Genomic DNA, 72,089 nt, shown 5'->3' on the forward strand with positions numbered 1-72,089 from the left:
ATTGCCAGAAGGGTCGATAGCCGGAGGACAGAGATTTAATGTGACATGCAAAAGATGCAAAGGTGACATGTGGAAAAACATTTTTACGCAACGCGTGGTTAGTAACTGGAAAGGGTGACGGAGGCAGATTCAGTCGTGGCCTTCAAAACGGAATTGGATAAGTACCTGATTGAGCAAAAATTGCAGAGCTACGGGGAACGGGCAGGTGTGCGGATGGGACTAGCTGAAGTGCTCGTGAAGAGAGCCAGTGCGTGCTTGATGGACCGAATGTCCTCCTTCTGTGCTGAAACCATTCTATTATTCTACGATTCTATGATCATTCTGTATCTCTGTCTGTTTCAAAGAGATGTATTTTCAGCTGCGATATCTGAATGGTTGCGGCGTTGGTCTCTAAGTTCAATGTGATTTAGGCGTGATGGTTTGAACCCTGTTTGAAGTGAATCTGTTCATTAATTTGAAATAACAAACACCTTCATTAATTTAAAGAATTTAAAAGGTCACCTCTCAGCCTCCTGTTTCCATAAAAAAGAACGCCAGCCTGTTCAGCGTTTCCTGATATTTATCCCCTCTCAGTTCTGGTATCATCCTTCTCAATCTTCTTTGCACCTTCGCCAGTTCTCTACTTTTTTTGTAAAATGGAGACCTGAACTTTGCAAAGTATCCTAAGTGCCATCTAACCATGGTTCTATATACTTTTAACTTAACTTCTCTGCTTATGAATGGACAAGTTTACCCGTGCTGTGTGCTGTTTGCTGCCGGACTTTAGGACAGAGAGACAGAGAGAGAGAGAGAGAGAGAGAGAGAGAGAGAGAGACAGACAGACAGAGAGAGAGACAGAGAGTGAGAGAGACAGAGACAGAGAGAGACAGAGACAGAGAGAAGAGAGACACAGAGAGAGAGACAGAGAGAGAGTGAGAGAGAGCGAGAGAGACAGATACAGAGAGAGACAGAGCGAGAGTGAGAGAGAGACAGACAGAGACAGAAAGAGGGAGAGAGAGAGACAAAGAGAGAGAGAGAGAGACAGGGAGAGTGAGAGTGACACAGAGAGAGAGTCAGAGAGAGAGAGAGTGACAGAGAGAGAGAGACAGAGACAGACAGAGAGAGAGAGACAGACAGAGAGAGACGGACAGACAGAGAGAGACAGACAGAGACAGTGAGACAGAGAGAGCGAGAGAGACAGAGAGAGAGACAGAGAGAGAGAGAGTGACAGAGAGAGCGAGAGGGACAGAGAGAGAGACAGAGACAGACAGAGAGAGAGAGAGACAGAGAGAGAGACAGAGAGAGACAGACAGAGAGAGACAGACAGAGAGAGACAGACAGAGCGAGTGAGACAGAGAGAGAGAGTGAGAGAGAGTGAGAGTCGTCATTTTGGTCATGGTTCGCTGGAGAAATGGTGCCGCAAAACTACGAGATTTGGGATTGATCGGATTAATTTACATGTCAAGTTCAATCCTACTATCACAGTGTGGGACAGTGCAGAGGGAGGCCATTCGGCCCATCTTGCATGTGACGGCTCTTTGGTGGAGTTATCCAATTAGTAATACTCCCCTGCTCTTTCCCCATAGGCATGTACATTTTCCCGTCAATATTTTATCCATTTCCCTTTTGAAAGTTACTATTGAATCTGCTTCCACCACCCATTCCAGATCATAACGACTCGCTGCTTAAAAATTTATTCCCGCATGGCGCCTCTGGATCTTTCGCAATCATCTTAAATCTGTGTCCTCTGGTTACCAACACATCTATCACTGCAAACAGTTTCTCCTCATTTATTCTATCAAAACCATCATGATTTTGAACAACTCTTGATCTCTCTGCTCTAAGAAGAACAACCCCTTATAAGGGGGAGGGTGGGCTCAGGTAAGGGCACGTTTATAATCCAAAGGGAAAAGTCAAGGCTGTAGAACAGATTAGCGATTGGGGTAAAATCAAGCAGATTCTGTCAGGAAGGGACAGAGAGTTTATAACCTGTAATAGGGCAGTACTGCCGAAGACCACATTAGGGTAAAATAATAAAAAGTTATAACTAATGTCGCACAAAATTGTCATTGCACAACAGATGAATTAATGGCACAAATAGAAATAATTGGCTTTGATCCAGTAGCCATTACTGAGATGTGGTTTTAGGGTAAACAAGGTTGGGAGCAAAATCTTCCAGGGTACTTGACTTTTAGAAACGATAGGCAAAATGGAAAAGGAGGCGGGTAGCCAGCTAATAAAGGGTGAGATAAAGCCAGTAGTGAGAAAATCCCGGAAAATCAGTATGTAGAATCAGTATGGGTGGTGCTCAGGAATAACAAATGGTAGAAAGCAGTTGTGGGATCAGTTTAAAGCCACCTTAACGGTAATCATGATGTTGGACAGATTTTACATCAGGAAATTAGAGGAGCAAGTAACAAGGGTAAGGCAATAATCATAGGAGACATTACTGTTCATGTAGACTGGACAAAGAAAATTGACAGAAGTAGTATCGCGGACGAATTCATTTCATTCGAGACAGCTTTCTACAACAATATTTCGAGGATAGAACTAGGGAACAGGTTAATTTAGATCTTGTATTGAGCAATAAGACAGAGCTAATTAGTAACCTTATCATAATGGATCCTTTGGAGAAGATTGCTCATAATATGATAGAATTTCAAATTACGTTTGAGAATGATGCCATTAAGTCAGAAACTAGGGGCTTAAATTTAAGCAAAGTGAGTTACGGAGTTATATGGGGCGAGTTGGCTAAGGTAGATTGTGTAATTAGAGTAAAATATATAACGGTATATAAGCAATGGCAATCATTTAAAGAAATAATTCAGAATTCTCAACGAATATACATTCCCTTGAGGAATAAAAACGACACTGGAAAAGTGGTCAAGCATGGCTAACTGGAGAAGTTCGTGATAGTATTAGATTTTTAAAAAAGGTTTACAATGTTACAAAAATAATAGTCAGCCTGAGAATTGGGAATGTTTTGAAAATCAGCAAAAGATGGCCAAGTGATTGATAAAGAGGGAGAAAATAGAATTAGAGTAAATTAGCAAGACATTTAAAAACAGATTGTAAGAGCTTTAATTGTGTAAATAGGAAGAGATTATTGAAATTAAAGGTGGGTCCCTTAGAGGCAGAGACAAGAGAAATAATAACGTGGAATAAGGAAATGGCATGACGTGGATCAACATATTGTATCTGTCATTGCAGTAGAAGACACAAAGAACATAGCTCAAGTTATGTGGAACCAAGAGTCTAATTAGATCGAGGAACTTAAAGTATTTAATATTAGTAAAGCAAAAGACCTGGAGAAATGAAAGGGACAAAAAGCCGACAAATGCCCGGGACTTGATGGCCTGCATCCTTCGGTTTTAAAACAGGTGGCTGCAGAGAGATTGCGTGCATTGGCTTTGATCTTCCAGAATCCCCTAGATTCTAGAACGGTCCCCGTGGACTGGAAGGTATCAAATGTTACCCCGCTGTTCAAGAAAGGTGGGAGAGGGAAAAAAGAGAACAGTAGACCAGTTAGCCTGACATCATTAGTAGGGAAAATGCTGGAATCCATTATTAAGGACGTGGTAGGAGGGCACTTGGAAAATCAGAAGAAATTAGGCGGAGCCAACATTGTTTTATGAAAGAGAAATCGTGTTTCACACAGCAATCAGAATTTTTTGAGGGTGTAACTATTGGGGTAGACAAGGGGGGACCAGTGGATGTAATATATTTGGATTTTCAAAAGGCGTTCAATAATGTGCCACTCAACAGGTTGTTACATGTGCTCATTGGATTGGGGGCAACACAGTAGCATGGATTGATGATTGGTTAACGGACAGAAAGCAGAGAGCAGGAATAAACGGGTGACTTTCACAATGGCAGGTTGTAACCGGTGGAGTGCTGAAAGATCAGTGCTTGATCCTCAGCCATTTACAATCTATATCAATGACTTAGATGAGGGGCCGCGTGTAATATATTCAAGTTTGCTGATGGTACAAAGTTAAGTGGGCAAGGATGCTGTGAGGAAAAAGCAAATATGTTGCAAAGGAATATAGACTGGTTAAGTGAATAGGCAAGAAGTTGTCAGATGAAGTATAATGTGGGGAAGTGTGATATTATCCACTTTGCTAGGACGTATGGAATAACAGTAGATTTTTTTTAATGGTGAGGAAGTAGTGAGTTTTCGGATTCAGAGGCATTTGGATGTCCTTCTACAAGAATCACAGAACGTTAACATTCAGCTACAGCAAGCAATTTGGAACGTAAATGGGATTTTAGCCTTTAGAACAAGGGCGTTGCAGTACGAGAGTAAGGATGCCTTGCTGCAATTATTTAGGGCTTTGCTGAGAAAACATCTAGAGCACTATGTGCACTTTTTGTTAACCTTACCAAAGGAAGGATACAGTTGCCTTGGAGGGGGTGGAATGAATGTTCACTAGATTGATTTCTGGGAAGGGAGGGCTGCCAGATGAGGAGAAATTGAGCAGATTGGGCCTATTTTTACTGGCGTTTAGAAGAATGAGAGATGATCTCATTGAAATGTGTATAATTCTTAAAGGGCTTGACAGCGTAGATGCTGAGTGGCTGTTTGCCCTGATTGGAGAGTCAAGAACTAGGGGGCAGAGTCTCAGGATAAGGGGTCGACCATTTGGGACTGAGATGGGGAGAAATTTCTTCACCCAGAGGGATTTGAATCGTTAGAATTCTCTAACCCAGAGGGCTGAGGATGTTCAGTCAATGATTATATTCAAGACTGACATCGATAGATCTTAGGGCACTAAGGGAACCATGAGATAGGGGATAGCGCGGGAAAGTGGCATTGATGTATAAGTTCAACCATGATCTTACTGAATGTCGGTGCAGGCTGCACGGAGCGTATCGTCTACTCCTGCTTCTATTTAATATAAGTTTGTGTTCCGTGACTCACAGCACACCAATTTTGAACAGGCACGGGGTGATCTGGGACTGAGAGCTCCCCCATTTTAAGAAGACACAGAATGATCGAGAATGACAGTAAACCCATGTCGAACAGATTCAGAATGTTCCATGACTAACGGCAAACCCCTTTAAAGCAGACACGGAATGATCAAAGAATGATTCACTTAATGTGACCTGAGACAACGAAGTCGTTTGCAGCTGTCAATCAAAACACATTTGGAAGGAACATTCTACATTTACTGAACCAGAAACCGCCTTCAGCTGTCAATCAACCCTGCCCCGCCTACACCACCTGCAACATTCAGAGAGACAGAGACTGTCAGAGAACTTCCAGCATTCAGTGCTGACCCTGTTAAACTGATCAGCTCCTCACACAGAACCCCGGTGTCATAAACACGGAGCATTTTCACTGAACCCCTTAAAATACAGTCTTTAAATTGAGAAAAACCTCAAAGTTCATCACAATTCGGCTGAATGGCCAAAAGGTTAATAACGTTTTCGCCATCACTCAGTAACCCCCTTCGACAGTCCTTCCACCCATAGAATAAATTATCTGCTGTAAGAGTTGCTCATTTTTTCCCACTGAGTTGAATTATTTCAGTGTCAGGAACTTAATGTCTTCATAAACATTTTATTAAAAAATAAGAAAAATAACTCAAACACAAGCACGTTAACGGTTGAAGGCATCACACTGTCTGCATTAATCCACCAGAGGACGCTCTTGCATTTGCACTTGTACTGCAGACCGGCTAACATGCAATGTGCACCTTAGCCCAGCAGGGGACGCACATTCGTGGTTACTTTTTCTGCAGACCCGCGAACGTGCACCGTGAGCATTAGACCAGCAGGGGGCGCATGCTGCCGTTACTTATACTGTCGACCGGCTAACGTACAGCATTCGCATAAGACCAGCAGGGAACGCACACTTGCTGTTACATATAATGCAGCCCAGTTAACATGCACCGCGCAACTTAGACCTACATGGGGTGCGCACACATACCGTTACTTGTATTCAACATAGAAACATAGAAGATAGGAGCAGGAGTAGGCCATTCGGCCCCTCGAGCCTGCTCCGCCATTCAATCAGATCATGGCTGATCATCCAAAGTCAGTACCCTGTCCCTGCCTTCTCCCCATATCCCTTGATGCCCTTAGACTTAAGAAATATATTTAACTCCTTCTTGAATATATTTCGTGATTTGGCCTCAACTGCCTTCTGTGGTAGTGAATTCCACAGATTCACCACTCTCTGGGTGAAGAAATTCCTCCACATCTCTGTCCTAAATGGCTTACCCCTTAACTTTAGACTGTGACCCCTGGTACTGGACTCCCCCGCCAATGGGAACATCCTTCCTGCATCTAGTGTCTCTAGTCCTGTTATAATTTTATAATTTTCAATGAGATCCCCTCTCATTCTTCTAAACTCCAGCGAGTATAAGCCCAATCGACCTAATCTCTCCTCATACGTCATTCCTGCCATCCCAGGAATCAGCCTGGTGAATCGTCGCTGCACTCCCTCCATGGCAAGATCATCCTTCCTCAGAACTGCACAGAGTACTCAAGTTGTGGCCTCACCAATTCCCTGTACATTTGTAGCAGGACTGCCCTGCTTTTTATCTCTAACACCTTTGCAATAAAGGCCAACATTTCATTTGCCTTTTTGACTCCTTGCTGTACCTGCATGCTAACTTTTTTGTGCTTCATGGACAAGGACACCCAGGTCCCTCTGAACTGTAGCATTTTGTGGTAACTCAATTTAAATAATAATTCGTTTTTTTATTTTTCCTGCCAAAGTGGATCACCTCGCACTTTCCCACATTATTCTCCATCTGCCAAATGTTTGTCCACTCACTTAGCCTGTCTATATCCCTATGCAGATTATTTGAGTCCTTTGCACAACTTGCTTTCCCACCCATCTGCAAACTTGGCTACATTACACTCGGTCCCTTCATCCAAGTCATTAATGTAGAGATTAGCATAGTTGATGCCCCAGCACTGATCCCTGTGGCACCCCACTCGTTACCGCTCACCAACCGGAAAATGATCTATTTATCCCAACTCTCTGCTTTCTGTTAGTTAGCCAATTCTCTATCCATGCTAATATATTATGCCCAAATCCGTGAGGTCTTATCTTATGCAGTAACCTTTTATGTGGCACCTTATCGAAAGACTTCTGGAAATCCAAATACATCTCATCCAATTGCATCACGTTTGCCATCCTTCTCGTCACATCCTCAAAGAACTCCAGCAAAGTTGTTAAACATGATTTCCCTTTCAAAAAACCATACTTGACTGCATTATGATTTTCCAAAATAGCCTGCTACGGCTTCCTTAATGAAGGACTCCAGCCTTTTCCCAATGACAGCTGTTAGGCAAACTCGTCTATAGATTGCTGCTTTCTGCCCCATACGGGCTGTCATTAATCGCAACTTCTACAAAAAGTAACTCAGGAAGTACAACTGGATGGCCAGCTGAGGGCGCCGTCCGAGCAGTATAAATACTCGGGCGTGGGCCCAACTTGGCCAGAGACAATCTGGAAACAGGAAGCTAGTGACTGCTAACTTGACCTCCATATTTTGTTACAAGTCGATTAAAGCATTTCTTTATGTTCAGCCAAGTGTGTAGTGAGTCTTTATTACGTCAGTTTAATCGACTTGTTATCATCTCCACGCTTTGGGTGAATCGGAACAACCAGCTGCAACTCGAACCACAGAAAGGAACTTGCGCAAGAAACTTATTCATCCTGGAAAAACTCCTTAGACCCGCTCGTCTCAACCTGTATCCGAATGCACCTGTGGCAGCGAAGGTATGGAAGCATTGTTTTCGTACCTTTTGCAACTTTCTTGAAGAATGTGGGGCGGATTCCCCTAATAAGTTACGAATGCTTATTAACTATGTATCCCCTCATGTGTATGATTATATTGAGGACTGTATAGACTATGACGCTGCTATCGAAATTTTACAGCAGCTATATATCAAGTCCCCAATTGAAATCTTTGCACGACACCTACTGGCCACAACTCGGCAGCAGCCTGGGGAATGACTCGATGAATTGCTCCAGAAACTCCACAGGCTCAGCAAAGATTGTAACCTTAAAGCGGTTACAGCTGAACAATATCAAGAGGAACTAATCTGCGATTCCTTTATCAATGGGTTTGCACCCCCTCTTATATGTCAGCGCCTGCTGGAAAATAAAACCCTCAATTTACAGGCTGCTTATGACCAGGCGTGTTCCCTGGACTTGGCCAAGAAGAATGCAGACACTTATCTCCCACCACATGCACGGGCAGCGGCTATCACCTGTAATTAATCTTTTGATAGGTCTCGGGCGGATGCCCCCGCTGATGATGACTCTACTCTAATGGACGACGACCCTACCCTAGAGGCCTTTGCTGATGACGACCCCGCCCTAGCAGTATCCTGGCAATCAACAAGAAAGTCTTTCTTTTGTGGAGGTACATTCCATTACAGAAAATGTTGCCCAGCTCGTAATGCGACCTGCAATCATTGCAGCAAGAAAGGACAACGACAAGGTATGCCAGTCACTGGCCTCTGCTAACAAGAAAGGCCGCTCCTCGAAAGTGTACCGGTCGAGAGCTCTTGTTAGCTTCACAGCTGCTATCTATGGAGCTGCTCCTCCCCCAAGAACCACTGCTAAGGCTGCAGCTGCAGAAGGGAAAATTACCCCTCCTCCCATCACAGCTGTTTTTCCCCAAAGTTTGTCCCATGCAGCCACGAAGTTTTAATTAAATGGGCACACTCTAAGCGCGCTAATTGACTCCTGCAGCTCTGACAGCATCATTAGTAAGCGGGCTGTCAGCAGGTTAAGACTGTGCATTTATCCCTCAGACAGGGAGATTGCAATGGCTCTGACGACTCTGACCACCATTTCTTCTGGCTTATCTCTTGTCAATCTCATCCTCAATGGGCGCACGTATCCCTCCACCCAGATCGGAGTAATCAAAAACTTATGTAGCGATGTGCTTCTGGGGCAGGACTTCCAGAAGCAGCACAAAAGACTCACTTTTGTGTTTGGAGGGTCGAAGCCAGAGCATACGATTTCTAAGGTGCTGTTTTGTGCGCTCTCAGCGGCCTTACTCGATGAGCCCTCCCTGCTTGCCAATCGCTCTCCCTGCTGTAAACCTATAGCCACCAAATCGCAGCGCTTTTGCCAAGACGACTGAGCATTTATTGAGGCAGAAATCTCTCACCTTTTAGCTGATGGTATTATCGAGCCGTGTTCATCTCCCTGGCGGGCTCAAATCGTCGCTGTGAAAAACCCTGTAAAACAACATAAGAAACATCTGTGTAGTGATTATTCACAGACTATTAATCAATAGACCGATCTGGATGGCTACCCACTGCCATGCATAGATGACATGGTCAACATCCTTGCCAAATACAAGGTATTTTCAACCTTCGATTTAAAGAGCACATACCATCCGGTACCGCTGAAAGACTCTGACAAAAAGTATATGGCCTTTGAGGCCAATGGTCGGCTTTATCAGTTTCGTTGCCTTTCATTTGGGGTCACCAATGGGGTGGCCGACTTCCAACGGGCAATGGATGTCCTAGTCCAGCAAGAGAACTTGACGGATACCTTTCCGTATTTAGACAATATCACTATTGCCGACCATGATCAAAAGGAGCATGACACCAATCTTCAGAGAATTTTTGACGTTCTCCGTTGTCCTCACTTAACGTTAAACGAATCCAAATCAGTGAAATCGGTGCCATCAGTGAACATTTTCGGCTAGTGGGTGGGCAACGGTGTTATTAAATCAGACCCCGAGCGACTTTGTCCACTTCAGGAGCTACCTCCCCCTACAAATCTCGGCTCTCTTCGTCGGGCACTTGGGATGTTGGCTCATTATGCAAAGTGGATAGCTCACTTCTCCAATAAAATACAGCCGCTGCTTCATGCGAAGTCTTTTCCATTGGAAGCAATGGCTATTTCTCCATTCAACCTCCTCAAACGACAGCTGGAGAAAGCCACACTTCACGCCATTGATGAAAACCTTCCTTTTGTGGTCGAATGCAATGCATGGGAGGTGGCGATCTCAGCTACCTTGAATCAAGGTGGTCGACCCATTGCATTCCTATCCAGAACCTTACAGGGTAGCGTGATCCATTACCCCCCCCCCCCCCGTCGAGAAGGAGGCTACAGCCATCATCGAGGCTGTATGCCAATGGAATCATTTTCTTGCTCGGCGTCATTTCATGCTCATAACTGACCAGCGCTCCGTGGCCTTCATGTTGGATAACCGGAAGCGCCCGAGAATCAAAATAATAAAATTCAACTCTGGAGGATGTAGCTGGCCTCCTTTGGATATACCATCCATTGCCGACCCGGCAAACAGAATGTGGCCCCAGATACCGTCACATGGGCATTTTGCTCTTCAATGCCAACGTTGACTCTGGCGTATCTGCATATGGACTTATGCCATCCTGGCATTACCCGTATGTTGCACTTTGTGCGCTCCAAAAATCTACCATTCTCAATGGAGGACATAAAGAAAACATGCTCCTCCTGTAGGATTTGTGCAGAACTGAAATCACAATTGTTCTGCCCATCAGATGATTTACTCATACATGCAATGCAGCCTATGCAGAGGCTCAGCGTAGACTTTAAAAGGCCATTGCCTTTGTCGATGCGGAATGCCTACTTCCTTACGATGGTGGACGAGTATTCATGCTTTCCCTTTGCTTTCCCCTGTGCTAACGTGCTTACATCTAGGGTAATTAAATGCCTGAATCAAGTCTTATCCCTTTGCGGGATGGCCAATTATATCCACATGGATCGGGGTCCCTCCTTTATGTCGAGTGAACTTAAAAGTTATCTCTCCCAACGGGGAATCGCCTCGAGTAAGATGACACCATATCACCCAATCGGCAATGGACAGGTTGACCGATACAATGCCATCATCTGGAATGCTGTCCATCTGGCACTGAGGTCACGCAACCTACCAGACCAGCAGTGGCAAACTCTGCTCCCCAACGTGTTACATTCTATCAGGCCTCTTCCCTCCACATCCACTAATGTCACACCTCATGAGCGATTCTTCAAGTTCCAGCGTCGCTCTATATATGGGACATCTCTACAATCATGGTTGGTGGATCCAGGCCCAGTGCTACTCCGGAGGTTCGTCCAGACTGCCAAGAAAGTGCCTCTCATTGACGAAGTGGAGTTAACAGAGGTAAACGCCATGTATGCGCACGTGCGGTACCCCGATGGCCGTGAGTCCACCGTCTCACTCAGAGATCTGGCTCCCTCCCCAACCGGTCACATGGGCCCGAATGATGAAGGCTCCCACGAGGATGATGTCAACAATCCGCACCCTTTTGAAGATGATGCCCTACCGGGGACATCGAGGAATCTGCCGGCAGTGCTACTGGATCAACTCAGGGAGCTGAACGCTCCCCGAAGGATGGCCACCCGAAATCAGGATGACAGACAATCTCCGGCTACGACCAAGGATGAGGCCAGCTCTGTGCCTGTGATGACCCGCACCTGGAGTCTTGATATTCCCAGGCCTCCACAGGATGATCAAGACGACACGGACTCTACCGACTTACCAATATGGGCCAAGCGACCCAGGGATCAGGACACGGTCTGGGGAGAGGTGCCTTCTGGTCACAAGCAGAAAGCTAAATGACTACTGCTATATTTGATCTGCCTAGTCCATTAAAGGAAGACTGGACTTCCAAACCTTTTAGGGAGGAAGAATGTCATATATCGCAACTTCTACAAGAAGTAACTCAGGAAGTACTACTGAACGGCCAGCTGAGGGCGCCGTCCGAGGAGTATAAATACTCGGGCGTGGTCCCAACTTGGCCAGAGACAATCAGGAAACAGGAAGCTAGTGACTACTAACTAGACATCCATGTTTTGTTACAAGTCGATTAAAGCCTTGCTTTATGTACAACCAAGTACGTAGTGAGTCTTTATGACGTCACATGTATCGATATATTTGTGGACATTAAGATAATCAATGGAAATGGGGATGGGGCAGGAAAGTGGAGTTGATGTAGAAGGTCAGCCGTGATCTTATTTTATGGCGGAGCAGACTCGATGGGTAAATGTCCTACTCCTGCTCTTATTTCTTATGTTCTTATGTTCATCCATCACCCCCTGTGCTCACTGACCTGCACTTGCTCATGTTCCGTTAACCCCTTTGAACTCCTCATGTTCAAAGCCCGCCATGGCATCGCCCTTCCCTATTGCTATAACCTTCTCTAGTTCTTCTACCTTCCGAGATCTCGGCACTACATTGATTCTGACTTTTCGCACATCCCTGATTTCCATCACCCCACCATTGGCCGCTCTGCCTTCAGATGCCTGGAACCTAAGCTCCGTAATTTCCCGCATAAAAGTAGATGAAACGGTGCAATTTGCGAGGGCCTGAAGAAACAGAGAGACCTGGGGTTCTCCAACCGAATCTTTGAAGGTAATAGGACGAGTTGATAAAGCTGTTTAAATGCATGTGTGATCCTCGGCGTTTTCAATAGCGGCATAGAGTACAAAAGTGAGGAAGTTATGCCTTACCTTTATAAATCGCTGGTGTGCACCAGCCGACATATTCTGTCCAATTCTGGGCATCTCACTTTAGGAAGGAGAGCAAAACCTTGGAGAGGATGCAAAGGAGATTTACTCGAATGGCACCAGGGAAGGGGGGCTGCAGTTATGTGGATAGAATGGAGAAGCTTGTGTTGTTCTCCTTAAAGCAGAGAGGGTTAAGGAGAGATTCATTAAAAGTGTTCAAAATCATGAAGGAAGTATGTAGAAACTGTTTCCAGAAGGGTTGGTAACCAGAGGACAGAGATTTAAGATCATTTGCAAAAGCACCAGAAGGGGTCATAAGGTACTTTTTTTTACACAGCGAGTTGTTGCGACCTGGAAGACATAGACTGAAAGGACGTTGGAAGCAAATTCAAGAGCAACTTTCGACAGAGACTTGGATAAATACTGGAAGGGAAACATTTATAGGGCGGATGTTGCCAGGACTGGAGAATTTTAGCTATGAGGAAGGATTGGATAAGCTTGGCTGCACATATAGAGCGATCCCATACCGCCTGTTTAGGGCCAGCGTCCGAGACAATATTCTAGGCCTAAAAATTAACCAATGGTCAAAATGTCTATATCCCACTGAGGTCTCTTACATGCTTACATCTTACACACCGGCTCATAGTTAGTGCCGTGCTTTTCAAAGAGCCAGCACAGGCAAGTTGGGCCGAATGGCCTCCTTCTGTGCTGGAGGAAGCTATGAACCTATGATCATCAATCGACTTACTGCGCAGGTTCACCATGTCCACTGTCCTCTCTGGGGGGAGTGGGAGAAGCACCTACCTATTCTCCTTACAATAGAATCCACTATCACTAGCGCTCTCTCGCTCTTTTTCCTCCCGTCCTGTGCAGCAGGACCACCCATGGTGCCAGGAAGTTGGCTGCTGCTGCCTTCCCCCGATTATCCATCTCCCTCAACAATATCCAAAGTTGTGTATCTGTTAGAGAGGGGGATGGCCACAGGGGCCCCTGCACTACCTGCCTGCGCCTTCTACTCTGCCTGGTGGTCACCCATTCCCTTCCTGCCTGTGCAGCCTTTACATGCGGTGTGACCAACTCATTAAACGTGCTATGCACGATGTCCTCAGCATCGCTAATACTCCAGTATGTATCATTCACAGCTCCAGCGCTGCAATGTTGACTGCCAGTAACTGCAGCTGGATACACTTCACACACACATGGTCGTCAGGGACACAGGAATTGTACCTGATTTCCCACATAGTGCAGGAGGAGCAGGCAACGTGGCCGAAATGTGCTGTCATGACTTGCCCTTTAATTAATTAAAATTAAATCAAATCAATACCACCAATTACACTACAATTAAATGATATACTTAAGGGCCCTTGTTTACTAGCACTCCCCGCTACACAACAGAGACCTTACAAACTATAACGACAACAATTAAAATCTTCTAAACTTTATAAACTATTAACCTTATCTATCAAACTATAAAGTTGTATAAAATACTCACCTGGCTGTACGCACCCAATCAGCTGCTTCCTCTTGCCTGCGTCACTTTTTCAAACGTGACGTGGCTCTACAACACCATCGCTGGTCTGTGAGATTGGTCAACCTCTGAAAAAAGCCCGCGAACGTGAGTTTAAATACTCAACGGCTTCTCCCGACACTGGGCCTCTGAAAAAAGCCTGCAAAAGTGAGTTTAAATACTCACCGGCTTCTCCCGACACTGTGGTGTGAATGTTACCTGCAACTTATCAGCCCAAGCCAGAACATCATCCGGGTCTTGTTGTATTTGGGCATGGACTGCTTCATCATCTGAGGAGTTGTGAATGGCACTGAACACTATACAGTCATCAGCGAACATCCCCAGTTCTGACCTTATGTTGGAGCGAAGGCCATTGATGAAGCAGCTGAAGATGGTTGGGCCTAGGATACTGCCCTGAGGAACTCCTGCAGGGATGTCCTGGGGCTGTGATGATTGCTCTTCAATCACCACAACCATCTTCCTTTTTGCTTGGTATGACTCCAATCATTGGGGAGTTTTCCCCACGATTCCCAATGAATTCAGTTTTACTGGGGCTCCTTGATGCCACACTCGGTCAAATACTGCCTGGATTTCAAGGGCAATCACTCTCAATTCTCCTCTGGAATTCAGCTCTCTTGTCCATGTTTGGACCAAGGCTTTAATGAAGTTGGGAGCCGAGTGGTTTGGCAGAACCCTAACTGGGCATCAGTGAGCAGTTACTGGTGAGTAAGTGCAGCCTTACAGCACTGTCGATGACACCTTCCATCACGTTGCTGATGATGGAGAGTAGACTGATGGGGCGGTAATTGGCCAGATTGGATTGGTCCTGCTTTTTGTGGACAGGACATACCTTGCAGTTCTCCACATTTTTGGATAGATGCCAGTAATGTAGCTGTATTGAACAGGTTGGCTAGATGCATGGCTACTTCTGGAGCGCAAGTCTTCAGCATGGTAGCCGGGATGTTATCAGGGACCATAGCTTTTGCTGTATCCAGTACGCTCAGCTGTTCCTTGATATCACATGGAGTGAATCAAATTGTCTGAAGACCGGCTTCTGGGATGGTGGGGACCTCAGGAGGAGGCTGATGTCGATCAGGCCGGGTGGTCCGTCCAGTTTCATTTTTATTATTTTATTTCATAGCGGTTTGTTACAACTGAGTGTCTTGCTAGGCCATTTCAGAGGGCAGCTAAGAGTCAACTACTTTTCTGTGGGTCTGAAGTCACATATAGGCCAGGCCAGGTAAGGACAACAGATTTCCTTCCCTAATGGACATTATTGAACCAGATGGTTCATTACAACAATCAGACAGTTTCATGGTTACAATTACTGAGGCTAGCTTTCTTTTTGGTGAGGTGAAGTAGAGTAGGAGGAGCCACGTGCAGAGACCAGTTAGGGCAAATGTTCTGTTTCTGTGGTGCAGACTCTAGAATATTATGTAACACCAGTTTTAAGCAGACACAGTATGATCCGGTACTCACAGCACTTCCATTTCAAACAGAGACAAAATGATCCAGGACTGAGAGCACATCCCTTTTAAACAGACACAGAATGATCCGGGACTGACAGCACAGCACCTTCAAACAGACACAGCTTGATCCAGGACTAACAGCACATTCCTTTTTAATAGACACAGACACAGAATGATCCGGGACTGACAGCACACCACTGTAAAGAGACACAGAATGATCCGGGACTGACAGCACATCCCCTTTAAACAGCCACAGAATGATCCGGGACTGACAGCACACCCCTTTCAAACAGACGCAGAATGATCCTGGACTAACAGCACATCCGTTTTAATAGACACAGACACAGAATGGTCCAGGACTGACAGCACATTCCTTTTAAACAGACACAGAATGATCCGGGACTGACAACACATCCTGTTGTTTTTGTGACTGGAAGCCTGTGTCCAGTGGTGTACTGCAGGGATCGGTGCTGGTTACCTTGCTGCTTGTAGTGTACATTAATGATTTAGATATGTATGTAGGAGGTATGTTCAGTAAGTTCGCAGATGTCACAAAATTTAGTGGAGTGCTAAATAGCGAGGTGGGAAGCCTCAGGCTAAATGACGCTTTAGAGGGGTTTGTCAGATGGGCAGAACAGTGGCAAATGAAAATTAACCATGAAAAGTGTGAGGTCTTGCATTTTGGGTGGACTAACAACGCAAGGGAATAAACAATGAATAGTAGGACCCTAGGAAGGACAGAGGATCATAAGAACCTTGGTGTGCATGTACATAGATCCCTGAATGCAGCAGGACAGGTAGATAAGATGGGTAAGAAGGCATATGGGATACTTGTATTCATTAGCCGAGGCACAGAATATAAGAGCAGGGAGCTTATGATGGAGCTGTACAAAACGCTAGTTAGGCCACAGCTGCAATAATGTATGCAGTTCTGGTCGCCACACTATAGGAAGGGCGTGATTGCGTTGGAGATGGTGCAGAGGAGATTCACTGTGATGTTACGTGGGATGGAGCACGTCATCTATGAAGAGAGATTGGACAGGTTAGCGTTGTCTTTCTTAGAGCAGAGAAGGCTGAGGGTGGACCTGATTGAGGTGTACAAAATTATGAGGGGCATAGATAGGATAGATAGAAAGGAACTGTCCACCTTAGTAGTGGGTTCAGTAAACAGGGAGCGTAATTTCAAGGTAAGGGGCAGGAGGTTTAGAGCTGGTTCAAGGAAAGCTTTTTCACCCACAGGGTGTTTGGAATCTGGAACTCACTGCCTGAAAGGGTAGCAGAGGCAGGAATCCTCACAACATTCAAGAAACATTTAGATGAATAAATGAAACGCCATAGCATACAAGGCTACGGACCAAGTGCTGGAAAATGGGATTAGAATAGACAGGGTTTGATGTCTGGCGCAGAAACGATCGGCCGAAGGGCCTCTTTCTGTGCTGTGTAACGCTTTGACTCTATTGTAATCAGACGCAACATGATCCGGGACTGACAGCACAATCTTTTAAAAAAGACACAGAATGATCCAGGGCTGACAGCACATCCGTTTTAAACCGACACAGAATGATCCGGGACTGACAGCACCTCCCTTTTAAACAGAGACAGAATGAACCAGGGCTGACAGTACAGCCCTTTTAAACAGACACAGAATGAACCAGGGCTGACAGTTCATCCCTTTTAAACAGACACAGAATGAACCAGGGCTGACAGTTCATCCCTTTTAAACAGACACAGAATGAACCAGGGCTGACAGTACAGCCCTTTTAAACAGACACAGAATGATTCGGGACTGACAGCACCTCCCTTTTAAACAGACACAGAATGAACCAGGGCTGACAGTTCATCCCTTTTAAACAGACACAGAATGAACCAGGGCTGACAGTTCATCCCTTTTAAACAGACACAGAATGAACCAGGGCTGACAGTACAGCCCTTTTAAACAGACACAGAATGATTCGGGACTGACAGTACCTCCCTTTTAAACAGACACAGAATGATCCGGAACTGACAGCACCTCCCTTTCAAACAGAGACAGAATGAACCAGGGCTGACAGTACAGCCCTTTTAAACAGACAGAGAATGAACCAGGGCTGACAATTCATCCCTTTTACACAAACACACAATCATCCGGGACTGACAGCAGATCCCTTTTAAACAGACACAAAATGATCCGGGACTGACAGTAGTTCCTTTTTAAACAGACATAGAATGATCCGGAACTGAAAGGAGATCGCTTTTAAACAGACATAGAATGCTGGCTGTCCTGCAGAGTGTCTGCAACATTTTATCTGGTTTTATTTCAGGTTTCCAGCATCAACACTATTTTGTCTTTGTAATAGGGCTGCATGCATTTCGTTCCGTGGGGCAATGGATAGTGCATTGGCCTTTCAGTTGTATAGTAGATTAACGCATTCAAAGGTCGTTGGTTCGAATCCCACCAGTGTTGGATTTTGGGTCAGTGTTCGGTGTTTCCTCCACTGACGGTGAATTTTGCAGTAAATCGGTAATTCAGTGAACGGTAACTGCTGCCCCTGCACTTCCTGTTATCCAAGTGTCTCCAGTCCCAACCCACTTTCCCTCTGAGTCCTCTCAACCACTGAGTCTGTTACACAGGAAGAGGAGGATTTAATGCAACCCCTCGAGCCTGTTACAAAGGAACAGGAGCATGCCATTCAGACACATGGCCCTTTTGCATAGCAATAGGAGGAGGCCATTCAGTCCCATGACCCTTTTACATAAGGAACAGGAGGGGGCCTTTCAGTCCCATGGCACTTTTACAAAGGAACAGGAGGAGGCCATTCAGCCCTTCGAGCCTATTGCACAGGATCAGAATGCGGCCCATTCAGTCCCACAAGCCTGTTGTATTGGACAGGAGGAAGCGGTTCAGCTATACAAAATCTGTACAATAACAGTAGAACTCCATTCAGCACCTCGAACCAGTTACACAGGGAAAAGAGGAGGCCATTCAGCCCTTCAAGCCTGCTACACAGGAACAGGAGGAGGCCATTCAGTCCTTCGAGCCTATTGCACAGGATCAGAATGAGGACCATTCTCGAGACTGTTATACAGCCTGTTCACCAGGCTGATACCTGGGATGGCAGGAATGACATATGAAGAGAGATTGAATCGATTAGGCTTATATTCGCTAGAATTTAGAAGAATGAGAGGGGATCTCATTGAAACTTATAATATTCTAACAGGACTACACAGACTAGATGCAGGAAGGATGTTCCCGATGGCAGGGGAGTCCAGAACTAGGGGTCACAGTCTAAGGATAAGGGGTAAGCCATTTAGGACTGCGATGAGGAGGAATTTCTTCACCCAGAGAGTGGCGACCCTATGGAATTCTCTACCACAGTCGGCAGTTGAGGCCAACTTATTAAATATATTCAAGAAGGAGAGGGATATTTTTCTTAAGGCTAAAGGGATCAAGGGATATGGGGAGAAAGCAGGGAGAGGATAATGTATTTGGATGATCAGCCACTATCTCATTAAATGGCAGAACAGGCTCGAGGGGCCGAATGGCCCGCTCCTGCTCCTATCTTCTATGTTTCTATGTTAACAGGAGTAGGCCATTCAGCCCCTCAAGCTTGTTATACATAATCAGGAGGGCGCCATTCAGCCCCTACAGTCTGTTATACAGGAACAAGAGGAGACCAGTCAGCACCTCGAGTCTGTTACACAGGAACAGGGAGGGGCCATTCAGCCACTCGAGCCTGTTATACAGGCATAGGAGGAGCCCATTCAGCTCCTCAAGCCTGTTATACATGAGCAGGAGGAGGCCATTCAGCCCCACGAACCTGTTACGAAGATACAGGAGGCGACTATTCAGCCCCCCGAGTCTGTAATACACGAACAGGAGGAGAACATTCAGCCCCTCTAGCTGACGGTGGAGGCCATTCACACCCTAGAGCCTGTTACACAGGAACAGGGGGAGGTCATTCAACCCCTCGAGTCTGTTATACAGGAACAGGAGGAGACCACTAAGCCCTTTGAATCTGTTATACACGAACAGGAAGAGGCCATACAGCCTCTCGATCCTGCTACACAGGAAATGCAGCAGGTCAATAAGCCCCTCGAGTCCGTTACACAGGAAAAGGGGGAGGCCATTCAGCCCATCTAGCCCGTTATCCAGGAACAGGAGAAGGCTATTCAGCTGTGCGAGTCTGTTACAAAGGACCAAGAGGATCCCATTCTTTTCCTCAAGCTTACTGAAAAGGAGCAGGAGGAGGCCATTCAGCCCTGTAAGCACATTACACAGGTGGAGGCCAATCATAGTTGTATAGTGTATGTAAGAATATAAGAACATAAGAAATAAGAGCAGGAGTAGGCCACACGGCTCCTAGAGCCAGCTTCACCATTCATTAAGATCACAGCTGATCATCAACCGCAACTCCACTTACCCACCCCATCTCCATATCCATTGATTCCAAAAATGTATGTATCACTTCCTTGAGTATACTCAAAACACAGCAATCACAGCCCTATGGGACAGAGACTTCCAAATATTCACAACCCTCTGAGTGAAGAAATACTTCCTCATTTCAGACTTAAATGGCCTATCCATTATCCTGAGACTATGCCCCCTAATTCTACACAATCCAGCCAGGGAAAACAACCTCTCATCATCTACCTTGTCAACACCCTTCAGAATCTTCTTTGTTTCAATGAGATCACCTTAATTCTTCTAAACTCCAGAGGGTATAGGCCGTTTCTACACAATCGCTCATCATAGGAAAGCCCGCTCATCCCTGGAATCAATCTAGGGAACCTTCGTTGCACCGCCTCCAAGGCAGGTATATCCTTCCTTAGATAAGGAGACCAAAACTGTGCTCAGTGCTATAGGTGTGGTCTCATCAAGGCCCTGTTCAATTGTAATAAGACTTCTGTATTCTTTTACTCCAACTCCTTTGCAATGAAGGCCAGCATGCTAGTTGCCTTCCGTATTGCTTGCTGTACCTGCATGCTAGCTTTCTGTGTTTCTTTCCCGAGGACACGCAAATCTCTCTGAACACCAACATTTGAAAGTTTCTCACCAATTAAAAATTATTGGCCGAGAAATTCGGGTCCAGGGCTTCCCGCGGGTGCAAGCCCCCGATCTGCACTTACCTTGTGCGCCGGCCATTGAGCTGTGGACCCCCGTGGAATTCCAATCTGGGGCCTGCTCCAGCTGCCAGCATGCAGTGCTTGTGTATCCCAGGGGCGCAGTTAGTTTGATGCGTCCCCTGGGTTCATGTGGGCCATGGGGAGCCAATCGGAGCAGGGAAAGCTCCATTAATAAGTCTGACAGGAAGTGCTTATAAATGCTACAGCCCCAAAACAGCACTAAAGCTTCAAATAAATTTTAAAAAAACATCAGATTTTTTAATAAACTATAAATTACATGAAATAACTATTCTAAACAATAAATTAAATTTTTGAAAAAAATAATTTTATTTTCAGACGGGGCTAAAAATAAACTAACCTTGCTTTAAAGTATTTAAAAATAAATAACCTGTGGAAAAAAATATTTTAATATTAATTAATTCACCACTTACCTTGTAAAAAGCAGGCCTTACGCCTGCTTTTTAAATGTCTAACTTCTGGAGACTCACCCTCCCGGGAATATCTGTAAAAGGAACCAAAGTTCGATGCGCACGTGCAGCCTCTACTGCAAACGTGTTCGACTTTGTAACCCCTCCTTTCAGGGGAACGGAAGTGCAGGTTTCCCACGCATGCGCAGAGCATGCAGGAAACCGGCACTTCCATTGGGCCTACGGGTGAGTACCCCGTGTGTACTCACCCATGGAGACCCGAATTTCTGGGCCAATATCTTTTTCTATTCTTCCCACAAAGTGAATAACCACACATTTCCCTACATTATACTTAATCTGCCACCTTACTGACCATTCACTTAGCCTATCTATATCCCTTTGCAGACACTTTGTGTTCTCCTCTCAGCTTACTGTCCCACCTGGCTTTGTATCATCAGCAAACTTGGATAATTTACACTCGGCCCCTTCATCAGGTCATTAATATTAACTATGAATAGATGAGGCCCCACCAATGACCCTTGTGGCACCCCACTAGTTACAGCCTGCCAACCTGAAAAAGATCAGTTTCTTTCTACTCTCTGTTTTCTTTCCATTAACCAATCCTCGATCCATGCTGGTATATTACCCCCAATCCCATGAGTCCTAACCTTGTGTAATAAGCTTTTATGTGGCACCTTATCGAATGCCTTTTGGAAATCCAAATATATTACATCCACTGTTTCCCCTTTATCTACCCTGCTAGTTACATCCTCAAAAAACGCCAATAAATTTGTCAAACATGATTAGACTTTCATAAAGCTATGTTGACTCTGCCTAATCATGTTATGATTTTCTAAGTAACTTGATTACACTTCCTTAACAATGGATTCCAGCATTTTCCTGATGACTGTTTTCAGTTTTGGAAGATCAAAAACCAATGCATCCACTATCTCTTCAGCCACCTCTTTTAGAACCCTAGGATGTAGGCCGTCAGGTCCAGGGAATCTATCGTCTTTTCGTCCCATTAATTTCTCTAGTACTTTTTCTCTACCTATATTAATTATGTGAAGTTCCTCACCCTGATTAGACTCTTGGTTCCCCACCATTTTTGGTACACATTTTGTGTCTTCTACTGTGAAGACTGATACAAAATACTTATTTAATTTGCCTGCCATTTCCTAATTCCCCAGAATAATTTCTCCTGTCTCAGCATCTAAGAGACCAACGTTTACTTTTGCTACTCTTTTGCATTTTGCATACTTGTAGAATCTCTTGCAATCGGTTTTATATTTCTTGCTAGGTATCTCTCATAACCTATTTTTTCCCTTTTTAACAATTTTTGGTCAACCTTTGCTGGATTCTGAATCTCTCCCAATCCTCAGGTTTAATATTATTCTTAGCAACATTATAAGCTTCTCCTTTCAATGTAATGCTATCCTTGACTTCTTTAGTTAGCCTCGATTTGTTAACCTTTCCTGTGGAGTTTCTGAACCAATAATCCAGAGACACACCAGATTTAGAATATCAAGCCTCTTTGTGTGGAACAGAAGGCGGCCATTCAGCCCCTTGATCCTGTTACTGAGGAACAGAAGGAGGACCTTCAGCCTCTTGAGCCTGACACACAGGAGCAGGAGGAGGCTGCTCAGCCACTTGAGCCGGTTACACAGCAATAGGAGGAGACTATTGAGCCCCTGGAGTCTGTTATAAACGAACTGGAGGAGGACATTATGCCATCAAGCCTGTTACACAAGAGCAGAAGGAGGCCAGTAAGCCCGCCTAGCCTTTTACACAGGACAGGTCAAGGCCAATCAGACCCTCGAGACTCTTGCATAGGAACAGGAGGAACCAAGTTAGACCACTCAAGACTGTTTAAAAGGAATATGTAGACACAATTCAGCCCTTCGAAACTGTTACAGAGGAACAAGAGGAGGGCATTCAGCCCCTCGAACTTTTTATATAGGAACAGGAGGAGTCTATTTAGACCTTCAAGCCTGTTACAGAGGAACAGGATGTGGGTATACAGTCCCACCAGCAGGACAGATCCACCAGGCGGCACAGTGTTTACAGTCGGGAGGGAGAAGCACTGGGAGTCCTCAACATTGATTCTGGACCTCAAGAAGTCGCAATGCATCCGGTCAAACATGGGCAAGGACACTTCCTGCTGATTACAACCTAACACCCTCCCTCAGCGGATGAATCATTAATCCTCCATGTTGAACACCAGTTGGAAGAAACACTGAAGGCAACAAGAGCACAGAATGTACTCTGGGTGGGGGACCTCAATGCCTATCACCAAGAGTGGCTCGGTAGCAGCACTACTGACAGAGCATGCCTAGTCCTGAAGGACATGGCTGCCAGTCCGGGCCTGCGGCAGGTGGTCAGTAAACCAACACGTGGGGGAAATCCTACTTGTCCTCCTCCTGACCAATCTACCTGTCACAGATGCAAAACAGTTCAATAGGTATTCATTTTCTGTAAAGCACTTTGGGACGTCCTGAGGTCGTGAAAGGCGCTGTAGAAATGCAAGTCTTTCTATCACAGCCTTCCAATTGAAAGTGACTTAGCAGGCAATGACCAGAAACAGGAAGGGTACTACAGAAAGGGGGTACTTAAAAAAGAAATAAGAGAGCGAAGAGGGGGCAAGAAAAAATACTGGTGGACAAAATATAGGAAAATCCCAAGGTGTTTTATAAGTATATTAAGGGCAAGAGGATAACCAGACAAAGATTATAAGGTACATTAGGGAACAAAGTGGCAAACTGTGAGCAGAGCCGGAAGATGTGGGTCTGGTTTTAAATTAATATTTTGCATCTGTGTTCACTATGGTCAAGGACGAGGTAGGTATAGTAATCAGGCAGGGGGGTTGTGATATACTTGAACAAATTAGCATTGAGAGGGAGGTGATACTAGCAGTTTTACCAAGCTTAAAAGTGGATAATCCCTAGGCCCAGACGCGATGTATCCAAGGCTGCTGTGTGAGGCAAGTGAGGAGATTGCAGGGGCTCTGACACAACTTTTCAGAACCTCTCTGGCCACAGGGGATGTGCCAGAGGACTGGAGAACAGCTAACGTCCTAGCATTATTCAAGAAGGGTAGTAGGGATAAACCAGGGAATTACAGGCCAGTGTGCCTAATATGAACGGTAGGGAAATTATTGGATTAAATTGTGAGGAACAGAATTAGTCTCCACCTGGCGAGGCAAGGATTAATCAATGAGAGTCAGCATTGCTTTGTCAGGGTAGGTCATGTCTAACCAATTTGTTGAATTTTTCAAGGGTTGACTAGGTGTGCGAATGAGGGTAGTGCAGTTCATGTAGTGTACCTGGATTAAGTAAGGCTTTTGACAAAGTCCCGCATGGGAGACTGGTGAAGAAGTTCAGAGCCCATGGGATCCAGAGCAATTAGAAACATTGGATCCAAAATTGGCTTCGTGGCAGGAGGCAGAAGGTTGTTTATGTGACTGGAAGCCTGTGTCCAGTGGTGTACCACTGGGATCGGTGCTGGGTCCTTTGCTGCTTGTAGTGAACAATAATGATTTAGATATGAATGTAGAATATATGATCAGTAAATTCGCAGATGACACGACAATTTGGTGGAGTGGTAAATAACGAGGAGGGAAGCCTCACAATACAGGACGATACAGGCGGGTTGGTCAGATGGGCAGAACAGTGGCAAATGGAATTTAACCCTGAAAAGTGGGAGGTGAGTGATTTTGGGAGGACTAACAAGGTAAAGGAATACACAATGAATGGCAGGACCCTAGGAAGGACAGAGGATCAGAGAGAACTTGGTGTGCAGGCAGATAGACCCCTGAAGGTGCAGGACAGGTAGATAAGATGGTTAAAAAGTCACATGGGATACTTGCCATCATTAGCCGAGGCATAGAATATAAAAGCAGGGAGGTTATACTGGAACTCTATAAAACGCTAGTTAGGCCACAGCTGGAATACTGTGTGCAGTTCTGTTCGCCACACTATAGGAAAGATGTGATTGCATTTGAGAGGGTGCAGATCAGATTCACCAGGATGTTACCTCCGCTGGAGCGTTTCAGCTATGAAGAGAGACTGGAGAGGCTGGGGTTGTGTTCCTTAGAGCAGAGAAGGCTGAGGGTGACCTGATTGAGGTGCACAACATTACGAGGGGCATAGAAAACTTAAATAGAAATGAACGTTCCCCCTTAGTAGAATGGTCAATAACCAGGCTGCATAGCTTCAAGTTAAGGGGCAGGAGGTGTCGAGGGGATTTAGGAAAGACTTTTTCACCCAGAGATTGGTTGGAATCTGGAACTCACTGCCTGAAAGGCTGGTAGAGGCAGCGACACTCATAATATTCAAGAATAATTTGGATGAGCACTTGAAACGCCATAGCCTACCAGGATACGGTCGAAGTGCTGGAAAATGGGAGAAGAATAGATAGGGCTTGATGGCTGGCGCAGACACGATGGCCCAAAGGGTCTCTTTCTTTGCTGTATAACTCTATGACTCTATCTATCTATGACTATGAGAGGGACTGAGGGTGGATTTTTGAGTAACGGATGATAACAGCGCTTTTGAAAAAAGGGGGCTGAAGCTGAGAAGAGCGACACGTGTTAAATATCAACCAATATGTGAGCCAGGAACTAGACTTTGAGCTGATAGTTAAATTTATGTTTAATATTGTTGCCATTTGACACAATTATAATAACATCTGGACGAAGATACATAATCTCCTATTTCCCTTCAACTGCCTACAGATGATGTGTAAAGCTATACACGCTGATCCAGTTCGATGTCAGTCACTGCTTGTTGATCTATTAGATGGGGCTCAGTGGGCCGCACTCTCGCTTCTCGACTCAGAAGGTTGTGGGCTCACAATCCCATTACAAGAGACTTGAGCATAACAATCTAGGTTACACTCCAGGATAGTACGGAGTGCGGAACTGTCGGGGTGCTGCCTTTCAGATGAAACATTAAACCGAGGCCAGGTCTGCCCTCTCAGCTGGACGCCACAGGTTCCACTGCCACCGTTTCGAAGAAGAGCAGGGGAGTTCTCCTCGGTGTCCTCGCCTTATTTATCCTCCAACAATATCAATACAAATCTGATTATGTTGTCATTATCATCTTGCTGTTTGTGGGAACTTGCTGTGCGCAGTTTGGATGCCGTGATGCCTACAATTCAACAGTGAATACATTTCAAAAATTTCTTCATTGGCTGTAAAGTGCTTTGGGACGGCCTGACCTGGTGAAAGGCGTGAAAGAAATGCAAGTTATTTCTTTCTTATAACTTCCCATTTAGTGTGAACAAATATTTCACCCCTTTCTTCAGCTCCTCTCTGAATTTCCTCTGTGTCAGTCCATAGATACAAGTGTTTGTGCAGGAACTGAGCAGATGCAGCATAAACCCAACTTGCTGAGTGATATATATCGGATTACTGAGATATAGGTCTGCGTAATAGTTTATCACTGGCCAGTTCACCGAATGAACAACATACGTCATCCACAACAGTACGAAATTGGCAGAAATACTGAAAAGCAAGATCATGGATTTTCTTCGATTCTTCATCTCCACATCATTCTGATTCTCCCTGTTGTTCCAGAGTCCCCTGCGCACTCGATTTGCTGCTATAATATGTCTGATGGTCAGAGCATTGAACAACAGAATTAAAAGTATTGGTAATAAAGGGGTGATGAGGCTGTCGATCCACTCGAATGCCTTCCACAAGGGGGAAGTCAAATAATCAGCTGTTGGAACACAATACCAGGGCACGTTGTCAATGATAAAGGAAGGTTCCACTATAAAGTAAAAGGGAACACTCCTCACACAGCTCACCACACACACAGTGGCGATAACCACGGTCGCTGTTTTCTCGGTGCAATATTTTGATTGCAGCTTCTGACAGCAAATTGCTACAAAGCGATCAAATGTGAAGGCGACAGTAAACCAAACTGAACAGTCTACAGCGACAATATATGCGACAATATTCAAAGCACAGAGAGGAGTCAGAAACAGGAAACTAATTGACAGATAAAATCTATTAAGCCGATCTAATATCACGTCGATGATAACCACCATTAGATCCGCCGTTGCCATGGCCACCAGGTAGCGAGTGATGCATTTGGAGAGACCGCACTTTCCTCGTGACAGAATCACAATCGCCAGCAGGTTCACTGCAAGAAACAGGAAACAACAAATTTACCTCCAGAATGTCCCAAAACAGTTTCTTTTCAAAATGAACCATCTGATCTTCATTAAGAAAGTATTGAAACATCAGTTTTCTAGCTCCGAATTAAATATAGTTGTTAATTAAAAATCTGTTCATTGCCGGGCAGAGAAATCAGTGACAAATGTTGGAGCTGAATGTAAGGGATGAATGAAAACGTGGTTGAGATCAGATGCAGACAATGGTACTGAGCTAAAATTTATAGAGCTATTTCTGGAGAATGTGAGAGACTGAAAAATCAGCGGCCCCTTTATCTTGTACCAGCTTCTCCAAATCAATGTACCTGCGAATTATGTCTGTACTGTTGTGTATTGGTCTGTACAGCATGGAGATCACTCTCTCACATTGTTGGCTTATAACCTGTTCAGCATGGAGATCACTCTCTAACATATTTGTGTTATGGCCTGTACAGCATGGAGATCACTCTCTCACATTGTTCGGTTATCGTCTGTGCAGCTTGCAGATCACACTCTCACATTGTTGTATTATGATTTGTACAGCATGGAGCTCACTCTCTCGCATTGTTGGGTTAAGATCTGTGCAGCTTGGAGATCAGTCTCTCACATTGTTGGGTTATGATTTGTACAGCAGGAAGGTCATTCTCTCACATTGTTAGGTTAAGGTCTCTGAAGCATGGAGATCACTCTCTCACAATGTTGTGTTATCGTCTGTACAGCATGGAGATCACTCTCTCACATTGTTGGGTTAGGGTCTGCACAGCATGGAGATCACTCTCTCACATTGTTGGGTTATGGTCTGTACAGCATGGAGACCACTCTCTCACATTGTTGGGTTATGGTCTGTACAGCATGGAGATCACTCTCTCACATTGTTGAGTTATGGTCTGTACAGCATGGAGATCACTCTCTCACATTGTTGTGTTATCATCTGTACAGCATGGACATCGCTCTCTCACATTGTTGGATTATGGTCTGTACAGCATGGAGACCACTGTCTCACATTGTTTGGATATAATCTGTACAGTATGGAGATCGCTCTCTCAAATTGTTGGGTTATGGTCTCCACAACATGGAGTGCGCTCTCTCCCATTGTTGGGTTAACGTCTGTGTAGCTTGGAGTTCACTCTCTCACATTGTTGGGTTTGGTTTCGACAGCATGGGGATCACTCCCTCACATTGTTAGGTTATGATCTTTACAGCATGGAGATCTCTCCCTCACATTGTTAGCTTATGGTCTGTACAGCATGGAGATAACTCTCACACATCGTTGGGTTATAATCTGTTCAGCATGGAGATCACTCTCTCACATTGTTGGGATATGGTCTGTACAGCATTGAGATCACTCTCTCACATTGATGGGTTATGGTCTCCAAAGCATGGAGATCACTCTCTCACATTGTTAGGTTATGATCTGTACAGCATGGAGATCTCTCCCTCACATTGTTAGCTTATGGTCTGTACAGCATGGAGATAACTCTCACACATCGTTGGGTTATAATCTGTTCAGCATGGAGATCACCCTCTCACATTGTTGGGATATGGTCTGTACAGCATTGAGATCACTCTCTCACATTGATGGGTTATGTTCTCCAAAGCATGGAGATCACTCTCTCACATTGTTGGGTTATGGTCTGTACAGCTGGGAGATCACTTTCTCACATTGTTGGATTATGATTTGTACAGCACGGAGCTTACTCTCTCACATTGTTAGGTTATGGTCTCTACAGCATGGAGCTCATTATCTAACATTGCTGTGCTATCGTCTGTAAAGCATGGAAATCGCTCTCTCAAATTGTTTGGAATTGGTCTGTACAGCATGGAGATCGCTCTCTCACATTGATGGGTTATGGTCTCCACAGCATGGAGATCACTCTCACATTGTTGCGTTATGGTCTGAGCAGCTTGGAGATCACTCTCTCACATTGCTTGGCTATGATTTGTACAGCATGGAGATCAATCTCACATTGTTAGGTTATGTCTCTACAGCTTGGAGATCTCTCTCTCACATTGTTGGGCTATGATTTGTACAGCATGGAGATCACTCTCTCACATGGTTGGTTTATGGTCTGTACAGCTTGGAGATCTCTCTCTCACATTGTTAGCTTATGGTCTGTACAGCATGGAGATCTCTCTCTCACATTGTTAGATTATGGTCTGTACAGCATGGAGATCTCTCTCTCACATTGTTATGTTATCGTCTGTACAGCATGGAGATCGCTCTCTCACATTGATGGTTTCTGGTCTGTACAGCGTGGAGCTCACTCTCTCACATTGCTTGGATATAGTCTGTACATCATGGAGATCGCTCTCTCAAATTGTTGGGTTATGGTCTCCACAGCATGGAGATCGCTCTCTCACTTTGTTGGGTTATGGTTTGTTCGGCGGGGAGAGCACTTTCTCACATTGTTTGGATGTAATCTGTACATCATGGAGATCACTCTCTCACATTTTTTGGATGTAATCTGTACATCAGGGAGATCATTCTCTCATATTGTTGGGCTAACGTCTGTGCAGCTTGGAGATCACTCTCTCATTGTTGGATTTGGTTTGTACAGCATGGAGATCACTCTCTCACATGGTTGGTTTATGGTCTGTACAACTTGGGGATTTCTCTCTCACATTGTTAGCTTATGGTCTGTACAGCATGGAGATCTCTCTCTCACATTGTTAGGTTATGGTCTGTACAGCATCATGGAGACCATTCTCCCACATTGTTAGATTATGGTCTATACAGCATGCAGATCTTTCTCTCACATTGTCGGGTTGTGCGCTGTACAGCATAGAGTGCATTCTCTCACATCATTGGATTATGGCCTGTACAGTATGGCGATAAATCTCTCACATTGCTAGGTTAACATCTGTTCTGCACGCAGTGTGCATTCTCACATTGTTGGGTTATGGTCTTTACAGCATGCTGTGCGCTCTCATACTTTGTTGGATTATGGTCTGAACAGCATGGAGATCACTCCCTCACATTGTTAGATTATGGTCTGTACTGCATGGAATGCGCTCTCTCATCCCATTGCAATATATGTAGCATAGAAGGCCGTGTCGGGCAGTTGAACACAGTGGACGGTATTGGATCGGCCGCCTATTATCGGCAGCACCTGATATTCAGAGGCATTGACTGCACTGAAAATTAACATCCGGTGCTATGTTTAATGGGCGGCCAATCCGACACCGCCCCTTTTGTACTATTGCACGGAATAGTTAGAATCTATTATTAGGGCTGTGGTAACAGACAATCATAATATGACTGGGGAGATTCAACGCTCAATTACGAAAGTGAAAGCGTGTTTGACAAATTTGTTAGTGTTTTTGAGGGTGTAACTAGCAGAGTTGTTATGGGGGAACCAGTAGATGTATTGTATTTGGATTTTCAAAAAACATTCGATCCGGTGCCGCACAACATTAGGGCTCATGAAATTAGGGATAATATTGTTGCATGGATTGAGGATTGGTTAACGGACAGAAAAAAAATTATTAGGAATAAACGGGTCATGTTTGAGTTGCCTGGATGTAACTAGTGAGGAAGCGTAACGATCAGTGATTGGGCCTCAGCTATTTACAATCTCTATCAATGACTTAGATGAACGGACCCACTGTACTGCATGCAGGTTTGCTGACAATACAAAGTTCGGTGAGAAAGTAACTCAGGCGGGTTAGATCGCACACCGCTAACAGAAATCACCGGATTTTTCCTTCCATTTAAAGCAACCAGAAAAACAGTTGGAGCTGAAGTGACGGCCAAGACAACAAGATAACCATCTGCAGTGAAAGCCAATGTAAACATGAAATAATGCTGCAAAACAACAATTATTAAAATAACCACGTTACCTGTCATACACAATTAACAACATCAGGATATTAAAAGTGTTACTAATTCATGTCTGATCGAATGTCAGTGTCAACTCTCGGGAAGAGTTTCTGCTGAAAACCATAAAGGGGATCATTGTTTCAAGCTTGTCTGTACAGAAAATTCAAGCAACATTAGAATTTCAATTAAGACATCACATTAAGAAAACAAGACAATCAGTTAAGTAACTGATAACAACAAACATGGAACGGATAGCCTGAACATCACACATTAATATTCAACTTTTACTGTCTCGTTTTACTGTCTTACCAGGAACACCGAGGGCTGCAAGAACCGGGTAGTAAATGAGTTCTATCTGGAAAATGACTGGGTATCCCATTTCTTACGTGAAGCACCAATATCTGCTCGGCCAGGCACACAGCTCTGACTGTGTGAATGTAAAGGCTGAAACAGATGAGCCCTTAGATAAACCATATAGAAATCTCCACGGAGACAGTCATCTGGGGAGAGTGATCAGGGATATTTGATACAGTCCACCAAACAAACAGGTTTAATGAACCGCCTTTCCTCCAAGGATTTGTTTGCAATATGATATTTTCATTTGAGGATAGGCCAAACAAAATAATTAATAATTTCTTTAAAATTTCATGCAAAGTTTAATTACAAATTATTTTTCTATGATCCCAGTGTTGAGCTGTGTGAACAGTCCTGATGGTGAGGTGGATGAAGAGTCTTATTTGACTACATAAGAACATAAGAAATAGGAGCAGGAGTAGGCCATTCGGCTCGTCGAGCCTGCTCCACCATTCAATAAGAGCATAGTTGAGATTATACGTCAATTCCACCTTTGCGCACTAACCCCATATCCCTTCATTCCCTGAAAATCCAAAAACCGATCGATCTCTGTCATAAATTTACTCATAGACTGACCACTGACTGTGGACATGTAAAGGATCCCTGGGTTAGAAAATTGCAATGATTCACAATCCTTTGAGCGAAGAAAATTCTGATCATCTCAAACCTAAATTGCGGACCCATATGTGACCCCTAGTTCTACAGGCCCCAGCCAGAGGCATCTTCCCCTGAGCATGTATGCTTCAAGCCCCGTAAAATGCTTCAATGAGATCACCTTGCAGGCGAACTCTCCTCAGTCTCTACTCATAAGGCAATCCCCAATCCCAGGAATCACTCTGGTGAACCTTCGTCAAGTAACCCTTTGTTGCACTCCCTCTATGGCAATTATTTCCTTCCATGGTAAGGAGACCAAACCTGTACACAATACTCGGGTGTGATCTCACCAGGCCCCTACATAATTGCAGTAAGACTTATTTACTCTCATACTACAATCGCTGTGATTAATTGCATGAACATCTTTGTGGCCTTCTGAACATGCACACTGTATATTGGAGCCACACATGCACGCCCGATCCCTTTCTGTGCATGTGCGCTTTATACTGGAGCCGCGCATGTGCAGTACACAATTGTGGTCTGCATGTGGGCAACTCTTTCCTCGGTTCCGTGCGGTGAAGTTCAGTGGGTCCGTTGGTGACGGGGTTTGGGGCAGGGGACTATCGAGGATCGAAAGGGGAGAGAGAGGATCGAAGGCGGGAGAGAGAGGGAAATATAGAAACATAGAAGATAGGAGCAGGAGTAGGCCATTCGGCCCCTCGAGCCTGCTCTGCCATTAAATTCGATCATGGCTGATCCTCCAAATTCAGTACCCGGTCCCTGCTTTCTCCCCATACCCCTTGATCCCTTTAGCCTTAAGAAATATATCGAACTCCTTCTTCAAGATATTTAATGTATTGGCCTCTACTGCCTTCGTGGTAGAGAATTCCACAGGTTCACCACTCTCTGGGTGATGAAATTCCTCCTCATTTTGTGCAAAATGGCCTACCCCTTATGCTTGGACTGTGAACCCTGGTTCTGGATTCCCGACCATTGGGAACATCCTTCCAGCGTCTAGGCTGTCCAGTCCTTTCAGAATTTTATACATTTCAATGAGATCCCCTCTCATTCTTCTAAACGCCAGCAAATACAAGCCCAATCGACCCAATCTCTCCTCATACGTCATTCCTGCCATCCCAGGTATCAGCCTGGTGAATCTTCACGGAACACCTTCCATGGCAAGAACATCCTTCCTCAGATAATGCGACCAAAGCTGCACACAACACTCAAGATGTGGTCTCACCAAGGCCCTGTATAACTGCAGCAAGACATCCTTGTGCCAGTACTCAAATCCTCTCGATACGAAGGCCAACATGCCGTTTGCCTTCTTAACCGCCTGCTGCACCTGCATGCTTACTTTCAGCGACTGGTGCACAAGGACACCCAGCTCTCGTTGCACTTCCCCTTCTCCCAATCTATTGCTATTCAGATATAACAGGCCTTCCTGTTTTTGACACCAAAGTGGATAACCTCGCATTTATCCACGTTATAGTGCATCTGACATGCTTTTGCCCAATCACCCAACCTGTCCAAATCATCCTGGAGTTTCTCGGCATCCTCCTGACAGCACACACGCCCACCCAGCTTTGTGTTGTCTGCAAATTTGGAGATATTGCATCAAGTTCCCTTGTTTAATTCATTAATATATATTTTGAGTAGCTGGGGCCCAAGGACCGATCCCTGCGGTACCCCACTACTCACTGCCTGCCACTCGGAGAAAGACCCGTTTATTGCAACACTTTGCTTTCTGTCTGCCAACCAGTTCTCTATCCAAGTCAATGACTTGCCCCCAATCCTATGTGCTTTAACTTTACACGCTAACCTCTTATGCGGGACCTTATCGAAAGCCTGCTGAAAGTCCAAATACACCACATGCACTGGTTCTCCCTTATCCATTTTAACAGTTACATCCTCAAAAAATTCCCGTAGATTAGTCAAGCACGATTTACCTTTTGTAAATCCATGCTGACTTTTTCCGATCCTGTCACTGTTTTCCAAGTGCTCTGCTTTACATCTTTTATAATGGACTCTAGCATTTCCCCACTAGCGATGTCAGGCTGACCAATCAATAATTCCCCGTTTTCTCTCGGAGGGGGAGAGAGTGTGGAAGTGCTGGGGGGAGGAGGTCGGAGCGGAGAGAGTGGAAATTGGATAAAGCGAGGTTAATCGAGGGGAGAAAGGAGATTGGAGGGAGAGGGGAGATCAGATGGGAGACAGGAGATCAGAGAGAGAGAGAGAGAGACATCAGAGGGGAAAAAATAGATCGGGGCGAGAGAGGATATCAGAGTGGGGATGCAGAGGCGATTGGAGAGAGTGGAGATCGGAAATAGAATAGATCGGAAAGTGAGGCGAGATCGTAGCGAGAGAGAAGCGATTGGAAGGGAGAGAAAGGAGATCAGAGAGATATGAGATCGGAGTGCGGATGGAGAAATAGGAGAGAGAGCAATGGAAAAGAGGAGATGGGAGGGTGAGGGAGAGAGTGGACGGGAGGGACATAGGAGATCGGAGGGTGGAGAGAAACAAGATCAGCGAGAAAGAAGGGGTGAGAGAGGACATTGGAGTGAGAGAGGAATTCGGAGAGAGAGAGAGCAGAGTGAGGGAGAGGCAATCGGAGTGAGAGACGAGATTGCATAAAGAGAGAGATTGGAGAGAAAGAAGAGATCGGATGTGAGAGGAGGGAGGTTGGAGAGAGAGAGGTCAGAGAAAGCAAGAGAAAATTAGAAAGAGCAGAGATCAGAGGGGGAATGTAAGATTATCGAAGGGAGGGAAAAGGGAGGAGATCGAAGGGGGAAAGAGAGTGGAGGTCTTTGGGGGAGAGAAAGGATCCAAGGGAATGAGAGTGGATCGGAGGGGAGAGGAGAGAAGCTTGGAGGTGGGAGAGCAGGTAAGAAACTCGGGGGAAACATTGTCAGGAACTCATGGGTGGAGCACGTGAGCATATTGAGGTTGGGGCAAGAACGTGATTAGATCTAAAGGGGAGTGAGAGCGAGAACGTGATCCAGATTGTAAGACCGATCACGTTCTTCCAATCCCACCATATTTGCACCCGAACCACGTTCTCCCTCTCCTCCCTGAGACCTGGTTGATTTCTTGGAAAGCCCGGCCCATGTGAGGAAAGTGACATCATTGGACTAGGCAAAATCCGGAAGTCATGAAACTGTCACCATTCACTTTATACCCAATAAATATGTTCTTATTCCGTGAGCCACACACTATACCCCATCTAAGGGTGGGGACGGTCCAGAACTTGTTGGGGGAGAAGGTCAGGAAGCTGTGCAGGAATAAGGCATATAACCTATTCAGAAAAATACACTATCTTAAGACATATCTCTGGCCTTATTAAAACATGACTACATGGGTTTGGAAATCTAGAAACCTAACTATTAAATACCGATGAAATCATTCTGGCTATTAAGATAAGATAGTTGTGGACCCTGCATAAATAACCTTATCGAAACAGAAGGTTAAGGGCTCTGACAGGCTGAAATGTTTGGAACGAAACAATGACTCACCCTGGATAAGGTCGTCTAATTTACACATCGTAAAGATGTCATAATGTAAGGAACATCTGCCCTAGTAAAATTGACATAAAGTAAGGAACACCTGCTGTCACACCATCTTTTATATGGTAAAATTAGAACACCTCGAGATGAGACATGAGTCTGGCAGAGGTCAACAGAAAAATGACTAGAGTTAATTAGCTTACATCAGCAGAAAACCTTAAACGAAATGCCACTGGAAAACGGTATAAATATTGAACTGTCAAATGGGATAACAGAGTCGCTTTAAACGGTAAAGCAATTCTCGGCTTCAGAGGCGGCTCTGTAAGTCTCCAACTCTTGGTGCCTTGGGGATCAACGGTGTTTGATGTTGGTGGATATCCTGTAGACTTCAAAGAACTGTAAAAGTGTAGCGAAGTGAAGATTTGAAAGTAAGGTTCTCTGATATTAAGACTGCAAGTTTTCTCTTTATGCAACTGTTAATTTTGCAATTGACTCACCAACTGTAAATTACATGTTGGTTCTTTAATAAATCAATATATTTTCAGAATTCTCAAATAAGTCTTCTGTATCAAAAAATCGCGAACTCAATATCTGTTCACTTTTTAATGAGGAGTTGCAGAATTCTGGGGGAGTTTCCGGACCCACATAATATCCGGAACATTACAGTCCAGCTAATCTTATTAAAAGTGCCATCTGGAGGACGGTAACCTTTTCAGGTTGTTCCTTTCCATTAGGCAGAGATAATCTGGACCTTTAGACCCAATTAAGCGTCTTTAGGATTCGGCTACCTCAGACTTTAGTTGATAGTGAACGTCTGAGAAATACACTAGATCAGGGGTAACCCTAAAGGGGTTAGGACTAGTAATTATCCCATCAAAGCCACGGGGATGGTCAGGTTTATGGGCAGGGGGAGAAGGTCAGGACCCCGGGGGGCAGGGAGGGGTTCAGGAAGCAGGGTGGAAGGAGGTCAGTAACTCAGGGGTGAAGATCAAGAATTTGAGGAGAGGGAGAAGGTCAGGATCTGGAGGGGAATGTCAGGAAGTTGTTGGGCGGCAGAAAGTTTTTTGTGGTGTGGGACAAGGTCCTAACCCGCGAGGGTGAGCCCTGTCTGTTCACTGTGAGCTCTGTCTGGAGCCTGGCAGTCAGAACGAATGGCTCGAATAAAACTTTGCAAAATACTTTATCCACTTTAGCTATGCCCCTCATAATTTTGTACACCTCAGTAAGGTCTCCCCTCAGCCTCCTCTGTTCCAAGGAAAATAGACCCAGCCTATCCAGTCTTTCCTCATAGCTAACATTCTCTACAACTGGCAATCCTTGTAAATCTCCTCTGTACCCTCTCCAGTGCAAATACATCTTTCCTCTAATGAGGTGACCAGAATTGCACACAGTACCCTAGCTGAGGCCTAACTAGTGTTTCATAGAGTTGAAGCATAAACCCCAGGCTCTTCTATACTATGCCATGGCTAATGAATTCAAGCATTCCGTATGCCTCCATAACCACCTTACCTACCTGGCCTGCTACCATCAGGGATCTGTGGACATGCACTCCAAAGTCATAGAGTCATAGAGTTATACAGCACAGAAAGCGGCCTTTGGCCCATCGCGTTTGTGCCGGCCATCAAGCCCTATCAATTCTAATCCCATTTTCCAGCACTTGGGTCGTAGTCTTGTATGCTACGGCGTTTCGAGTGCTCATCTAAATGCCCCTTGAATTTTGTGAGGGTTCCTGCCTTTAACAGCATTTCCGGCAGTGTGTTCCAGATTCCAACCACCCCCTGGGTGAAAAATTTTTTCCTCAAATCCCCTCTAAACCTCCTGTCCATTGCCTTTAATGTATGCCGCCTGGTTACTGACCCATCTGCTAAGGGTTTAAGTTCCTTTCTATCTACCCTAACTATGCCCCTCATAATTTTGTTCACGTCAATCAGGTCCCCCCTCAGCCTTCTCTGATCTAAGGAAAACAACCCCAGCATCTCCAGTCTCTCATCATAGCTGAAACGCTCCAGCCCTGGGAACATCATGGTGAATCTCCTCTGCACCCTCCCTAATGCCATCTTATCCTTCCAATAGTTTGGCAACAAGAACTGCACACAGTATTCCAGCTGTGGCCAAACTAGCGTTTTGTACATCTCCATCATAACCTCTCTGCTCTTATATTCTATGTCTTAGCTAATGAAGGCCAGTATCCCACATGCCTTCTTAACCCCCTTATCTATCTGTCCTACTGCCTTTAATGATCTATGTACATGCACACCAAGGTCCCACTAATCCTCTGTCTAACCTGGGGCCCTACCATCCATTGTTTATTCCCTTGCCTTGTTAGCCTTCCCAAAATGCATCACCTCACACTTTTTAGTTCAATCCAATTTGCAAATGTTCTGCCCATCTGACCAACCCGTCTATATTGTCCTGTAGCCTGAGTCTTCCCTCCTCGCTATTTACCACTCCACTAATTTTCGTGTCATCTGCGAACTTACACATCATAACTCCTACGTTCAGATCTAAATCATTAATGTACACTACAAACAGCAAGGCGACTTTGTTTCTCTGCACTACTGTGTCCTACCATTTAATGTGTATTCCCTTTCCGTGTTAGCCCTCCCCAAGTGCATTACCTCACACTTGTCCAGATTGAATTTCATTTGAAACTTTTCTGCCCACCTGAACAATATATTGATATCTTCCTACAGTCTACAGCGTCCTTCTTCAATATCAACCACACAGCCGATTTTAATATCTTCTGCAATCTTCTTTATCATAACCCCTATATTCAAGCATAGATCGCTGAAATATACCTCAAAAAGCAAGGGGCCTGGTACTGAGCCCTGCAGAACCCCACAGGAATCAATCTTCCAGTCACAAAAACAGCCATCAACCAATACCCTCTGCCTCCTGTCTCCGAGCCATTTTTAATCCAACTTGAGAGTTTGCCTTGGATCCCATGGGCTTTAAACTTCATGAAAATCTGCCATGTGGAACCTTATCAAAAGCTTTGCTAAAGTCCATATACACTACATCCAATGAAATACCCTCATCTACCTTCCTTGTTAGCTCCTCAAAAAATTCAATCAAATTTGTCAGACACGACTTTCCCTTAACAAAGTCTTCCCTTAGCAAGTTCCCTTGCTGACTATCCTTGAATAATCCGTCTCTTTCTAAATGAAGATTTATCCTGTCCTTCAGAATTCTTTCCAATAATTTTCCCACCACCGAGGTTACGCTGACTGATCGGTAATTACTCGGTCTATCCTTTTCTCCCTTTTTAAACAATGGTACCACATTAGCCGTCCTCCAGTCCTCCGGCACGACAGCTGAAGCCAGAGAGGAATGAAAAATGATGGTCAGGGCTTCTGCAATTTCCTCTTTTCCTTCGCTTAACAGGCTGGGATGCATTCCATCCGGGCCTGGGGTTTTATCTACTTTTAAAGCTGCAAAACCCCTTAATACTTCCTCTCTCACTATTTATATTTCATCTAATACTTCACATTCCTCCCCCCTGATAGGAATGTCTACTTCGCCGCTCTCCTTTGTGAATACAGACTCAAGGTATTCATTGGGATCCCTACCGACGTCTCCCGCCTCCACACACAGATTACCCTCATGATCTCTAATAGGCCCTACCCTTTCTTTAGTTATCGTCTTAAAATGAATATATATTTAACACATCTTTGGGTTTTCCTTGTATTTCCTTGCCAAGAAATTTTCATGCTCTGTCTTTGCTTTCATAATATTCTTTTTAATTACACCCCTGCACTTTCTGTACTCCTCTAAAAATTCTGGAGTATTTAGCTCTCGTTATCTGTCATACACCTCCCGTTTATTCTTTATCCTAACCTGTATGTCTCTAGACAAGCAGGAAGCTCTACATCTATTCGTCCCACCTTTCTTCTTTCAGGGCACATATTTGCTCTGAACCCACCGGATCTCCTTCTTGAATGCCTCCCACTGCTCCAACACAGATTTACCTTCAAGTAGCTGCTACCAGTGCACTATGGCTAAATCCCCTCTGAGCTTAGCAAAATTTGCTTTTCCACAATTTCGAATTTTTATTCCTGGTCTATCCTTGTCCTTTTCCATAAATACTGTTAATCTAACAGAATTGATGTCACTAGACCGAAAGTGCTCCCCCACTGATACGGCTTCCAGCTGCCCAGCTTCATTCCTGAATACTAAGTCCAGAACTGCCCCTCCCTTGTTGGGCTTGCTACATACTGGCTAAAAAGTTTCTCTTGGATGCATTTTACGTATTCAGCACCCTCTACACCCTTCACACTAATTTTTACTCAGTTAATATTGGGGTAGTTGAAAGCCCCTACTATTACTGACCTATAGTTTTTGTGCTTCTGAGAAATTTGCCTGAATATTTGTTCTTCAATCTCTCTCTAAATGTTTGGAGGTCTATAGCCCACTCCCAGCAGTGTGATCGCCCCATTATAGTTTTCAATTCGACCCATATGGCCTCTTTTGATAATCCCTCCATCATATCATCCCTCCTCTAAGGTGTAATAGTTTCTTAAATCATTACCATGAACCCCACTCCCTTTTGCAGATCCCTCTCTATCCCACCTGAAAATTCTGTAACCAGGAATGTTGAGCTGCCATAACTGGCCGTCTTTCAGCCACGTCTCTGCAATAGCTATAATATCATAGTCCAAAGTATCTACCTGTGCTGACAGCTCACCGGCCTTGTTCGCGATAATCCTTGCATTGAAGTATATACCGTTTAGTACAGGCAAACCTCATTGTTGACTAGTATCTAGCCCTTGATTCCTCTGTCCTTACAATTTACTTTCCACCTTTTTGTTTCCAATTCCAGTATTTCTTCCCTCAATATTGACTTTATACTTAGGTTCCCATCCCACTGCCAATCTAGTTTAAACCCCCCCAATAGCACGAGGAGACCCTCCTGTAAAGATATTTTTCTCGTTCCCGTTGAGCTGCACGTCTCCTGGCTGATAGAGTTCCCTCCTCCCCAGATACTGTTCCAATTCCTCAGGGATCTAAAACTCTCCCTCCTCCACCATCTCTCCAGCCACGCATTCTTTGGCTCTATCTTTCTATTTCTGTAATCCCTTGCACGTGGCACTGGCAGTAATCCGGAGATTACAACCTTTGATGTCCTGCTTTTTAACCTCTTCCCTAGCTCGCTAAATACTGCCTGCAGGACCTCATCCCTCTTCCTACCTATGTCATTGGTACCAATATAGACCACGACCTCTTCTGCTCACCCTCCTCTTCAGAAGACACTGCAGCCGTTCAGTGACATCCTTGAACCTGGAACTAGAGAGGTAACATACCATCCTGGAGTCACGTCTGCAGCCGCAGAAACGCCTGTCTGTTCCCCTAACTATTGAATTCCCTATCACTATTGCTCCCCTTCTTCTCTTCACACCCGCCTGTGCACCTGAGCCCTCCATGGTGCTGTAGACTTGCCTCTGGCTGCAATCCCCAGAGGATCCATCACCCTCACCAGTACTCAGCACCGAATACTGGTTGGTGTGCAAGATGGGTTCAGGGGACTCCTGCACTACCTGCCAGATCCTCCTCTTCTCTCTGACGGTCACCCATTCCCTCTCTGCCTGCACACCCTTAAGCTGCGTGTGACCACCTCCCGAAACGTGCTAACGACGTAGCTCTCAACCTCGCGGATGCACAGTGGTGACTGCAACCTCCGCTCAAGCTCCGTAACCCAGTGCTCAAGCTGCTGTAGCTGGCCACACTTCCTGCACATGTGGTCGTCCAGACTACGGGAGGTGTCCATGAATGGCACAGGATGTGCATAGCACGGCTATGAGCTTCCCTGCCATACATCTAATTAACAGACTGTTTACTAACCTAGCTGGAATATACTTAATAAACTTCAAGAAACCCAAGTAAATCCACTTAACAGATACTCACAGATCAGCTCCCTCTTATTGAACGTTTAGTTTTTAATCCCGGCTCTTAATGTAAACCAATATCCAAGATAAATAGAGAAATACGGACCAACCAATCACTTCCCTGCTTTCATGTGACGTCACTCCTTGTTTTTTGGACTCCTGGATTTTTTCCTCTCTGCTTCGGTTTCAGGCTCCGTCCGCTCCTCCTCGGCTGCTCGCAGTGAGTACAGGCCCCTCTATGACCGCGCTCTTTATTTACTGGCCTCTGCTTCGGTTCCCAGCTGGGACCGCTCCTCCTCGGCTGGTCGCAGTGAGTACAGGCCCCTCTCCTATTTTCGAGTAAAAACCTCTTGTGTGACCCTTTATGCGAAAGCTTTTTTAAAAATGCATATATAATGGGCCCTCTTATCTACCCTGCCAGTTACTCCCTCAATAAGCTCTATTAGATTTGTCATACACGATTTCCCTTTCATAAATCCGTGTCGACTCTGCTCAATCATATTACGAATTTCTAAGTGCCCTGTTACCACGTCCCTAATAACAGATTCCAGCATTTTCCCCACCACTGATGTCAGGCTATCTGACCAAATGTTACATCTTTTCTCTTTTCCTCATTTTTAGAAAGCAAAGTTACATTTGCTACCTTCCAATCTATGGGCACCATTCCATAATCTGGGGAATATTGGAAGATTAAAACCAATCCAGCCACTATCTCTGCAGCCACCCCTTTGAAAATCCGAGAAAGTAGGCCATCAGATCCTGGATATTTGTCAGCTTTTAGTCCGGTTAATGTTTGCAGTACTATTTATTTACCAATACTTCGATCATTAAGTTCCTCATTCTTACTAGACACTTGGTTCCCCATTATATCCAGAATGATTTTGTGTCTTCTTCCTTGAAGACAGATACAAAGTATTTGTTTAATGTCTCTGCCAATTCCTTATTCCCCATTATAATTTCTCCTGCGTCTGCCTGTAAACGACCAACTTTAACTTTTGCTAATGTCTTCCTTTCCACATACTATTAGAAGCTTTTACAATCTATGTTATTTCTCTTACTAGTGAATCCCATATTCTGCTTTCTTTGCATTCATCAATCTCTTGGGCATCATTTGCTGAATTCTAAATCTGCAAAATACTCAGGATTCCTACTCTTTTGGCATCATTTTAAGACTCTTCCTTTAATGTAATACTATCATTATCTTATCGTTCATCAATGTGGTGCCATTTTTCGTGTTCCTTTTTTATGACTTAAGGAAATTAACGATGAGCTAATTTAATTTAATACATAAACCTTAATGCATTACATAACTAAATCATAAATGGGTGGCAGTGCACGTTGTCTGCCGCAACTGCAGCATGTGGGAGTTTGTGAAGAGCATCGTGATCCGGGACGACCACGTCTAGAGTAAGTGTATGCATCTCGAGGAACTTCACCTCACAGTTGTTGAGCTCGTGTCCGAGGTGCAGACATTGGCGATAGCAGTGAGGGGGAGTGTAACATGGACTATTTGATCCAGGTGACAGTAAGACTACTTAGTTTAGATCGTGGTATAGGTCTGGTTAGTTGTGAGGGATAGAGGGTGTGACTCCGACTCAGACACTTAAGGGACCCCAGTTGCACTGCTGGCTGAGCTTCTGCCTTTGCCCAAATCCAGCAGGTACGAGGCTTTTTCTGCCTGTGTAGATGAGAGCAAAGTCTGACAGGTGGATGAGCAAACTGATCACGCCATAATGGTAGAGGATGCCTTTCAAGTGAGTCAGTGAAAAGTACTGCTGCAGTGCGAGGGGACAGTATAGTCAGGGTGATATTGTCCTGGAATTTGCTGCTGATGAAAGCGGTGGAAGTGGAGACACTCAATATTTTAAAGGGCAGACAGGATAGCCATTTGAGGGGCATAAACTTGAAGGGCTACGACCATAGAGCGGGGGAATTGAACTGACTGGCTCACTCTACATAGAGCCGGCACAGATTCGATGGGCCAAATGACCTCCTTCAGTGCCGTTATGACTGAAAGACTCTATGACTCTATGGTAGATACCGTTCCATGCAGCTGCAGCTTGGAGTTGGTTGCCTGCCCGGGTTAAGGCTATCTGCTCGTGGCTGGAGAAGGATTTGGAGTGGGGCGGGGAATAATCCAATTGTTGTGCTACATGTAGGAACAGCAAAATATGCAAAACGAGGAATTAGTTTCTGCTGGCAGAATTTAAGGAGCTATGGCCCAAATTAAAACACCGAACCTCAGATATGATAATCTCCGGATTGTTACCTGAGTCACGCGCAAATTGGAATAGGAAGAAGCTGATCAGAGTTTTAACTGCGTGGCTCAAAGAGTGGTGTGGGCCGTTATAGTTTAAGTATTCGGTACATTGAATGAAATATTTAGGTATAACGCAAACCACTACCTCCACTGGAAGCCTGGATCCCCTCTATACTGAATTATCACTCTCTCCAAATTCCCAAATTTAACACTCTGCCTAAACTGCACTCCATTTAAGACCGCTCAGTGCGGGTCACTGTGCGTCAGCAGACAGTGTTTACTTTTATACACCTTTGAGCCGCACCCAATTTACCAGTGCTGCCTCAGCTCCCTGCTCACAGTAATTAGCACATATTCAAGACAGACACGTAAAGATGACTGAAAGCTCACTGCCACTGATAGGCAATTTCTTTTAACTACACTGTTTAAAGCTCTCTGTTCAAATTTCGCTTTTTACAGCTGGTACTCACCCAGTCATTAACAGAACGTCCACTCTCTCCAAAGTCAGAAACCTAATACTCATTGTCAGTGTGCTCAGTTTAATCGCCGACCACTCTCATGGGTCAAAGTATTCCAATTTGTGCATTACTTGTCACCTGACAGGACAAAGGAGGGTGTGGTTCTGCCCACTCTTCACAGACCCTAACCTAGATTGCAGCAGTTTGAGTGCCAGTAATATAGGGCGGTGAGAGACCTGACACAATTTGTAAGTCGCTACCACACTATTTATGCGAGGCTCCACATGTTTACTGACCTACGCCCTGGCATCCATCTTGAAAGGCCATATGATAGCAAAATACTGCGGATGTTGGAAATCCGAAATAACAACAGGAAATGCTGGAAAAACTAAGCAGGTCAGGCAACATCCGTTTCGGGTCGAACCCTTCTTCAAAATTGGAAAGAAAAGATAGATCGGAGGCAGGACTGCGATCGGACAAAAGAATAAAAGAAACAAAAGAAGTAAAAAAGAGACAATAAAGGTGTTAGAAGTTAGACGTGATGGCAATAGGCTGAGATTGGGTGTAAAGTGTACTGGCAGGGCAAGGGATAGCTGCCAGGTGTGAGAGCGAAACAAAAGGAAAGGGGGGGGGGGAAAGGAGTGGGAAAATTAAAGGAAAAATGAAATAGGGGCCGAGGTTATGATCTGAAATTGTTGAACTCGATATTGAGTCCCGAAGGCTGCAGAGTGCCTAATCGGAAGATGAGGTGCTGTTCCTCGAGTTTACATTGAGCTTCCATGGAACAATACAAGAGGCCAAGGACGGTGATGTCCGAGTGGGAATGGAGCGTTGAATTAAAATGAAAGGCGACCGGAAGCTCGGGGTCACCCTTATCGACTGAACGGAGGTGTTCCACAAAGAGGTCAGCCAATCTGCGTTTGGTCTCCCCAATGTAGAGGAGACCGCATCGTGAGCAGCGAAGACAGTATACTAGATTGCGAGAAGTACAAGAAATCGCTGTTTCAGCTGGAAGGGGTGTTTCGGGCCCTGGACAGTGGGAAGGGGGGAGGTATAGGGGCAGGTGTTACATCTCCTCTGTTTGCACGGGAAGGTGCCAGGTGAAGGGGAAGGGCTGTTAGGGGTGATAGAGGAGTGGACTAGGGTGTCTCGGAAGGAGCGGTCCCTGTGGAATGCTGAAAGGGGAGGGGAGGGGAAGATACATTTGGTGGTGGGATCACATTGGAGGTAGCGGAAATGCCGGAGGATGATCCGTTGAATGTGGAGGCTGGTGGGGTGAAAGGTGAGGACAAGGGGAACCCTATCGTGGTTCCGGGAGGGAGGGGCAGGACTGAGGGCAGATGTGCGGGTGATAGAACTTACACAGTCGAGGCAGTGTCAATCATGGTAGAGGGGAATCCTCGGTTGCGGAAAAAGGAAGACATGTCTGAAGCAGTGGTGTGGAAGGTGGCATCGTCGGAGCAGATACGGCGGAGACGGAGAAACTGGGAGAATGGAATAGAGTGCTTACAGCAAGCGGGATGGGAGGAAGTGTAGTTCAGGTAGCTGTGGGAGTCAGTGGGCTAGTAGTGAATATTGGTCGATAACCTATCCCCAGAGATGGAGACGGAGAAGTCGAGGAAGGGAAGGGAAGAATCAGAGATGGACCATGTGAAGGTAAGGGAAGGGTGGAAATTGGAGGCAAAGTGAATGAAATTGTCAAGTTCGGGTCGAGAGCAGGAAACTACACCGATACGGCCACTGGGAGAAGGCAATTGAGGAGGATTCTTGCGATGACTTTCCCTGTGGCAGACAGCAGGGAAACGGCTCTGTAATTACTGCAATCGGACTTGTCACATTTCTTGATGATGGTCTCAATTACGGCATCTCTGCGATCCCCTCGCATGCTCTCCTTCTTCCAGATAAGAGCAATGAGCTCATGAACTCGCACCAGCTGTGCTTCTGACCCATGCTTTAGTGCCTCGGCGGGGCGTCCATCTGCTCCTGAGGCCTTGATGTTCAACAGTTGTCGGATGGCCTTTTCAGCCTCATGCCGGGCTGCGGTTGTGCTGAGATGGTGGCTGTAGTGTATGTATCTTTAAGAGCCCCTGTGTACTGTAATACCGGTAGTGACCACTCGTGTATATAAGCCTGTATAGCGTCTTGTATATTTTAGTTCACCTCCAGGCTTTGTTCAGTAAACACCTGTTAAACCAACTCCTGCATTCCATGTCTCCATTAACACACGGTTACAACAGTGGCGACGAATTGAAAATGGACTTACCTGCAATTCGGCAGCACCTCAACGAGATCGATTCCTCAGACGGAGGTCGAAGAAAAAAAAAACTCTGGTTTCAACAGCTAGCTGGGCTGGTGGCAGGTACTGCACTAATTGGGGCTCGATCGGGCGCCTCTGCAGCGCGGCCGAGCAGTGAGTCAGAAGGCGGAGTCAAACAGAGATGGAGGGTGGAGCACTCGGGTGACGGCCGGCGCTGCAAAGCAGGTCGGCGTTCGGACCAAGCAGAGGGAGGGAAAAGTCCCAGAGAATCCGGCGGGAACGAGTCTCCAACTATTAAAAATATCTGTGTAAATAAAAACTGCAGAGAACAGCGTTGTCAGCAGCGGCAGCGGCGGGAAAGCGCGGGAGGCGCCATTTTTTCTCGGCAGGGAAGAAAGGAAAGCGCGGGAGGCGCCATTTTTGATTTTCAGGATGCCTAAGACTGGCAGTATTACTGCTTTCGATAGGGATATAGAGGATTGGACCACATATGTGGAAAGAGTGGAGGTATATTGCGCAGCGAATGAAGTAAAGGATGATAAAAAGGCATCGGTACTTCTAAATCTGATGGGCGCAAGGACATACGGGCTGTTGCGAAATTTAATCACTCCAACCAAACCGATGGACAAGAATTTTAAGGAGATTGTTGATACCCGACAGGAGCACCTAAACCCAACACCGCTGCTGATAGTGGAATGATTCAAATTCTTCAGGAGGAATCAGCACAAGAATGAAAGTAACGCTGATTACCTCACCGAATTAAGAAAGCTGTCAAAACACTGCCAATTCGGGGCAGGACTGGCAGATTCTCTACGAGACAAATTCGTCTGCGGTCTCCTAAGTGAAGGAACACAGAAAAGGCTACTTTCTGAGAAAGATTTGACACTGGACAAGGCTTTCAGTGTGGCTGTATCATACGAAGCAGCAGCAAGAGGAGCTGCAGAGATACAGCAAAAGCCAAAGGACTTCGGCACCCATGAAATGACAGGGGGTTTCGAGAGATGTTATCGCTGCGGCAGATCCACCCATGACCAGAGGGACTGCTGGTTCATGGACAAAGCATGCAGGCAATGCGGAAAGATGGGACACATTGCACATGTATGCCGATCTGGAAACAAAATCCACTGACAGAAAAAAATCAATAAGGAAAAGTACAGAAAAGTACAAATGATGACGGACAGTAGCTCCGAAGACCAGAAGAGTGATAGCGACTCCGGAAACAAGAGACTAAGCTGTCTCAAATTACATAATGTAATTGCCAAAGAAGATTACCAGACCATTTGGGTTACCCTCACGATAGCGGGTTCCCCAGTTAAAATGGAGCTAGACACAGGATCAGCTCTGACCATCATAAGTCGACGGGATTACGAGCGGCTATTTCCCCATATACCTTTGAAAGACACATCCATTATCTTGAAGACATATACGGGGCAGAAAGTATACCCCAGAGGGAAAATAAGGGTGCCTGTTGTATACAACGGCAAGGAAATACAGAAGTTGTATTTATACGTTCTGCAAGATGGTGGTCCACCGTTGTTGTGACGTGAATGGATCAGGAAGATACGTTTAGACTGGCACCCCATTCAGGCACTGACGGTGACCAGTAAGAAAAAAAATGAGGATGACGTCATACCTGAACGATTAAAAGACATCTTGGCTAACGCCAAAGAAGTGTTTCAACAGAAACTAGGAATCTTGAAAGGCGTCACCGCCTCAATAAAAGTGGAAGATGCGACAATTCCCAAGTTTTTTAAGGCAAGGCCGGTGCCATACGCAATTCGTCCAGCAGTCGAGGCAGAGCTGGAGAATTTGGAAAAAGCAGGCGTGTTACCCAAGGTAGATTGGAGCGAGTGGGCAACACCCATCGTCCCGGTCATGAAGAAAACGTTGAATAATGATAAATCTGAAGAACAGAGAAAAATTCGCATCTGTGGGGACTTCAAGGTGACTGTAATCCCGCTCCTTCACACGATACAGTATCCTCTTCCAAGGATAGAAGATATTTTCGCTTCACTATCCGGAGGGAAACTTTTAACCAAAATTGACTTGGCACAGGCATATCTACAGATGGAGGTTGAGGAGGCCTCTAAAAAGTATCTCACGATAAACACACACAAAGGCCTGTACCAGTACAATCGACTGGTTTTCGGAGCAGTATCAGCTCCAGCTATCTGGCAAAGAGCTATGGAGCAAGTCCTGCAAGGGATTCCGGGGACTCAATGCTACCTAGACGACATCCTTGTAACAGGAGAAAACGACAATGAGCACCTGGCCAATTTGGAGCAGGTGCTCACTAGGCTGAAAGAACGGGGCCTACGAGCAAATCGCCCCAAGTGCGAGTTTTTCCAGAAACAAATATCATATTGTGGCCATATAATTAACGAAGATGGGTTGCATGAGTCACCTGAAAAAAATGAAGCGGTCATAAAAGCCCCAGCACCTGAAAATTTTTCACAATTAAGGTCGTTCCTGGGATTGATAAATTACTATCATAAATTTTAACTGAACTTGTCAACTGTTCTGCACCCTCTTAATGCACTGCTACAAACGGGAGTAATTTGGAAATGGAGCGAAGACTGTAAACGTGCCTTCCATAAATGCAAAGGCTTGATCACGTCCAAGGAAGTGTTGGCTCATTACAACCCATCACTGCCAATCAGACTGGCGTGCGATGCATCCCCTTACGGCATAGGAGCGGTATTTTGCATAGATCCCCTGATGGCTCGGAGCAGCCGATAACTTTTGCGTCATGCTCATTGAACTCAGCTGAGCGTAACTATGCCCAGATCGACAGGGAAGCACTCAGCCTGGTATGGGAATGAAGAAATTCAACCATTACCTACACGGACAAAAATTTACCTTGTTGACTGACCATCAACCACTCATCTCCATATTCAACCCTAAAAAGGGCGTTCCCATTATGACAGCGCAAACGCTACAGAGGTGGTCCCTTTTCCTAGGGGCACACCAATATGACATAGAATACAAAGGATCAAAACAGCATGGGAATGCTGATGGTTTATCGTGCCTACCGTTGCCAACGGTAGAAGGGGCACCTACAGTGGACCCAGTGGAGATGTTCCACTCAACCATAGTGGAATGTCTACCAGTAACAAATTCTACCATTGAAAAGGAAACGAGAAATGACCCGACTCTCTCACTAGTCTACGATTTAACGGTGAAGGGATGGCCAGCACATGGCGAACCACTGTTGCCAGCATTCTCGCAAAGAAGAGAACAGCTGTCAGTGTGCCGAGGAACCTTGATGTGTGGATCCAGAGTGGTGATTCCACCCAAACTCCAGGTTAAAGTGCTAAAGGAGCTTCACGAGGGGCATCTGGGTGGAGTGAAAAAGAAGAACCTAGCCAGAGCGTTTGTATGGTGGCCAGGTATCGGTGGAGACATCGAAGAAATGACTAAGAGCTGTCTAGGTTCCCAGAGGGTCCAAAACGCCCCACCACAAGCCCCTCTACATCCATGGGAGTGGCCCTCATCTCCATGGCAAAGGGCACACATCGACTTTGCTGGTCCATTTATGGACTCAATGTTCTTAATCGTGGTTGATGCACACTCCAAGTGGCCGGAGGTAATAAAGATGTCCTCCACCACCACGGAAAGAACCATCACAGTATTAAGGACCATATTTGCCAGGAATGGGCTGCCTGAACAGATCTGTTCTGATAATGGACCGCAATTTGTGTCCAAAGAATTCAGGAAGTTCTTAAAAACCAATGGGGTTAAGCACTACACGTCCGCCACATACCATCCCGCCACCAATGGATTAGCTGAAAGGTCTGTCTAGACCTTCAAGGAGGCCAGAAATGCCATGGTTAATGAAGACATAAATCTACAACATAAGGTAGATAACTTCTTGTTTGCGTACAGGAATGCAACACATGGTTACAAACCAAACTCCCGCCATGATGTTTTTCAATAGAAGACTAAGATGCTGGCTGGATTTGATCAAGCCAAACATCATAAGGGACGTAGAGAACCGACAATTTCAAGGCATGAATGAAAGGCCAACTAGAACCTTCCAGATAGGTCAACAAGTTTTGGCCCGGGACTACCGTACCGAGAAATGTCAGCCTGGAACTATTTGCACATGACTAGGACAGCTGATGTATACCGTGGACATTGGTGAAAGCATAATAAGGCGCCATGCTGACCAGATCACAGAGTCATCCGAAAAGTGACAACCTACACCACAACTCTATACACCTAATGATGAAGCAGAGATACCCATAGTATCTACCTCCGATCCGGTGATACTGGAACCAAATGAACCCGACACTGGCATTCAAGCCGAATCGACCGAATCGACCTTGCAAAAGAACCTACTACACCACCGAAAACTACTGCACCACCGAGGCGTTATCCGGACCGAGTCAGGAAGCCTCCAGAGAGACTGACTTATAATTGATTAACTGCAGCAAATGTGTAGATTATTGTTCTTGTAAACATGTTAATTAATAATTATTAAAATGTTATGTACTAATTATCTTAAAGGGGAGGAATTGTAGTGTATGTAACTTTAAGAGTCCCTGTGTACTGTAATACCGGTAGTGACGACTCGGGTATATAAGCCTGTATAGCGTCTTGTATCTTTTAGTTCACCTCCAGGCTTTGTTCAGTAAACACCTGTTAAACCAACTCCTGCTTTCAATGTCTCCATTAACACACGGATACAACAGTGGCGTGTAGCGTGCTGTGGGATGGAGTTGAGGACACTCGCATCGAAGACAGAGTCACTTTTAAGGAGATCTCAGAAGTGCTCCTTCCAGCAGGCACTGACTGCCTCTCTGTCCTTGATGACTACCTCTCCGTTCTTGGCCCGCAGTGGGGTATTAACTTGAGTGCTTGGGCCGTAGATGTTCTTGACTGCTCTAAAGAATCCACGCATGTGGTGGTTATTGGCTAGCTGCTGGAGCTCCTGCAGTTTCTCCACACACCATCTGTTCTTTAGGTCGCAAGTTTTTTGTTGGACCTCGGCCTTCAGGCTTCTGTTGAGCTGCTGTCTTGCTCTCGAGATCTGTTGCTGTTTCCAGATGTCAGGCTGATGTCAGGCTAACTGGTCTGTTGTTCCCCGTTTTCTTTCTCCCTCCTTTTGTAAATAGTGGGGCTACATTTGGTACCTTCCAATCCACGGGAACCATACTAGATCTATGGAATTTTGGAAAATGGCAACCAAAGCATCCTCTATTTCTATAGAGATCTCTTTCAAACCCCTAGGGTGTACACCATCTGCTCCAGGGGATTTATCGGCTTCCAGTCCCTTTAATTTCTCTACTACTACTTTACTACTAATACAAATATTTTTCTGTTCCTCATTTTCGGTATTCCCTTCATTGTCCACTATTTCCAGAATTTTTTTTGTGTCTTCTTCCGTGATGACAGACACAAAATATTAGTTTAATTTCTTTGCCATTTCCTTATTCACAATTATAATTTCTCTTCTCTCATCCTGTAAATTACCCACACTTACTTTTGCTGAACTTTTCCTTTTTACATACCTATAGAAGCTTTTACAGTCTATTTTTATGCCTTTCGCTAGTTTACTATCACTTTCTATCTTACCTTTCCTTCTCAATTTCTTGGTCCTCCTTTGCTGGATTCTAAAATCATCCCAATCCCCAGGCTTACTATTCTTTATGTCAGCATTATCAACCTCTTCCTTTGTTATAATAGCATCTGACATAAAAAAACTACTAGGCACTTGGTCTAAGCGTTAAACAAAGCTTTAATCAACTCTTTTACAACATGTAGGTCAAGTTGTGCCCTTCACTAGTACCTGTTAAGAATGTCCTGTGCAATCTGGGCCCGTGCCTGAATATTTATACATTCCCTGGACAGCGCCACCCGCAGGCCGCTCAGTATTATTTCATAAGTCTTTCTTTCATGAATGACTGTGTCATGTCATTATCTTTAATTCTCTTGTTACACACGGTTTGACCACTTTTCCTGTGGGGTTATTGTGCCTTAAAGGAATGTATATTTGTTGTAAATTATGTAATAACTCTTTAAATGTTAGCCATTGCTCATCTACCGTCACACATTTAAATGTAATTTCCCAATCTACCTTAGTAAACTCGCTCCTCATACCTATGTAGCTGGCTTTGTTAAGAATTAAGACATTTGTTTCGGATTCAGCCAATTCACTTTCAAACTCTTAAAATAATTCTATCATATTATGGTCTGTCATCCCTAAATGCCCCTTTACTACAAGATTATTTATTAACACTATCTCGTTGCACAATACTAGATCTAAAATAGCCTGTACCGTAGTTGGTTCCACAATATACTGATCTAGAAAAGTATCTTGCTCTGTCTATACCCCTCATGATTTTGAACACCTCTATCAAATCCCTTCTCAACCTTCTCTGCTCTAAAGAGAATAACCCCAGCTTCACCATTCTATCCACGTAAAAGAATTCCCTCATCCCTGGATCCCTCATCCCTGGAACCATTATTGTAAATCTTTTCTGAACCCTCTCTAAGGTCTTCACATTCTTCCTAAAGGGCCGTGCCCAGGATTGGACAAAATACTCCATTTGAGGCTGGCCCAGTGTTTAAAAAAGCTTCAAGACAACCTCCTTGCTTATGTACTCTATGCCTCTATTTATGAAGCCCAGTATCCCGTATGCTTTCTTAACCGATTTCTCAACCTGTCCTGCCACCTTCAATGATTTATGTACATATACACCCAGGTATCGCTGTTAATGCACCCCAGTTATAAGTGTACCCCTTCGTTGACATTGCCTCTGTTGGTTCTTCTGAACAAAATGTATCACTTCGCACTTTACTGCATTAAATTTATTCTGCCATCTGTCCACCATTTCCAACAGCCTGTCTATCTCCTCGTGTAGTCAATCACTAACCTCATCCCTGTTCACTATATTTCCAAGTTTTGTGTCATCTGTAAATTTTGAAATTGTGTCCTGTACACCAAAGTCCAGGTCATGAATATCTATCAAGAAAAGCAGTGGTCCCAGCATCGAGCCCTGGGGAACACCACTGCATATGTTCCACCAGTCCGATAAACAAACGTTCACCACTGCTCCCTGCTTCCTGTCACTTAGCCAATTTGGTATCCATGCTGCCACTGTCCCTTTTATTGCATGGGCTTCAAATTTGCTGTCAAGCCAATTACGTGGCACTTTATCAAACGTCTTTTGGAAGTCCATGAACACCACATGAAACGCATTGCCCTCATCAACCCTGTCTCTTACCTCATCAAATGACACAATAAAGTTAGGTAAACACGATATGACTTTGACAAATATTTCCAGCTTTCCTGAATTAATCCACACCTGTCCAAGTGACTGTTCATTTTGTTCTGGATTATCGTTTCTAAAAGCTTGCCCAATTTTGAGATAATTCTGACTGTCCTGTAGCTGCTGCGTTTAACCATCCAATTTTTTTCAACAGTTGTGTAACATTTGCAATTTTCCAGTCCTGTGGCACCACCCACCTATCCATGGAGGATTGGATGACTATGGCCAGTACCTCTGCAATTTCCACCTTTACTTCCCTCACAATCCTAGGATGCATCCCATCCGTACTGTTGATTATCTAATTTACGTACAGCCTGCCTTTCTATTACCTCTTCTTCCTCATTTTTTATCTCTTCCAGTATCCCAACTACCTACTCTTTCACTATGACGTAGGCAGCATCTTCTTCCTTGGTAACGACAGATGCAAAGTACTCGTTTAATACCTCAGCCATGTCCTCTGCCTCCATTCGTAGGTCTCCATTTTGGTCCCTAATCATCCCCACCCCTCCTCTTAATACCTGTTTATTATTTTTATGCTGAAAGAAGACGTTAAGATTCCTTTTTATGTTAGCTGCCAATCAATTCTCAGACTCTCCCTATTCAACTCTTGTTTCCTTTTTCACTTCCCGTCTGAACTTACAATATACAACCTTGTTCTCATTTAGATTATCAACCTGGCATCAGGCATAAGTGCTCTTTTTCCACTTCATCTTACTCTCTATCTCTTTTTTCATCCAGGGAGCCCTGGCGTTGGGAATGCACCTTGAGTGCACCCGAACCATCTCCTCTTTGATGCAGTCCATTGTTCAATTACAGTTTTGCCTGCCAATCTTTGACTCCAGTAAACCAGGCCAGATCTATTCTCAAACCACTGAAATTGGCCATCCTCCAATTCAGTAATTTTACTCAAGGTTGCTCCCGCTCTTTTTCCATCGCTAATGTAAATCTTATGATACTGTGATCACTGTTGCCTAAATGATACTTGCTCTCGGAGAAACCAGCGGCGTTGGAACATAAAGGAAAGAGCAGAGAAACAGTGCTGATCTAATCGGAGGCGGTATCAGCAGCAGTGGGCCTGCACATTATTTCCAAACAAATAAGGCGTGACGTCACAGGGAGCAGGCACTGATTGGTTGGTGAGTATTTAGGTTTGTTTACTTTCTAACCTGGGACAGTGGTTTAAACTAGGAGCAGGTACCCGTAACATACAGTATTAAATTTACATCTGCACTAGTTAAACTAATTAATATATCTATAAATAATCATTGATTAAAGAGTTTTATTTTTTAAATAAATAAAATAAGGCCAGAATAAATATGGCAGGGCAGGTTGTGTGCATGGACTGCAGTGTGTGGGAATTTATGTAAAGCGAAACTGTCCCGAGCGAACAATTCTGCCGGAGAAATCTGCATGTCGAATCCCTCCAGCTCAGTCTTTGAGCTCGACTGCGAGTTGGGGACATGCCAACGCATAACGGAGGGGAAGGAGTTTCTGGATAGTTTTATTCACAATAGAGGCACATCCCAGAGGACAGCGCAGGTTCAGGAAAGGGAGGGTGTGAATTTCGGCAAACTTGTAGCCAAAACTTAGGAGAGGTGTAAAAGAGGGTCCCTCAGACACTGGTCCTGTCCAACAGGTACGATATACTCACTACCCGTGAACACAAGGAGAAAGACTACGGGGAGTAGAGCCACAATGCACACCAAGGCACCGTGGCTCAGAAGGCTGTCCAAAGGGAATAGAGTAGAATAGAATTGTGGTAGTGATAGAGGACTCTAATATTAGGGGGATAGACATCATCCTCTGCAACCAATACTAAGAATCGTGAAGGGTGTTTTGTCTACCTGGTTCTGGGGTAAAGGATATCTCATGGTGGCTGGAGAGGGTATTGGAAAGATAGGATGGAAATCCAGTTTCCGTTGTCCTTGTTGGAAGAAACAACATTGGTAGGAACAGGGACATGGTCCTGATGAAAGTGTATCAGGAGTTAGGATCTAAAATATAAAGCAGGACCTCGAGGGTAATAATTTTTGGATTACTGCCCGAGCCACGTGAAATTTGGGATATAAGCAGACAGATCAGGAGAATTAACACTTGACTAAAGGGCTGATGTGGGAAAGAGGGGTTCCTTTTCATGTGACACTGGCACCAGTTCTGGGAAAGGAAGGAGCAGAACCGATGGGACGGTCTCTGCCTGTACCAGGATGGGACCCGTGGCCTAGCAGAAAGGGTAAATAGGGAGTTGGCAAAGGCTTTCAACTAGTAAGTTGGGGAGAGGGATCTATAAGAAACATATCCAACCTAAAGATAAACAAAGCAGGAAAAGATAGCATTGGAAAAAATAAAGTAAATGAGGGGATTCATGGCAATGGAATAAGTAGAGTTATAGAACAAAAGTCTAAAAAGAAGGTTAAGCATAAAGTGAGAGCAAATCCTTTTAAAAATAAGTTAAACGGCCTGTACAGCAATAAACACAGTGTCCGTATCATACGTTGTGAGGAACCAGACATAGTAGGGCTTACTGAGACATGTCTACAGGGAAATCAGGACAATTAATTAAACTTTGCAGGGTGCTAATTATTTAGAAATGCTACAGAGGGAAATAGGGGAGATAGAGCAGCTGTACATATTACGGATAACATAATGGCAGTAGAAAAAAGTGATGCAAGGCATAAATTGAATTCATATGGAAAATTGAACAAAGATAAAAATAATTAATCACAATAATAGGCGGAGTCTACAGACCACCTAATAGTGGAAGTGAGGCGGAGGAAGAAACATGCAAACAAATTATGTAAAGTAGTGAAACAGATCGACTAATAATCATGGTGGATTTCAACTACCCCAATAATAATTGGGCAGAAGAGGTAGGTAAAGAGGATTAGGGAATGGAATTCCGAAAATGTGTACAGGGCACCTTTCTACCCAATATGTCTATAGCCCAACAAGGGAGGATTTGCTATTGGATCTAGTAATGGGGAATGAACCAGAGCAGATAAGAGAAGTAAAGGTTGTGGAACATATAGCTTAATAGTGACATAACATAACATGCTTTAAGATGATAATTGAAAAGGACAGGTGTATGACGAAAGTCATGTTAATAGATTGGATAAAAGCTGATTTTGAGGGGTTGAGAATAGTACTTGGGAAAAATGGGCAACAATATTGGCAAAAATCGATGTAGAACAGCAATGGGAAACATTTAAAACAGTGTCCAACAGAGTGCAGGAAAAATACATACATTCCGTTAAAAGGAAAGAACAAACTGAACAATAATGAAATTCCATAGATGAACTAAGCCATAAGGGAACAACTAAAGGTAAGGAAAGCAGCATGCATTTAGTACATATAGAGCAGGGGAGTGCATGATAAGAGAGAATAACAATAGATTATGAGAGATTACAAAAGAAAGCAATTAGGGAGGCAAAGAGGAACTGCGAAATTAAATTTTGAAGGAACATAAAACAAAATAGTAATTATTTTTATAGGCAAATCACTAAAAATGTACGGTTGGGATGGGAATAGTGCCATTAAATGATAGTCAGTTTAATACCACAGGTAACGATAGAAAAATGGCAGAAGTATAAAAAATGTATTTGCTTCAGTAATTAGCAGGGAGCTAGAAAAGGTGGACATGATATTGGACGATGAGGTTAGTAATGAGATAAGTGCAATTAAATAAAAAAGGGGATAAAGTAAATAAATTAATCTAAATCAAAATGATAAAACCCCTGGACCAGCTGGATTTCATTCATGTATTTCAAAAGAATCTAGGGAAGAAACAGCGTAGGCATTACTATGCATATTTAATAATTCATTAGAAAACAGTGTAGTGCCAGAGGACTGGCAGACAGCTAAGTTAATTCTGATATTTAAGAGGGGGGTTAGAACTTGTCCAGAGAATTATAGATCAGTCAGCGTAATATCAGTCATAGGAAAAATAATGGAATCCCTACTAAAGGTGAAAAAGAATATCATTAAGAGACCAAAAATATAATAATGAATAGTCAACATGGATTTCAGAAGGGAAAGTCTTGCTCGACCAAGTTTTCAGAATTTTTTGATGAGCTAACAGAGAAAGCAGACAATGGTAATGCGGTAGATGTCATTAATCTGGATTTTCAATAGGTCTTCGATAAGACACGCCATATTAGACTGATGAACAAGGTCAGAAAATGCAGAGTCCGGGGAGATGTAGCTGACTGGATTGCTGGCTGGCTTCAGGACAGAAAGCAGGGAGTAGGAGTAAAGGGTAGATATTCACAGTGGCAGCATGTGGGTTGTGGTTATCCACAAGGATCCGTGCTGGGACCACTGCTGTTCACAATTTAAATTAATGTTCTAGCCTTAGGATTCAAAAACACAATTCCTGAAATTGTGGATGGCACCAAATTGGGGCGGATAATCAATACTGATGGGGAAAGCTACAGGTTACTGGAGGGCATTAATAAACTTGTAGAATGGGTATATAATTGGCAAATGAAATTCAACAGAGATAAATGTGAGGTATTAAACTTTGGTAGGAAGAATAGCGAGGTCACTTATTACTTGGAGGGTGCGAGTCGAGGTGGGGTAGAAGAACAAAGTGTTCCAGGTGTACAAATAGACAAATCACTAAAAGTTGCGACACAGGTTAGCAAGTCCATAAAAAAGTCAATAAAAGCACTAGAGTTTATTTCTAGAGGGATAGAATTGAAGATTAGCGAAATTATGCTAATACTGTATCGAACCTTGGTTAGAACACACTTAGATTACTGCGTACAGTTCTGGTCGCCATATTATATAAAGAATATAGAGACACTGGGGAAGGTGCAGAGAAGATCTACAAGGATGATACCAGAAATGCGAGGATATACATTTCAGGAAAGGTTGAACAGTCTGTGTCTCTGTTCTCTTGAAAAAGGAAGGCTGAGGAGTGACCTATTAGAGTACTTTAAAATTATGAAAATGTTAATAGTGTAGGTACAGGGAGAATATTTCCACTTGCGCGGAAGAGCATAACTCGAGGCCATCAATATAAGATAGTCACCAAGAAATGCAACAGCGAATTCAGAAGGAAGTTTGTCACACAAATAGTGGTGAGAATGTGGGACTCGCTACCCAAGGAATTGGTTGAATCAAATAGTATAGATGAATTTAAGGGGAGGCTGGGCAAGCATAAGAGGGAAAAGGGAATAGACGATTAGGATGATAAATTTAGATGAGGAAAGACGGGAGTAGGCTCGAGTGCAGCATACACGCCGCATGGACTGGTTGGACTGTATGGCCTGTTTCTCTGCGGTATGGCAAGTTTGCTGATGATACGTCGCTAGGTGGAACAGTAAGCTGTGAGTAGGAAACAAAGAGCCTGCAAAGGGATACGGACAGGCTAAAAGTGGGCAATAAGGTGGCAAATGGAGTTTAATGTCGGAATCATGATGTTATTGTCTTTGGCAGGAAGAATATAAAAAATATATATTTTAAATGATGAGGAACTATTAAATGTTGGTGTTCAGAGAGAACTAGATGTCCTCGTACAGGAAACACGGAGATGTAGCATATAGATAAAGCACGTAATTAGAAAGGCAAATGGCATGTTGGCCTTTATTGCAAGGGGCTTGGAGTACAAGAGTAAGGAAGTCTTCTAACGATTGAACAGGGCGTTGGTGAGACCCCACCAGGGGTACTGTGCACAGTTTTGGTCCCATTATCTGAGGATACATATACATGAATTAGAGGTGCTGCAACGAAGGATATGGGGTCGGCCATTTAGGACTTAGATATGGAGAAATTTCTTCAGTCAGAGGGTTGAGAATCTTTGGAATTCTCTATCCCAGCGGGCTAAGGATGCTCAGTCCTTGAGTATATTCAAGACAAAGATCGATAGATTTCTGGATACCAAGGGAATCAAGGATTATGGCGATAGGTCGTGTTGAGGAAGAAGATCTGCTATGAGCAAGATCGAAGGGTCGAATGGACTATTCCTGCTCCCATTTCTTAACTTCTTATTCTCTTAGCTGAACAACCAGAGAGACCAAAGAGCTAAGCAAGCCTACATCAACAGCTCGTTGGCCTGGGGCTATTATTCATGCTTTGGGATTTTCATACTTGAGGTCCCGGCTTGAAAATCCCAGGTGAGCCTTGTTGTTTTTGAGTCAAAATCACCTTCTCAGAGCTTATCGACATTGCACAGAACATACATACCTTAAATTATACAAACTGATATCTCGTGCCATTTTCACTGCAGTATCCAGTATCCCCGAGCTTCACGGGAGCAACGTCAAAACCAACAGATTCAGCAAAAGGCTGTGCGGTGGAATTGGTTCTGTGACTTAATGGATAACTCATTGTGCTGCTGATCAATGCGGCCTTTAAAGGCTGTGCATTCCAATCCTGCCAGGGTTACGTTTCAGGTCAGGTTTCGTTGTTTCTGGTGCAGAACATTTAAACTTTGCTGCCAAACTTCAACTGGTTCATTAATGTCCTTCAGGGAAGGGGACCTGCCGCCCCGACACTCCCTGTTTTACAAGTGACTCCAGTCCCAACCCACATTCCCTCTGAGCTGGAATCGCGAACCGCTCTCAAGAAAATAACCCAGCAACTGCTCAATTGTTAAAATAAGTTTAAATGATGTTCAATCTAAAGTCAGTCTACTGTGCCCTCAGACAGGTTTCACATTGGACAGCTGCCGCCGGCTGACAGCCATCGAGTCGCTGACAGTCGTGATGCACAGCATAGCACTGCCTCCCACAGCTGATCAGCCTTCCTTTCAGACCGGCTCTGGGAGACAGTTTGAAACAGCGGCGCTGGGAGCATGATTCAAACCTGAACAGAAAAACCCCGCTGGATTTCACATACAAGCAGTCAGTCATCGCAACTGCAACTTATCCACAAACCATGTATCAGCTTCCGATCAATTCCCAGGTGTGTCAGTAAACCGACCCACAGAAGCACAAGGGAGCGATGGATTTCACTCGCTGATCGATGATAAAAGTCCGATCTTTAGTTTCTTTCACCTTCCAAACATTGACAGCCTTATGTCTCAGTATTTATTTCTCTCTCCTATCGTGCTTTTCGTTGTAAACATTTAGTTTAATTTATTTGTGAGAGGCTAGTAATGAACAGAAGATATTTACCAGAGTGAATTAAAACGAACAGATCAAAATCATGAACGGGTTTGACATCGTAAATAAAGAGAAACAGTTTCTCGCGGGAGAAGTGTTGGTAACCAGAGAACACAGATTTAAGGAGATTGGCGAAAGAGCCAGAGACGACATGAGGAACCGTTTATTATACGGTGAGTTTCTGTGATCTGGAATGCACTGCCTGAAAGGTTGCTGGAAGGAAATTCAATAATAACTTGCGATAGGGAAGTGCTGGAAGGGAAACATGCACAGGTCTTTGGAAAAAGCGGGGAAGTAGAACTAATTGGAATACTGCACCAAAGCGCCAGAACAGGCACAATGGGCCAAAAGGTCTCATTTCGTGTTGTACCATTATACGATTGCATGAACTTAATCTTTGCAGAATTTCCTTTGTCCCCAAGCGGGAGCGAACTCTGGATCCAGGCATTAAAAACAACATGCTCTAACCAAGTAGACTAAGCGGGGTAAATGCAGGACTTCATGGTTAATATTCGGCGATCGTTTCACCAGTTAATTCCAGGTCAATGCATACATTTTTCAAAACAGTTGTGACCAATAGTTAATTCATTGCAGGAAACTAATTAAACTCTCTGAAATGCAGAGTAATTGTTTTAATCACCATTAAAAAACCCATAGCTTTCTGTTGCAGACTGATGGTTGTGAATCTTTGGACTGTCTGTTCCAAATGGCTGCGGATGCTGAGTCTCTGAGTATATTCAATGCTGGGATAGATGGATGTTTGGACTATTGGAGAATCAAGGGGTTTGGATATCGAGCGGGAAAGTGGAGTTGAGGTTGAAGATCACCCATGATCTGATTGAATTAGGGAGCAGACTCGAGGCTGCTGTATGGCCTACACCTGCTCCTAACTCTTATGTTCTTTAATGGCGGGCAGGGTTATTAATTGAAACTGTGGCTCGTCAACAGCACCGATTGCCTGTCATTGTTGTAATCTCCGAATATTGTGAGATGGCGCAGAGAATATGAACGAAACAGAAAGTGAAAGTGCAGATATTCCTATCATCAAGGGTCAGTACTCTTTTCACAGGGAAGGAATCTCTTAGAAGTAGATTCTTTCCAGCAGAGTGATACAGGTGATCATAATGAAAGAACTGTGGCCAGCTCTAGAGCCGCAATAGGTCAGTGTGTGGTCCTTGTATGACAGTGAGTGATCGGGACAGTGCTGAAGTGATGAGGTCAAGCCTCATCTAATGCAGGCATTTCAACAAATTGTGAACATTTCGGCCACCGCTGAAGGTCCAACAGGTGAGCTCTACGATGCATCTGCTTATTAGTTTTACCCTGTGGAGAATAAGGCCCATCTGACCTAATGTTTCGAGAGCGGATGAGAGATTTACGACAGCTCTTTAGTATTACTGTTATTAGGAGTGAGTGGGGACAGTTTACACTCTTAAACCAGCAACTGTGATGTAAAGAATGTGGTGCCAGAGAAGGACTCGATTGTAACGCGGTGACAAGACATTTGTCACACCGGAGAAGCTGTGTAAACCCATGGGTCGCCTGTCTGTGTTTCTACATCATGGTCAACACAAACAAGGATTCTGCTCAACACCTTGCTGAGAATTGTGAAACAGGGACCCTCGCCCGTGTTCGGAGTCCCGAGGAAGAATTCCGAGGCCGAAAATGCAGCTGTTTCATGGGAGCGAGCAAACTCCCGCCCTCCCGCCCACCCTCGTTGGGATGAAGTCCTGTCTTCACACTCCCACGGCCACTAATTGGATTGTATGCGCTGCTTTGGCAGTTGGAGCAGTATTTGTGTAGAGTAGGTGCAGACAGTGAGGAACTCTCGGCTGTCGGGAGTTGGAGAATTGTGATAATTTTATTTAATAACTGAGCATCAGAACGCCCTCAATCAGATGTTGGCATCGAATAAAATAGAATAGTACAAAAATCTAACAGAAGGAAAGAGCTGGGTTTCAAACTAGCGGTGTGTCCGATCTCGATCTCTCATCTGTGAGTGAGAAGATCGAAGGGAGTGTTCGCTCTGAGTCCAGCAGTGCAAACTAGCTCCCAGCGAATTGGCGTTAACGGTCATCACGTTCATCACCTGGAACAAGTTAAACAGTGCCACATGTAGATGAATCTTGGAAAAGTGAAAGTCTGTGCTGTGATATTACTGAACATGAAAGTCAGCGTGTCCCGATACCCCTGTCTGTTGGAAGGCTGCATTTTCCAGCAGAGATACACCACCCTGTATTTCATTAAATTCCCCGCTAACTGAGAATGAGAATGATGAATGAGCAGGTCCAATCCGCGGGTCTGTGACGCTACACGGTGCTTTTTCATTCGTAAAACAAAATCTATGATATAATGGAAACCAGGCCGGAAAAAGACTGGATTTCAGCGCGGTGACACTGGGCCAGATGAGAGTTCAGCTATGATGATTGCCGAGTGGTTAGAGAGTGGATTTGGATATACTGAGCGGCTGCACTGAGCATTTCCAGCATTGTTTGAAACGCCATTCCCTTCAATTCATCGCTCACTGGGACAGTTCGATTCTACTGTTATTATTCCGGGCGTTTGGTGAGATTTCAAAAATTGAATGTGACCAATGTCATCCCCATCTTGCCAACTGCATACTTACAAGGACAATGCGGCTTCAATATGATTCAGAGAGAGGAACTCCCAGAGCTGGTTTAAGGTCGAATGCAAACTCAAGCAAGAATCGTTCACAGGAAGTGTAGGTCATTGAGGTGGGTTATGTCCGGATTGTTTGCACTGATCTCCTTGACAAATGGCCTCAGATTCTTGCAGACCGGTTTAGAAGTTCGTATCCATCTTTGCAAAATATTTAACGAATTTGAAATATCGCTATGAGGGTTGGTCCAGGTTTGGAAGCCGGGACCTCTCACACGTTTGAACATTCACCCCAAAGCAAGAAGACAGCCCAAGTCCAACGAGCCCCTTTGATGGGACGCAGTGAACTCTAAAGATAGCCATAGTGAATCCGTGTATCTAGGCAGCAGGTGCCCATCCCGAGGCCAGCAGCAGGGTTTCTCCATTAGTTTTCAGGGAGGCCTCTGTTTTGGACAATGTATCACCAAAGGCAGTGAGAAGACAAAGAGGCATCCATTCATGCAAGAACCAGCAGTAAACAAAACATTGGGAGCGACGTTCTCTCACCACTTCTCTTACATTCCCATTCTGAGCGTTTTAAAGGTCACTGTGGATAAGTAACGAGGCACGTCTTGTTTATCACTTGTGTGTGGGAAAGGTAATTGAGAATGAGATTCCCATTGGGCCAATAGCCTTTGGATTTCAGTGACCGGTACTGCTGCTGTCACTGCAACTGATCAGACTGTCATTATATATTCCATGGAACATCGGACGCGCTGCTGATTAAATAGGATTGAAATAGGGCAGATTGTCTTTCAAGGAACAGCGAGACATATGTTTTACAAATGTTATTCATTTTGAGAATTGGGCCTCAATGATGTGGCTTGATAAGTTTTAATTAATGCCCAACAACATATCTGGCACTGAAAATTAACCATTATAATGTGGAATTATATTCCTTCAGGTTTTAATTATTGTTAAAGATTCAAAAAGCTAATGTTTTCGAATTATTTCGGTTTCTTTTATCCCCCTCATTCTCTTAAGATCATGTTTATTTCCCTCACTTTAATTCTATTTCTGTACACGATTTGACATTGAAACTGACATATCCTCTTTCACTCTCTGCACTGAACACGAAAGTTTCTTCTATCTGATTGGTCAAGGAGATGCACAGTTGTTTGTCCTGTTCACAAAGGTCTGAGCTCCTCTGTAGAGAGCGCTTCACATTTCTGGCTGTCAAATTTATAGTAAGTTCCAGTGTAAAATCCCACAGAATGTCTGTGGCCAAGTGCAAATGTGATGAAACATAGAAACATAGAGATAGGAACAGGAGTACGCCATTCGGCCCTTCGAGCCTGCTCCGCCATTCAATGAGATCATGGCTGATCTTCGTCTGAGATCATAGCTGATCTTACCAGTTCAGTACCCCGTCCCCGCCTTTTCTCCGTAACCCTTAATCCCCTTAGCCTTCAGAAATATATCCAATTCTCTCTTGAAAATATTTATTGAATTAGCCTTCACAGCCCTCTGTGGCAGGGAATTCCACAGGCTCACCACTCTTTGAGTGAAGAAATTCTTCCTCATCTCTGTTTTAAATGATTTGCCCGCTATTTTTAGACTGTGGCCCCTGGTTCTGTGCTCCCCGGCCATTGGAAACATTCTCTCTGAATTCAGCCTGTCCAGGCTTGCCATAATTTTATACGTTTCGATGAGATCCCATCTCAATCTTCTAAACTCCAGTGAGTACAAGCCCAAACTATTTAATCTCTCTTCGTAGGTCATTCCCGCCATTCCAGGTATCAGCCTGGTGAATCGCCGTTGCACTCTTTCCATGGCAAGAACATCCTTCCGCAGATGGGGCGACCAAAACTGTACACAATACTCCAGATGCGGTCTCACCAGCACCTTGTACAGCTGTAGTAAGGTATCCCTATTCCTATACTCGAACCCCCTTGATATGAAGGCCAACATACCATTTGCCTTCTTAATCGCCTGTTGCACCTGCATGCTCTCCTTCAGTGACTGGTGCACAAGAACACCCAGGTCCCTCTGCACTTTGTAAATCCATGTTGACTCTGTCCGATCCTTTCCCCATTTGTCAAGTGCTCCGCTATTTTATCCTTAATAATGGACTCTAGCATTTTGCCCACAACCGATGTAAGGCTTACTGGTCTATAATTCCCTGCTTTCTCTCTACCCCCCTTTTTAAATATTGGGGTAACATTAGCTACCCTCCAATCCACGGGTACTGTTCCCGAGTCAATGGAGTTCCGGAAGATGATCCTTAGAGCATCTGCTATCTCCAGGGCCACCTCCTTAAGTACCCTAGGATGTAGTTTATCAGGCCCCGGGGATTTGTCGGCCTTCAGTCCCCTCAACTTACCCAACACCATATCCCTAGAGATACTAATTTCTGTCAGCTCCTCCCTCTCATTAGTCCCTATGTTTGCCGATATTCCTGGGAGGTTATTTGTGTCCTCCTTTGTGAATACAGAACCAAAGTATGAGTTTAATTGGTCTGCCATTTCCTTATTCTCCATTATATATTCTCCCGAATCGGACTGCAAGGGACCGACTTGGGATTTTACCAGTCTTTTCCTCCTGATATACCGATAAAAGCTTTTGCAGTCTGTCTTTATGTTTGCTGCAAGTTTACTTTCGTATTCTATTTTCCCCTTCCTGATTAATCCCTTTGTCCTCTTTTGCTGTATCCTGTACTGCCCCCAATCATCCGGCCTGGTGCTTTTTTTTGCCAGTTGATATGCCCTTTTTTTTGATTTTATGCTGTCCCTAATTTCCCTCGTTATCCACGGTTGAGTCACCTTTTTAGGTTTATTTTTATGCCAAACCGGTATAAACATGTTCTGGAATTCTTCCATTCTATCTTTGAATGCTTGCCATTGTCTATCCACTGTCAATCCCCCCAGAAACACCACCCAATCAATCTTACCCAATTCCCGTCTCATACCCTCGTAATTCCCTTTATTTAATTTCTGGACCTTAGTCTCTGATTCAATTTCCTCACTCTCCATCTCGACTGAGAGCTCGACCATATTATGATCGCTCTGACCCAAGGGGCCTCGTACAAGAAGATTGCTGATAAGTCCCTTCTCATTGCACAATACCCAGTCTAAAATGGCCTGATCTCGAGTCGGCTCCTCGACATATTGGTCCAGATAACCGTCCCGAAAACATTCCAGGAATTCCTCCTCCTCAGAATTTTTACTAATTTGGGTAGTCCAATCAATATGTAAATTAAAGTCACCCATGATGACAGCTGTGCTCTTATCGCACGCTTCTCTAATTTCCCTTTTTATGCCTTCCCTCACCTCCATATTACTATTTGGAGGCCTATATATCACACCCACTAAAGTTTTCCTCCCCTTGCTATTTCTCATTTCTACCCATACAGATTCCGTTTCATCCGAGTTAATATCCTTCCTTTCCATTGCATTAATCCCCTCCTTTACCAGCAATGCTACCCCACCTCCCCTACCTTTTTGCCGATCCTTCCTAAATATTGTATATCCCTGGATGTTAAGTTCCCAGCCTTGCCCACCCTGCAGCCACGTTTCTGTAATCCCAATCAAATCATACTTGTTTACCTCTATTTCCACAACTAATTCATCCACCTTGTTCCTAATGCTTCTAGCATTAAGATACAAAGCCTTCAGGCTTGCTTTTTTCACACTCTCATTATGAATTAGTTTGGCCCTTTGTGTTTCTCTCCTTTGCTTATTGCTTCTCACCTTTCTACCATCTATTTCTGACTTCATATGACTTCCCTCTTTTCCACTACCTAGGTTCCCATCCCCCTGCCAAATTAATTTAAATCCTCCCGAACCGCCCTAGAAAATATTACCACGAGGACATCGGCTCCCTCACAGTTCAGGTGTAGACCGTCCCCTTGGTACAGGTCACTCCTCCCCAAGAACTGGTTCCAATGCCTCAAGAATTTAAATCCCTCTCCCTTGCACCACTGCTCAAGCCACGTATTTAGCTTATCTATCTTACTCTCTCTAAACTTATTAGCTCGTGGCACTGGTAGCAATCCAGAGATTACTACCTTTGAGGTCCTACTTTTCAATTTAGCTCCTAACTCCCTAAATTCAGCTTGTAGGACCTCCTCCCTCTTTTTACCTACATCGTTGGTACCTACATGTACCACGACAACTGGCTGATCCCCCTCCCCCTTCAGAATGCTCTGCACCCGCTCCGAGACATCCTTGACCCTTGCACCAGGGAGGCAACATACCATCTTGGAGTCTCGGTCTCGGCCACAGAAACTCCTATCTATCCCCCTTACAATTGAATCCCCTATCACTATAGCCCTATCCCTCTTTTTCCCGCCCTTCTGTGCAGCAGAGCCAGTCATGGTGCCCTGAACCTGGCTGCTGTTGCCTTCCCCTGATAAGTCATCTCCCCCAACAGTACCCAAAACGGTAAACCTGTTTTGGAGGGAGATGACCGCAGGTGACTCCTGCACTACCTTCCTGCCTTTACCCTGCCTTTTGGTCACCCATTTACTGTCTGAGCTAGCCTTTACCTGCGGTGTGACCAACTCACTGAATGTGCTATCCACAACATCCTCAGCATCGCGTATGCTCCAGAGTGAGTCCATTCGCAGCTCCAGCGCCGCCATGCGGTCCGCTAGGAGCTGCAGCTGGACACACTTCCTGCACACATAGTTGTCAGGGACAGTGTCCCTGATTTCCCACATGGCACAGGAGGAGCATGACACGGGTCCGAGCTGCCCTTCCATGACTTAACCCTTACAATACCCTTTTATTTACTACGATTCAGCTTAATTATTGAATTCTACTTAGAATAAGTTTGTGAAAGTACTCACCAACCAGTCACCTACCTGTTTTCTGGTGTTGTATTTTCACTGCCGCCTCCTGTCCTGGAACCTTTTCCACCTAGGTTAGGCTCCTGAAATAAAATAAATTGAACCTACCTTTTCAACTTCCCCTAACCCCTAAAAGGTTAGAGGAGGTGGAAGGGTGGGAGACACTACACTGTAGTGTTTCGGGTTTAGCAACAGCTCCACCTATATAAGAGTTACTGGCCTCCTGCTCTCCCGACTGCACCAGCTGTGAAAGAAAAAGCCCGCGAAAGGTGAGCTTTTAAACTCACCAGTTACTGGCCTCCTGCTCTCCCGACTGCCCCAGCTGTGAAAGAAAAAGCCCCCGAAAGGTGAGCTTTTAAACTCACCAGTTACTGGCCTCCTGCTCTCCCGACTGCACCAGCTGTGAAAGAAAAAGCCCGCGAAAGGTGAGCTTTTAAACTCACCAGTTACTGGCCTCCTGCTCTCCCGACTGCCCCAGCTGTGAAAGAAAAAGCCCCCGAAAGGTGAGCTTTTAAACTCACCAGTTACTGGCCTCCTGCTCTCCCGACTGCCCCAGCTGTGAAAGAAAAAGCCCCCGAAAGGTGAGCTTTTAAACTCACCAGTTACTGGCCTCCTGCTCTCCCGACTGCCCCAGCTGTGAAAGAAAAAGCCCGCGAAAGGTGAGCTTTTAAACTCACCGTTACTGGCCTCCTGCTCTCCCGACTGCCCCAGCTGTGAAAGAAAAAGCCCCCGAAAGGTGAGCTTTTAAACTCACCAGTTACTGGCCTCCTGCTCCCCCGACTGCCCCAGCTGTGAAAGAAAAAGCCGCTCGTTCACCAGCAAGAGGATAATCCAGCCCAGTTACTTCTAATGTTCTACATGTCTTGAACCTTTGTGCTCTCTCATTTTCTAGACTCATTTTTCAGACTCTGCTTGAAACAATGTTCAACGTTTATGAGACCAGGGATATGGGGGCCGTTGTTGAATTGAACATTTGTTCTTGTATTTGTAGAGAGGATGGTATTTGAACTCAGCCCTGCCCATTATCGCGGCCAGAGTTTGTTATTTAGACTTTGAATCCGGAACAGCAGCACCTGTTCGTTATTTTTGTGAATTCAAAATAATGCAAAGAACTAACATATGAACAGAGGCAGGTTTCAAATTAATGGTGTCTCAGAGCTCGCAATCTCGTCCCTGAGTCCGAAGATGGTGGGAGTGAAATTCGGCTCCACCAGTAGCACAAACGGGCTCAGAGCAAATCGGATTTAAACGGTCATCACCTGGAACAACATAAATAGTCACACAAGTCGATGAAGCTTGGAAAAGTAAACACTTTGCTGTAATATGTCTGAAAATGAAACTGACTGTGTTCCTTCAGCACTGTGTGTTGGAATGCTCAGTCCCCCAGTGCAGAGAAGGTGACACATTCACAATCCTCGATTCAGTCATTTCACACCTAGCTGAGAATGAGCTAAATTGAAATGAGCACGTCAAACATGGCACTAAACGGTGTCTAGAGGGTGGATTTGGAAATTCTGAGTGGCTGCACTGAGCATTGCCAGCTCTATTTGGTGCACCATCCTCTTCAATTCATCCCTTACATGTACAGTTACATTATGCGGTTCATTTTTCCCCGGCGCTTGGGGACATTTCTAAATTTGAATTTGACCCATGTCAAGGCAACCTTGTCAGCTACACATTTACAGATACAAAGTGGCAACAATATGATTCACTGGGACGAAGTCCCCAAGAATGTTGATGATCGAATGCAAATTCCACCAAAACTCGTTCACAGCAAGTGTCTGTCATTGAGACGGTTCAATTCCTGATTGTTTCGAGTCATAGAGTCATAGAGTTTTACAGCACAGAAAGAGGCCCTTCGGCCCATCGTGTCTGCGCCGCCCATCCATCCCTGTCCAGTCTAATCCCATTTTCCAGCATTTGGTCCATAGCCTTGTATGCAATGGCATTTCAAGTGCTCATCCAAATGCTTCTTGAATGTTGTGAGGGTTCCTGCCTCTACCACCCTTTCAGGCATTGAGTTCCACATTCCAACCACCCTCTGGGTGAAAAAGTTCCTCCTCAAATCCCCTCTAAATCTCCTGCCCCTTACCCTGAATCTATGCCCCCTTGTTATTGACCCCCCTACTAAGGGGAAAAGTTCCTCTTTGTCTACCCTATCTATGCCCCTCATCATTTTGTACACCTCAATCAGGTCCCCCCTCAGCCTTCTTTGCTCCAAGGAAAACAACCCCAGCCTGTCCAGCCTCTCTTCATAGCTGAGGCGCTCCATCCCAGGTAACATCCTGGTGAATCTTCTCTGCACCCTCTCCAAAGCAATCACATCCTTCCTATAGTGAGGCGACCAGAACTGCACACAGTACTCCAGCTGTGGCCTCACCAGCGTTTTGTACAGTTCCATCATAACCTCCCTGCTCTTATATTCTATGCCTCGGCTAATGAAGGCAAGTATCCCATATGCCTTTTTAACCACCTTATCTACCTGTTCCGCTGCCTTCAGGGATCTATGTACATGTACACCAAGGTCCCTCTGACCCTCTGTACTTCCTAGGGTCCTACCACTCATTGTGTATTCCCTTGCCTTATTTGTCCGTCCAAAATGCATCACCTCGCACTTTTCAGGGTTAAATTCCATTTGCCACTTTTCCGCCCATCTGACCAACCCGTTTATATCGTCCTGTAGCCTGAGGCTTTCCTCCTCACAATTTACCACCCCACCAATTTTCGTGTCATCTGCGAACTTACTGATCATACCTTTTACATTCTCATCCAAATCATTTATGTAGATCACAAACAACAAGGGACCCAGCACCGATCCCTGAGGTACCCCACTGGACACAGGCTTCCAGTCACAAAAGCAACCTTCGACCATCACCCTCTGCCTCCTGCCACTCAGCCAGTTTAGGATCCAACGCGCCAAGGCCTTCTTCCCAAATGCCCTGGGATTCATGCGGACTGGTTTGTGAAGTTCTTTGCTATCTTTACAAATGTTTCATCGACAGTGCAACGTCAAAATGAGGACTCGTACCTGTGACCTTGCATGTATTAGATGTTTCAATCCCAAAGCGAAAATCATACACCTAGCGCATCGAGCCCGCTGAAATCTGCCAGTGAACTCTATAGATCTCCATAATCAAACCTTGTTTTTGCTATTCTCGACAAGCACAGCGTTTCAGAACTAGACAGCTGTGACTTTGCCTTGTCCACCTGACTTCTAATGTGCCGCAAGTTCCACTCAGACAGTTAATTGTGTGCAGTTTTGGCCGCCTTATCTGAGGAAGGATGTTCTTGCCATGGAAGGACTTCAGCGAAGATTCACCAGGCTGATACCTGGGATGGCAGGAATGACGTATGAGGATAGATAGGACGATTAGGCTTGTGCTCGCTGGAGTTTAGAAGAATGAGAGGCTCTCTGATTGAAACTTATAAAATTCTGACAGGACTGAACGGACTAGATGCAGGAAGGACATTCCCGATGGCCGGGGAGTCCAGAACCAGGGGTCAAAGTCTAAGGATATGGGGTAGGCCATTTAGGACAGAAATGAGGAGGAACTTCTTCACCCAGAGGGTGGTGAACCTGTGGAATTCTCTACCACAGAAGGCAGTCGAGGCCAATACATTAAATATAATCAAAAAGGAGTTGGATATATTTCTTAAGGTTAAAGGGATCAAGGGTATGGGGAGTAAGCAGCGACAGGGTACTGAATTTGGATGATCAGACATGATCGCATTGAATGGAGGAGCAGGCTCGAGGTGCCGAATGGCCTACTACTGCTCCTATCTTCTATGTTTCTATGTTTATTGAGCTGTTCGAGTTTGGACCATGTATTAACAAAGGCAGTGAGAAGATATGGTGGCAGAAAATAAGGCAACAACCGCCAGTAAACCTCATATAGCGAAAAAAGTTCGTCCTCCTCCTCTCCTACATCTCCACTCTATGGTGAGATATAAACTTCACCTCAAGTGCTTGTTAAATTTCACTGCAGATATATAATGAAGAGCATCTCGGTTGATCGCTTCTGTGTGGGAAAGATCAGTGAG

This window comes from Somniosus microcephalus, unplaced genomic scaffold (genome assembly GCF_052327205.1).
Source record: "Somniosus microcephalus isolate GS21.2 unplaced genomic scaffold, FLI_Smic_1.0 unresolved_chr8, whole genome shotgun sequence".
NCBI classification, from domain to species: Eukaryota; Metazoa; Chordata; class Chondrichthyes; order Squaliformes; family Somniosidae; genus Somniosus; species Somniosus microcephalus.